The following is a 72089-nucleotide window of genomic DNA, read 5'->3' as shown; positions in this document are numbered from 1 at the left end:
CACTATATCACATAAATGCACTAACCGGGATTATCTTTTCAGATTTAAGTAACATTCACCTGAAAGAAGGAAATAAAGCACTATGCAGTAGAGAACTGTTGTTTTCCTAACCAAAGATGTAGCAAGCAATTATCATCTTAACAGCCAAGGAGCGGTGCTAAAGTGCACAAAACACAACTATTATTTCAGTAGCCTTAAACAATAAGCATTTTATTTTTATTTATGATTTATATCCTACCACCTGATCCTTTCATTTTCTTCAAACACAGAACAAAAGGACTATCTCTACCCTAAAGGGTATACAGTCAAGCATCAGAAACAAGGAAGAAGAGATAATGCACATAGAGTAGAGAGAAACAATGAGATCATATTGTTCTGAGGACATGCTGAAGCCTTTGTCTGTCAGCATCTCCATTAATTTCTTTTAACATCAACATTCCATGATTGAAGAAAGCAGTGTTCCAGTTTAAAGGCTCAAGAAATTTAGCTGAAAAGTCTCCTCTTTCAGCAGAGAGAGTAAAAGAAAAGTCAGAACCAATCACACACTCAAAATAGGGAAGCTTAAGCCTTACTTTGGACTAGAACCAAACTTGGAAATGTGCTTCAGCAAAGACAACAGTGAATTGCAAGCTGCACAGCCAGAACTAGAGCTTACGCATATGCAAGAACAGCTAAATGAGTGTTTCTTCTAGGAGTAATGACAGACTTCATGTTCCAAGTGAATATGACTGTATGCCACACACTGTAACTTAGAAACATCTGACAGTCTAATCAGCCATGTTTCCTTACAAAATAGACAGCAAAAAATTGTTTCCTTTATGCCAATGACATCGGCAATACAGGAGTTATTTCCCACAACTTTTGTCATTACAAGATTATTAGCTGATCTTTCCTCTGTAATTCTAGAACTGGAACTGTTTCTTTTATAATAGCTTTAAAAGATTATTCTTTTAATTACTACCATTAAGTTCACTTCTTAAAAAAGCTTCCCAAGAAGCATAATTATAAAGCCACCACGAATATCTCACCCAAAACATGATCTTTGTTTAGAGTTCGCTCTGAAACACTCTGCCCTCAAACACTGGAATTACCAAGCTATGCTTGCAAATACAGGAAACAAGATTTTTATTAGCTACCAGGTTTTCAAACAAAAAAGGAAGTTGTTTGTAACAAGGCAAATAGCCACTGCCACCTACTGTAGTTCAAGTGGTTTATGCTCTGGCCAGTATCATGTTATTTTGTAGAAATCCTAACAATCTTCACAGGCACTCTGCCCACAAGAAGAGCTGAAAGCCCATCACATATTTATAGCCCTGAAGATCCTTAAAAAGAACAAGAATCACTTAATTTTTACAGTTCTGTGTAAACAATTACAAAATTTTCTGTACTTTCTGCAATTATCTCCATACAGTAAAAATGCTATCTCTCTAACAGTCTGAATTTACTGTCTTTTTAGCATTTATTTGCCTATACTCTTTTCTGTCCTAAGGTATGTTTATATAACACAAAGAAGTGTCAAAGGCAACAAAGACAACTTTTGTCCTGTACAGGCCACACTCCCTCCTAGCTCTCTGGATAGCTGACGTGCCTTGCTGTCTTTGAGAAGTTCCATGCGCATTTGAAGTGCTCACAGTAATACCCAGTATAAAAGGCATTAAAGTGCATGTCCTCTTTGAGAGACATACCAAGGGAGTACCTTCAACAAACCTACAAGATTGCTCTAATGAAAATTGCACCTGGTAGTTTAAGCTTGAACACATTCTTTTCTGCAATTTCCAACTGTTGCATTTGTTTCACAAGTAGTTTATTTATTGAAGCAAATCCAGGCTCACACAGTTTCCACTTCTCCACCTTCCTTTCTAACCAGACATATATTGCATATTCTCCCACCTCTTTCCAGTCAACTGCTTTTCCTTTAACAGCCTTTGTTTCATAACTTATACTTCAAGAAAGGACAGAACTTCAGGATATACATATTTCATGCAACTCCACTGCTTCATGACATGCACATATACATTGATGTGGTAACAAAACAGCTCTTTCAGGGCAGTTTCTTGAATATCATGTGATTATGAAGCCTCATTACAAGGCAGTGATCTTAATTTCCCATCTGATGAAGAAGAACCAATGTCAAGTTTTGAGACTGACTTAACTCTACTTGCTTTGCCTAATTTGGATTTAAAAAACCCCAAAAGGACCAAGGACAAGGCTAAGAATCAGTGATGCCTCTACTACTTCTTCCTCTCTTCCCAACAGCAGGAACAGAAAAAGAACATAGACTATGAAGTATGCACAAATAACTTCATACAGCTAAATGATCATCTTTGTCAGACTACTGTTTGACCCAAAAGATATAGTCCTCCTTAGCTGAAGAGCTTTCCAGAAGAGATCCCTCTGTACCTGTTAATGCATTCTACAGCAATGCAACAGCATAGATTGGCAGCACAGCAACTTCAAGACTGAAGACAACCAGAATAACTTCATACATCTTTAACCACTATAAATCACTTTCTCAAAACAGGAAGTTGAAAACGACTGAGGAAGCTGACAACTTACAGTTACCACCCATACTACAAATGTTAACACACCAGAAACCTACACTCCATTCTCCACAGGAGAGTAAAGACTCTACAGTCCAGTGACATAAGGTCAAATAAAAGAAAACAGTATATAAAAAGAAGGAGCAATCCTCAGGAGCTTTGATCTATTTTGAAACAGCATTAAGAAGCCCAGACAGTATGATTCTGCTGCACACAGTAATACTTCCTTCCCTTGGCTGTCACTAGTGAACTACGCCACAGCAGCACCAACCTGAAGCTGAAAGCAGCCAGGGGCTCTACTGATTAATTCCAGAAAGATGCAGCACAGAGAAGGACAGAGCTTCTGCACAAAGACTACTGTCACTATAAGCACATACAGTAATGTCAGCCAAATAGGGCAAGCTGTAGCATGTTGTACTAGGGCAGCTGAGCTGGAAAGGGCTTTGAAGAAAGAGGACATGACACTGTGGTAGAAGTGGAATATCTGTGTAGGGATTACCTCACTTGAGGAACACCTCCCCATGCATTAAAATACAAGAGGCTAGTTGCCACAGGCATAAAACCAGAAGCCAATAATCTAATCAGGAAGAAAGGAAGAGTCTTGGTAGCAAAATTCTTCTACTGCTCAGTAAAAGAGTGAGGGAGAAACATGCAAATGAACATGAAGTCACAGATTTGAATTAGAAAGATGGCAAGTGGAAAGAACTTGAGTTAGAGCTCATTTATTTTAGCTACATTAGCTTTAAGCAAATGACAGCTACAACAGCTGTAATGAAATGAGAGCAGACAAAACATGATTCAGGCAAAAGCAGGATGAAAAACCTGAAGACACGAGGAAGAGAAAAAGTTGAAATCTAGGGACAGAACAGTAATAACTTCCTTTAAAATACAAAAATGAAATTACACAATGAAACATAAATAACTGAACATAAATAAATCAGGAGACAATAATACTGGGCAGTCTTGGAAACAGATCATTTTGAACACAACAGTGTCAATCTAAAGTCTTTTAGATCAAGCTAAAACTTTCAGGAAACCCTACCTGAAGCAATTTAAATAAGTAAAATTTAAAATGGATTTTGAATGAACAGGTAAAAATCTGAAGAGAATCTCTGGTCAAAAATAAAAAAAAACAATCCAAAAATTAAGTGACATTACTGCACATATCTGGCCCACAGATTTTCCTTCTCTCTCACCCCAGGAAGTTCCTATGCTACAGTTATAACTGGCTGATATACACATTACTTAGCCTGTAATTACTAGTTTTCAGATGTACTTCAAAGAATGCTTCTAGTTCCCAGAGATGCACCAGCTACAATAAACTTCAGGTCTATTCATATCAAGTCCAGGATATGAATACTACAAAAATGCTTCGACAATCTCATCAAATCTTCATATTAAAGCAGCACATCTCAGCTACTTGATGGGATTTTTAAGTAGAATTAAGAATATTTGAGAGATTGCAAAGTGCAATTTGGAACACATCTACCTTTCTGTGCCCAAAAATTTAAGATAGTTAGCAGTGCCCTGGTTAGTTATAGGAAATTACAGGTACGATTCATTTCCTCATCCAAAGGAACATGTGGTTGTCTGAAAGACATGACACAGAATGGGAAATGGGGCCTTCAAAAACACCATCATGCAGCTTCCCTAGAATTGTCACACAAACTGTCCAACTGTCCACTGAGAAGCTTTTCATAAGGAATTTGTTAAAACGTGCTCTAATGTGGCATTGTTGATATTTACATGGAATAGAGAAAAGCTGAGAAGTTCTGTGTCCTATTAAATGTGTTTCAAGATAAAATTCTGTTTAATGACTAGGCTTGAGAATTCTAACAACACCTACAAGTAGTAGAAATAAGAATCATATCTAAACAAGATATGATTATGAAGTAAATTTCAGGAATATCATTAAGACAGTAAAAGAAACTTGTATCAAAGCTTTTATTATATCTAAATATCAAGAATGTTTAAAAGTTATAAATATCACACAAGAAGTTAGAAATGGAAAAACGTTCTTCCTCAGGATTCTTCCTCCAGTCCTCAAGTATCGGTTACACGATAAACACGGATATCTCAAAGACATTACTGAATATTATTTGATGTTACCAGTTGTTTCACTTGATTAAACTGGCAACTTCTGTAATCCTTGGTTCTTCTACATGCTTCTTTTCATATTACCTTCCTAGTTTGTGAAGACATTATCTGAAATGAAAAGCATCAGTTTCTCTTTTACCTAGACCATGGCACAGATATTGATTAGAACCTGTCCAACTTCCAAGAGCCCTAAACCACATTAATACAATGAAATTTAGCAGTTGAACAGGAAATGCTGCAACGTAATTTCAGCAATGGCATTTCATTCAGGTGGAGCTCTATCCTAAAATATTCATGCTATACTTTACTAGCTCACTATGGTAAACTAGGATTCCAAAACAATGGTAGTCCCCAAGGGACATCAAGCAATACTAGATGGAAGACAATCATTACAGATGACAATCATATATCCCTAAACAGCCACTTAGCCAACTAAAGACAATGGATGGCTAGAACAGAAACATAAACTATTATAAAGAGGTGCAAATTAGAAATAGCTGCAGAATGAGAGTGAGTATAATAGTAAAAGTATGTGCCTTTCATTTTAACTAGTCAGGATACACAACCAATCTGACTGAGGTCTTAAAAAACACTGAAACCATTACTTTGAATTACTAGGTTAATATAAACAGCTCACCAATAATTTAATTTTAAACACAAAATAGCTGCCTTTTGTTTGTAAACAAGCTCAGTCAACTGGCAGCTATTTCAGCCCTACCAAGGAGACTCTGGACATGAAACCAACACGAAAACTGTTAAGTGCCAGGCTAGGTTTTACAGCACTGTCATTGAAAGAGGACACAACTGCCCTCAAGTTTGCTGAGCAATTACACATACAAAATAGATACCTAGCAAGCTCTGTACTCTTTTATGTACATGCTGCATGTAAATTTTGAAGAAAAGCACTGCATGTTTTGCTCACATTTAAAAGAACTCATCTCAGAAAGTCTAGGTGACCACAAAGCAACCTACAGTGGATTCACAGCTCATTAACTAATCTACAGTAATTGCCCACGTGCATATTTATCCTGCAATAAACTTGAGACAGCTCTCTTTTTAGAAGCAGCATAGGAAGCCACCCTGCATGCTGTTACCCAGGTGTCTCAAACATGCTACACATCCACACCCAACCTCACCCAGCAAGTCAGGCAAGGAAGGAGCTACATACCACTTCTCTGAAGTCCCCTCTCCTGGTCTTTTTTCTTTTTAATTAATTAATAAGAAAAGACCCCTTCAGATTGAAATTTGAATAAAATTAAGTTTGATCCAATCTGGTTCAAGAACAGCTAAACAGGAACACCCATAAAATAGATTACGAAAGTCACGGATAACTTAAGGAAATAATTAGCAGTCCTAAAGCAAAGCCTCCATGGGACTGGGTACAGCTCAGTACTGCATGCAGGTGCAGATGTGCCCATTTGCAACTTTTGGAACTCTATCAAGAAGAAAGTTTCAGCACATCAAACAGGATTCAGAAGCATATGGACAAGAAACTCAACCTAAATTCACTGAAATATTGTTAATAATTTACCACATAATTTGAAGATTGTCTCATGTGCTAAAATGTTTAAAACTATCTGGATTTAACTAACCACAGTGAGGAAGAACAAACGAGCAAAAAAATAAACAGTCCCAAATTTCACCAATACTGCAATGCTGTTTTAATAGCTAATGCTGCTACTAAAGCAGCAGTATCAAAGTTCCTTTGCTTGTTAGCTAGTTCTATCTTTTCCTCTACTTTTTCACTTTACATTTCTGTCCTGTGTAGATTTATCTAAATGTATTTAAAGAACTAAAAGCTAAAAACGAGCTGATAAACTCCAAAATGTAGATTTAAAAAACCATGTCACATTCCAGTATCAATTTCAGTCACAGTATCAAGTGTTCCAGCCACTAATCTCATGTGAGCATTAACGTAAAGCAATGTAATTTTTGCGGTGAAGAAAACTATTTCTTCTGCCATTACAGGGCTGCAGACCATTTTGTAATGGAGCATGAAAATGTCTGTATTACACAAAACAGAGAAAAGAATGGAGAAAGCCAGCACCCTTTATCATCTATTATCACCCACAGCAAGGTCCTTCTGAAATCAGAAGTAAAGACAAATCTAAGCTTCTCTATGCAGATATGCAAAATAGGCAAGATTAATCAATTTTTTTACGCACAAATGATGATTTAAATTTAGTTTGTTTCCACAAAAGATTTCCTCAGCTGCTAAGTGATCTTTGACCTTTACAGTGTATAATCCTATATTTTAAACAGGATTTTGGGTTAAGCAGTAGTGACTCAAATCCATTTGAACCTGAAGGAGTTCATACTAGGTTTAAATTTCATCAAGTACATTCACCCTTTCAGTTGATTCAATTACTTTTTGAGAGAACTTGCATAACCAAGACCTTAAGAGCAGGATCTTTATGAAACAGTTTAAGTGAAATCCACTTACTCACGTCATCCCTCCTATCTTCACAGGCTTGTTTCTTTTTGATTGCTCCACTAGCCCTCTGAAAACTTCATTTAGAGCAATTACCTCCATTCATCAAATGCACAAAACCAAAATCATCCTACCTTCATAAGAAACAAAAATGGTTTTGAAGTACTTAGTGTCTCAATAGTTGAATTAAAAGGTGTTCGGAAATTCCAGGAGCTTGACTTCCATTTTTATTGAGCAGTTTAGAACAAAAAAACCATCAGTCAGTCTAGCCAAACCACATTTATCATTAACTGCATATTAAACTAGAGTAGGAAAAGACAATTTTTTTTAATTACACATTCATATTTTGTGATGTGTGCAACAATAAGTAAATTTTAACAACTACTCTTTTCTAGGTGTGTTTGTGTCTCAGTCAGTGTCCCACATCTGAGACTGAATTAGTTGCTAAAACATATTTTAGCATTATACTTGCCAAAACACTAGTAAAGAAATGAAGACATGCAAAAGACTGCATTTAAGTTTTATTATCTTTTGAGGACTAGAACCTGCACAGAAACATGATGGTGCCACAAGAACTGGCAGCATGAGTAACATGCCAAACACCTGACACCAGCAAGAGCAGTGCCCAGCAAAACAGTGCTCAGCACTGCGGCTGCCCCACCAGTGTCCAGAACCGTGTCAACAAAAACACAGCACTTACGGCACCACTGTCACCACACACTCTGTTATGACATTAACTCTCACTGAAGAGATGCAAGATACTGCCCATGATTTAGGATTAACATATAAAGCTATAACGTCTATTGTCACTAGAGTTCATGACACTGACAAACTCGGCCATCCCATTCTAAACTTACTGTGCAAATTTACTATATTCTATTTCCATCAAGGGCTATAAGCCAGCAGATTACAAGGCATACACTGAGAAATAAGAGTAGCTGCCTTGCACAGACTTGTCATTTGGGAGATGATGCCTTGTGTTAATTTAGCGTTGGATGAGAATAAACTTATGCTCTCATACTTCTCCAGTGGATCAGGCTAGAAGTCAGGCAAATGACTTCTCCAAGGAAGTGCACACACTATCTCCTCCCTAAGCAACTAAAACATTGCTCATGCATGGAATCATTCCAGCATTTTTAAAGGCGTTTCTAAATCTGAAAGACATCTTTGTTTGTTTTTTAAATTTGTCTGCACGTTTGCTTCCAAAGACCTTTTAGATCAACCTACAACCAGTTCTGCCCCAAGTTAGATTGCTTGTGTTACACTTTTCCTCCCTGTACATGCTTCCCTTGCATTTCTCTGTTGACACTGTGCTCCTCCCCACTATTTCTCCTGCAGCTCTAAAGCTGCTCAACAACTGTCATAGGAAACTTCAAAACGACAGCTGGACAACAGCGTGATGTTTCGAGAGAGCAAACCCTGATTCTCAGTGAAAGCTCATCCAAGTGTAATAATGACAAGGAGAACAGCCACCTGCAGGTGTTTCTGCTGGAGCAGCAGGGTTAAGCAGTCCATTTAAAAAGACGAATCATCTAAGGGAAGCCGTGGTCCTACATCATTAGCAACAAACGAGAACACCTAAGGGCAACACGTTTATGAGATGAAAAAGTGTATTACGTTTGCTGCCTTCACAACTGAAAGAAATCAAGGCATAAAACACGCCTGATACACACCTGAAGCGTAACAGTACCTGTGGGCAAATTCTGAACTACCCAAGAAATTTCCCACAAGTTTCCCAACGCCTCCACATCTCCTGAACTCGCGGAAACACTGAGGGCTGATCCTGCGGCAGCACTGGAGCCGCTCTGGTCTCCGAGGGACTCGCTATAACGCTGCCACCGCGGGCCTGCGGGGAGATGCGATGTGCTGTGCAGGGCACGACACCCTTCCCCGGCAGGCTTCGGTACGTCTCTGAGAGCTAATTAATCCCTTCACCCAGCTCAAAAGGCGAGGCTGCCTCCGCACACAAAGCCCCGAGACCCCCTCCGACACCAGGGACGCGCCTGGAAACGGCCCCTTCCTCCCAGGCGCGGCGGGGGAAAGGGACTCGGAGCCCTGACCGCCTCTCACACAGCCCGCCCCCGCCCCATCCCCACCCGGCCCGCCTCCTCACCAGCCGGTCTCGTCCTCATCGCACAGCCGGCCAGCCGCTCCAGCTCTCTTGGCCTGAGCACCGCCGCCTCGTCCAGGAGGCCATTGCCGCCGCCGGCCTCGCCGCCGCCGGGCTCCTCGGGGGGCGAGCGCCGGGCGGCGGCCCGGGGACTGAGGCAGCGGCCGTCGGGCGACGGGGAAGGCGCCGGGGGGCGGCGGGAGGGCCCGGCGCTCGGCAGGCGCTTGGGGCTGGCGGGAGCAGCGGGCAGGGCGCCGTGGCGGACTGCGGGCTGCTCGTTCTGCTTCTCCAGCTTCTTCACCAGCTCCTGCAGCTTCCGCACCTCCGCGTCCGCGTTCACGCGCCGAGCCGACGTTCCTCCATGGCGCCCGCCAGCAGGCGGCGGCTGCGCGGGCAAGAGGCGCCCGCCGCCCCGTCTACGCGGCCGGGCGGCCGCGGCGGGGCAGGGCCGGGCCGGGGCGGGGCGGGGCCGGGGCGGGGAGCAGGACGCACATCCGGCCGCCGCCGCATGGGCGCCGCCCCGCACGGCCCCCGGAACCGCCGCCGCTCGCACCGCCCCCGCGCCGCCCCTTCCCTGGGTGGGGCGAGACGGGAGGAGGCGAGATGTGGCGGTGGCGGTTTTGGGGCCCATCAGGGCAGGGTCTGCCGCACCCCCGCCGGGCGCTCTCTGAGAGGTTCCTTCGGCAGTCTCGCTGCTGAGGGAACAGCCTGGCCTGGCCTGGCCGGGCCTCCCGTCCGTGTCGTGGGGGCCGCAGATCCCAGACAGGGAGTTGTACGGGAAGCCCCGGCTTACCTTCCCAAAATGTTCAAAACCTCTAAATGATACGAGGCGTGCCCTTGTCCAAGGCCCTGGTGGTGGTGTTGGGCCCGCCCTATGTGACAGACATGTGAACTGAATATCGCTTGAGCCTTTCATGTTACATAAATAAATGCATATTCGTTTAAAAATTGACATGACCTTGCTATCTATAGCAAGACTCTTACACTTTTGTGTTTAAGGAATTAGTGGAGCCAGGGGGTTTGTCACAGAATTACAGAATGGGTAAGGTTGGAAGTGACCACAGGGGGTTATCAGGTCCAACTTTCCTGCTGAAGCAGGGTCATCCTGGAGCACATTGCACAGGATTGTGTCCAGACAGTTCCTGAATAGGAGACTCCACAACCTCTCTGGGCAAGCTGTTCCAGTGCACAGTCCCTCACAGAGTAAAGAATTCTTCCTTGTATTCACATGGAACATCCTGTGCATCAGTTTCTGCCCTTCGCCTCTTGTCTAATTGCCTGGGACATTTTGCGTCTTGGAACATTCTGTGTTTCCAAACTTCATCTGCAGGCATTGTGGGGATGCTCTGTGTCCCACTTCCCCATCCCACTGAGAGACAGTGCCCTTTGTGACATCCCTTCACAAGTTTTTTCCTCTTCCTAAGCTCTACCTACTCAACAGCTTCCTTTTGGAGCCTGCACTTGCTGGCAAGAGGAAGCAACCAGCACGTGGGCCAGAGGAGGGCTGGGCTCTGCAGGGACTGGCACTGCAGTGAGTAGCATTTACCAGGCTCAGGGAGGGAAGAAAGGAAACAAGACTGAGGTGCTTAGACCTGTGAGGTGTGCTGAGAAGGTGCAAAGCTTAGGGGCAGTAAATTCTGAATGATTTGGGTTGTGTTAGGTATGGTGCACGGACTGCTGGGGTGTTAGAGCTGCTGCCATACAGCATCCTTATGGATGGGGACAAGACTGGGGTCGATTCCTCGCCTTATGCAGTACTCTCCCCTTATACATTCAAAGATTATATTCTCTGTATGTACAGCATCACTCAAGAGTTTATGCTGGGGTAGTTATGTAGTTATCCACTGTTAGGTCCTCACCAGAATCCAAGCCTTTGATCCATAAATACAATTTCTGTCTTTGTTTCCCCCAAACCAATATCAGCTTAAGTATTTAAGTATTAAAATACTGCTAGGCTGGTATCTTTTAATAAAGCAATTTAAATTACTCTTATGGTAATCTGTCTTCATTATCTGCTAGCAAAAAAGAAACTTTTTTTATCAGCAGCAGACTTTGCCACAGATTTTGTATAATTCTCATAGCTATAAAACTAAAAACCAGTTTTGGCCCATGAGCTGAGACCTTTGGTACTCTGCTCACTGACACCACATTAATAACCATCAATAGCAACTCTTGGAGACTGATCTGTAAACCAGTTTGTAAATCCAGCTCATTCTTTCTTAGGTCTGTACAATTTGGTACAAAGTCAAGTGTCTTAAAGAAATCCAGATATATTCTGTGAGCACAGTTACTTTATTAACAGAACTTACAGTCCTTCGAAAGGCAAACAAAACTTTATAAAGGTTTTTGACAGTAAGTATCTTCTGTGACACTGACATTTCAGTGACACTGCTGACAATTCAGTGGTTGGTGGGTCTTAACCTATGCAGGAAAGTTTATTTTAAATTAGAACATTTATAGCAGGACCATGCAATATAGCATTCTTATTCTTCTTTAAGAATATTCTTCCTCAGACCAAATGTCAGTGGCACAATAAACCTTCAGTCACTTGCATTAATCTTGCTTTTATTGTAGCAATACAAGTTTAATCCTTTCTATCCTGCAGCTACTGGGATCAGGATGGGACTGGTGGCTGGAGCTGGAGTGTGACAGAGTGTGAAGTGGGGCTGTGACAAAGGGCTCTGCCAGGAGACACAGGCAGTGTGGAGAAGGACCAGGACCAGAAACAGACACAGGCTTCTGGGAGCTGCTGCCCAACTGCAGCTGTGGTGATTATGTCATGTTTAAGGGTCTCCTCTGGAATGTCATGGGGCAGCTCCGAGAGCTCTTCAGTGGTCAGTGCACTGCCTGCATCCTCCCTCCTCTTTTTCTTCCTTCTCCCTTCTTCTTTCCCCAACCCATTTTATGGTCTGTCTGTCCCCCAGATTCCCTTCTCCAACTTTCTGCCCCCTGCTGGCACCATTACTCTGCTCCCAGCAGCTTTTTTCTCCCTACAAGATACACTCCCCATAGGTGTGTGGACGAGGTGGGGGGGAATGTGAGAAAAAGGTTTCAGAACGGCCAAATCATCTGCTATTTTTACAAAGAGAAAAGGCAGTTGGGATGAACAAAGGGAGTAACTGCTTAATAGTCACCACAGTCTATGGTTGAATAACAAAGACCATGATCTTGCTTTCTCATTGAGTGTCCTCATGTTCTGGGAACTGAGGAGCAGCAAGTCTTGGACCAGAAGCGTCCTATTAAATAACAAGTCAATAACAGGTTCCCCTGAGCTTCTCAGTCATCAGATTCCAAGCCTGCACTGGCCAGATGTGAGAGACCACACCCGAGCAGAGGCCCCATGGTGATTATACACAAATAACAGTGATTGATTGTAATGCCACAAAAATGAAACCTTTCTGTTGTGTCACAAGAGCAAGAGAAGTTCCTCTGCATGTGAAATTAGATCTTTGGCAGATTTTTTTTCTGAACAGCTGCAATTTGCACCCATGCTGTCTTTTCCACACACACACAGAGGGAAGGCAAAAACAGCCTTTCTGCAGCAGTATTTTCCACATCTCAGGACCTGCATGGGTGCTTCTCTTCTCTGACTTGAGGCAGGCTCTTAACGCATGCGATGAGAGGAAATGAGGAGCACTCCCTCCAAAGGAAAAGAAGCCTAAGCAAGGCTCCCATATCACTCAAGTAATTCAGCACACAACCCCCTGACAAGTGGTTCCTAGAAAAAGGCCAACAGGAGCCTTGTTTTGATGGCCTTTGAGCTTCCTAGCATGGACATCCCTGTGGTTAGTTTCTCACAGCTGTGATTTGCTGAATTGTTGTCTTTACATCTAGTAACACTGTCTGATTTTGAAACTTTTATTTCACTTTTCACCTGAGAGAACAATCCCTTAGGGGGAATAGTACATGAAGATGGGCAGATGCATGGTGGGAAGTTAACATTTGTAGCAAATATTTAACTTCATGCCTGGAAAACTAGACTGGTTTTTAGGCAGCTTTGTTTATTCTCCTGCAGAAGGGTTGTTGCCTGCCAGACTTCTCAAAGAAGGTGTTCAGCAGGCCCACACATGTTTGTGTTAGGCAGTGTTTATCTAAACCTTTGACAGAATAGAAAATATCATTTGTCATTTTACTGTATAGTATGTGCAGACATTGAACATAGAGTGGAAGAAATATTCCCCTGTCATAATATGTCCCTGTCAGAATTAGTGTCAAAACTGTTTGTCTGGTTCTACTAAAAGAATCAACATTGTAACTTCAGTTATTTTTAAAAGATATCTCTGAGTACATCTGGCCTCAGCAGTCATGAAACAACACATTTATGCCTTTAGAGTTGACTTAGGTTATTTGGAAACTCAAAAATACAGTCAGGGGCTCTGCACACGTCGTCAGTACCTTTCCTCTAGAAACTAAACAGCAGTGAGCTTTATAAAAGCATCTGTGTGTAAATATGCTTAAAAGTATTTATAAACAATTTTTAAAGTATTTACTGCTGAAAATATCATTGGTGAGAGACCCACAATCAGTAGATCCATCTTCTTACCAAGTTACAAGCCTGCCTGAAAGGCAAGCAAAATTCCAAGTAAGTTCTGCCATTGAAAGCACATCTATCTTTGGTATCATCAAGTATAAAATGTAGCTCTTTGGCATGAATTTATATGCCTGTTCTTTTTCTGCACAGAAAAAAAAGACGTTAACATCTTGACCACAACCTTCTTAAAACATGTGTTTTATGCTCTGGAGCCAGAGCAATTCTAGGATACTGCACAGATTCCTAATGAGGCTGGTATTCATGCCATATCATGTGGCTAGAAAATGTATGAACAAATATGTATTTCAACTTTTATAATTTTAATAATTAATTTACTGATTACTCTTTTCAAATGTTATTGTTGTAATAAATATTTTGTATCACAGAATAACAGACTAGCTGAGGTTGGAAGGGACCTCTGGAGGTCATCTGGTTCAAGCCCCCTGCTCAAGCAAAGCCACCTAGTCGACTGTGTCCAGGCACCTTTTGAGTATCTCCAAAGATGGAGACTCCACAACCTTGCTGGACATCCTGTGCCAGTACTCAGTCACCCTCACAGTAAAACCAAAATTGTTTCCTGATGTTCAGATGGAGCCTCCTGCATTTCAGTTTGTGCCCACTGCCTCTGGTCCTGTCCCTGGGCTCTGCTGGAAATAACCTGTCTCTGTCCTCTTTGCACCCTCCCTTCAGGCATTTATATGAACTGGTAAGATCCACCCTCCGTACCTTCCCTTCTCCAGGCTAAATAGTCCCATCTCTTAGCCTTTCCTCACAGGAGAAAGGCTCCAGTTCCTTGATCTTTGTGGCTCTTTGTTGGACTCTGGTATGTCCAGGTGTCCCTTGTAAGGAGCCCAGAACTGCACCCAGGACTCCAGATGTGGCCTCACACCTGGCCTTCTGAGTAGGAGGGAATAATCACCACTCTTAGCCTGCTGGCAATACTTTATCTAACACAGACCAGGATACCACTTGCCTTCTTCACAGCAAGGACTTGTTGCTGGCTCAGCTTCAACATGGTGTCCACCCCAGGACCCTCAGTCCCTTTTCTGCCAAGCTACTTTCCAGCTGGGTGGCCCCCAGCATAGACTGGTGCAGGGGGTTGTTCCTTCCCAGCTGCAGGACTTTGCATTTCTCCTAGTTGAAGTTCTTGAGGTTCTCCAGCCAGTCAAGGCCCCTCTGGATGACCCTCTGGTCTATCAGCCACTCCTCCCAGTTTGGTGTCATCAGCAGACTTGCTGAGGGTACACTCTGCCCCATGATCCAGGTCATTAATGAAGACACTGAACAAGAGAAGACCAATATTGACCTCTGGGGCACAGCACTAGTCACCGACCTCCAGCTAGACTTCATGCTACTGACCACCACCTTCTGGGCCTGGACAACCCATATAATGTTTGAATATTCACACTAAGCTCATCATCATGGTATCTGAGTACTTTCCACAGGCCTAGTATCCTTTGCTTCTTCCATTTTTTGCATATCTGCGTGTATAGTTCATTAAAAAATGCAAGGTCAGTTTTGTCATGGAGTTAGCTACCAGTATTTCACCTTTATCCATCACTTGGAAATAGCTTTGTTGCTCTTTAGAAAAAACTGCTGAGCTCAACATACTTAAAATACTGTGGTGAAACTGAAGTGTCTCAGAACATTGGGAAAGGATTTTCTGTTGTCAAGAAGATACATGACTAATGTTCATTTGCAGAGTGCAGTGATTTCATTCACTTGGGTAACATTGAGTGAAACCTTATATGTCTCCACCCATATGAAGCAATCTTCTCTTCTGTCATTCAAAAAAAAGTTTCTAAATTTGCTGAGAGCTCTCTCAACATACCTTTATTAACAAGCCAATGCTGGAAGGAAAAAGACTTCATTGCATTCAAGAAGTTCTTAAGACAGTTTTCTCTCTGCACCTTTTTTAGCAGGAAAAAGCACCAAATCTTCTTCAGAATGCAAAGTAAATGAAATGTCAGCAACTTTCAAATGTGTTGGAAGTTTGAAGTGCTGTATTTACATGCATACTGGAAAAGCTAGTATGTTTTAACTGGTTTTTTTGCTTAGATTTTTATGAAAATTTGTTACTGAAGAGGAGAGAGGGTATACACATAGCATAGACCAAACTTTGCAATTAAATTAGGTTTATGCTGAATTATTAATGGCTTGTATTTAACAAGGCTCTGCTTCTGTCTGAAGATAATATGCTAATACTAACAAAAGTAATTAAGATTTGCAGTCAAGAAAGGAAGATGTGTGACCAGTTTTAAAGGTGATTGGAGTAATAGAAATATTGTATGCAAACAAAAGAATTACCAAAGAAACCTGTGACATTACCTTGGTACTTGAGTCTGGAGAGAAAACGAGAATATATCATTTGCAAAGTGGCGTATCACTGTATTATTAAAAACCTACATTGTAGGTTTTTTTTTCCCCCCTTGATATTCTCTGTTTGGAGAAAGCATTTGGCTGTTTTGCACAGTACTAAAGGTATCCATCGCCATCTAGTGGCATCACGATATGTCTGAGTCGGAATCGAGCACGTAAGAGCCTTCCCAAGGTGCTGTACCAGGACTTAAGTCCTTCCAAAGGACTTGAGGTCGATAGACCTCGGTCACCGCTTTGGTAGCTCAGGGCTCATCCCTGAGGAGGTGTCCCAGAGAGGGTACAAATGTGTGCAGAGAGTTTCTAGTGGGACAGCTTTTGCTGTATCTGTGAGTGGGAAGGTAGCAGAGGTATGTTCGTGCTCTGACCTCTGCACTGACATTTTCCTGCTGAGATTTTGGGAGCACTTGAAGAGGAACCCCTGCTCATTCCACGGTGGAAGAAGTTTCTTGTATTTGGAGAATGCCATAAAGTAAATCTTAGGGCGAACCAATCCCAGAACTTACTGATCTGCTTTCTTCAAGACCAGTATTATTTTTTGTCTCAGTGTCATGATTTTTTTTCTTCTGAATTCTTGTATGGTAAATTTTTTTATATCAAACGAGGGCTGATTTTACCCAAAAGTGGTAAAATAATAAATAATGCATAGGACTGAGTAAAACATTCTCTCTGTGGTCTCCTGCTCAAAGAAACCAACAAACCCCAGGGAGGAGCTGAGTTAGCCACTGTGGCCTCTGTCAGCAAGGATGAGCAAAAGGAAAGGCCCTGCAGGGAAACCAAAAGAAAATTAAAATTTATTTTTCTCCTGGAGCATGTTTCTCAGTGCCTAATTAAGGTGCATACCTTTTTGCTGAAGTCTACAAGGAGAACCATCATTAGATTTCCCACTGCAAGATTATTATAGGGTTTGTCAATCAGAGGCAAATTGGGAAAATATTGTTTAGAAACCTCAATGGATTATAAGACCAAGCTATGCAGGAAGAGTGGGCAGGAGACTCCCTGGAAGGGGTTGCAGACAAATAGCCCTCTTATGGTGGCTGTCAGCAAAGTCAAAGGAAAATACTCTGATCTTGAAATGACAGGTCACTAACCACAAGTCAGTAGGCTTGATACTGAGATTCACCCCTCTAATTGTAGGTGGATCTTGATGAACTATTTGGTGTAAAAAAATTCAGTACAAATTTATTCCATTATTTCCCTATTAAATTATTTGCTTACCTCCTAATATTATCACAACATTCACCAAGCTGACTGGGATCTTTGCTTTTCAATAATGACTAAAACAGCAAAGAAATTCAAGCAAATAGTTAGAGGTACCTTGGCCATATAAACAACAAAAAAGGAGTGTATACCTTATAAATCACAGATGTGGTTGTAATTAAAGGTAATCTTGGTCCCACCCCAAACTATTTGGCTAATTATTTGGCTCAGCATGAGTAATGATAATATTGCAGCACACACAGGTAAAACCGAAGATGTTCATGAGAATGGGCGTGGAAAGAAAAATTGTTGTGTGCAAGATGAAACTAAAGGGCAAAGAGCTCAGCTCTCAAGGAGGCCCAGTAAAAGAAATAATAAATCCAGTGGTAAGAGTTTTAATGCATTTACAAACCAGACAGCAATACCATATGATTAAAAGAATAAAAAATTAAGTAGCAGTATTTAAGGAAAAAAGTGATGCACGGAAATGTATTTGGATGATTTCAACTGTCTACAAGAACTCAACATTTTGTGAAAGAAATAGAGATATGAAAGTAGATAAAAATTGGAGGCATACTTACCAAAGCTGGATTGTGCCAAATTAACTTGGTATTTTCCTTTGCTAAAATACACCATGTTTTTAGAGAATGGAATTGCAATAAAGGAAATCCATATAGATTTCAGTAAAGTGACTGACATGATATTATATGGAAATCAGTGTGATGATGCAGGAAAATCAGAGGGGAAAAAACAGCTGGAGAGCAACAGCAATGGCTGTACTTACAGGAGACTGCTCAGGCAATAGGGGATGATTTGTGTAACTGTGGATTAGAGACTGACACCATTTATCATTTCTGTTAATTATTATGTCCAAATAAAATAAATAATTAATCAAATACACTGGTGATAGAAAGAAGATATCTGGCATGCACAGTAGTACTGAACTGCCATAAAAAAAAGGTCTCAATTAGCAGAAGTCTAAGGCAATAAAGACAAGGGGCTTAAGAGACTAGGAAGAATTTCTTCAGTAACTCCAGGTTCATCAGCTGCTGAATAAAGATGAAGAGAAAAGCCTGCCTGGAGATATTTATGCAACTGTCTAAGCTGAGACCTTGTGGAGATTACTCAGAATAAGCTGTCACAGCGAAGAAAGATAACACATCCTCAGAGAAGTTCAGGAAAGAGAACCTTAAAATGACCAAAGAAATAGCAATAGTTTCAGTATAGGCCAGAAAGTGTCTTGTTTAGCTCAACCAGATGAAACCAGATGTGGTTTCACAGAGCAAAAAGGGTCAACACTGGGGAGGAAGAACTATGCAAGTCAAAGAACATTGCCCCAGGAATATATTTTCTAGCTTCCTCCTCATTCAAGTTGCAATTCTACACAGTCTGAACATTTCCAATGCAAGCAATACATTACAAGCAATACATTGGTGCTATGCTATAACCAAAAACTGATCTCATACTCCCTATTTACTCCTATTATCAGTGGGAATTAAAAGCTTGCAGCATCAGGATCCCTCAGGTCCCTTTGTAATTCAGGTAAGTTGCAAACTTACAAGATTCAGTGTTGGGTTTCGTTAATGCATGTAATAACTATGAGTGTGCCAGTACATATACCACATTGCAAGTGTCCACTGACATATATTTCTCTGTATTTTTTATATACATATATATGTATGTATGTATTTGACTTCAATCAAAATGCTAAGATGAGGTATTAGAATACGGTAAGTAACAGCAATGGAACTATTGTACCATGTTGCCAGGTAAAATATCAAATTTATAATACTTTTAAACAACTGTATTTCTCTACCAAAATTAAAATGAAGAAATAATATCTGAACATGTAGCTACCATCATGGAGAATTTCTTTATTGAGGGCTTGACAATAACAAGCACAGCACAACAGGTTACCTTCTGTACAAATCCTTCTCTGTAAATATCCCTGATCCTTTGCAGTACTGTATTTTGGACACATGCAATTTAACTGATTTTGTCATTATCATCTTGAAACAATCTTTGGAGTGTACCAGTGAGCTGTGACCTTCTAAATGCCTTTGTTGCTTAGTGGAAAGGCTGAGTCATTCATTGCGAGGGATTTGTGGAGGATGCAAAATCAAAATATCTGGGATATATTCCACGCAGGTGTGGCTGCAGTCAGTGGTGCTCTAGAGCTAAATATGAACCATGATTACGCTTCCTCCAGGAGAAAGGAGCTGTCTTGGTCTGAGGCATCTGGCCCCCATCACAACCAAACCTGCACGTTAGGGCATGGTAGGATGCTGGAGTCTGGTTCACTGAGACACATTTTACATTTCCTCTATTAACAGGTCTGAACCTGTTCCACTGCTGCAAAATTCTTTAAGTACAGAAAGCCCAACATGAAAGCTAAGCTATATTCAGACCTCAAAAGATGTACCAAAATGACAAAAGTCAACCCTTGGTGGAAAGTTCAGACAGAAAGAAAATTCAAAGGCCTCTTATTTTTAACCACGAATGTAGCAGTTTGTCTCAATTTCCCAGCTCAAACAATGTGTCAGGCTGGCAAGAGTGAAATATTTTCTATGGGCTCAGTTCCTAGTATTGTTCGCAAGCCAAATGTGAGGCTAGATAGTAATGCGTCAGCCCACTCGTGGTCATGGCACAGGCATCTCTTACTAGTGACATGCTTGTGTATTAGAACAAAGAAACACGTGAAGGCAAAGGACTTACAGACTTCTTCCTTTCTCATAAACACTTTGGCAAGAAAATTTTGAGAAAAACGTTAAGGTTTCTCCAAAGAATATCATTATTATTATTTTTAAAAAATACTTTCAGTGCTCTTCACAGTTGATTTTTTTTTTAAGAATTAAGCATCTAAGCAGTGGCAGCTAAATAGTTCTCTGAAAATACTGGATTTATGACCGAATCAAATGTAGCACAGAGGGGTACAGACAGGGCAAGCCTTTATGACACCTGCATACAAGTATTCCTTAAGGTTCTGTCTCAGAAGGCTTCCTGGGTCTGTTGTGTTGTATCTGTCTAGTGGTTCTCAATAGATCCTTCTTCCAAGTGTCTGTCTTGAAACTTATCTGATCTGCTTCATCTGTAACATCACTTGAAAATGAGGAAGTTCCACACATCTTTCAGCTGCTGCCTGGTGAACCATGTCCTTTTGTTTGATTACAATCTAGCTCTTGCCAGCTTCACTGGAGAACCTCTAGGTCTTGAATCAGAAGAGACAGTGAACAAAAGATTCACTCTTTCCATTCCATTCAAGATTTCACAGACCTATATTGCATCCCCTTTACACCATCTCTCTTATAAGCTGGAGATGATCTATTCCAGTCATTTGGAGTGATAGAAGCCACAGAAAGTCCCATTAACATATCAAATGTTTCCTTGGAGTAAGCTCCAAAAAAATACACAGAAAAAGAAAGTATAGGGGTGCCTTTGGAATATCTAAAGGCAAAGACTGAAGAATTGATCATTTCATAAAGTTCATCCTTTCTGAATGAGGAAGCAGATGAGTGGAGAAGGAAGCAGATGAAACACTGTGATTGTGTAATGAAATGGTACAGCAGGACGCACTCTCCTAATGCTCCCAGTTAAAATTTCCCCAAAACATGCTCAAAGTGTCTGCCAGCAATCCATAGCTCACTTTGCAAGCCGGTCTGCCAGAGAGCCCATGGCTTCCCTGACACTTGGTTTCTCTTCTCCTAACCAAGTTATGTTCAAATACAGTTCTTGTGGTTTTCAGTTATATTGCTGGACTCGCCACCCACCTTCAAGACAACAATATTGACTACAAGAAAGAATATTTTATGGTATGGTATGGTATGGTATGGTATGGTATGGTATGGTATGGTATGGTATTACTGTCCACTGTTTAGAGTTACTTTCAGTGGTACAATGGAATTATCACTCACAGAATCTCTTAAAATTGGTACAAAGTTCTGGAGAAAGGAAAAACAGCACATTTGCTGATAGGGAAACCAGACAATGAAGAATTACTGTAATTTTTTTCTCATTCACAGGGTTCCCTCTTAAAAGTGAGAAAAACTCTTGTCTGTTATCTCTGCCCATGACAAGTGAGGGAAGAGAAATAAACAAAGGAAATGCCCAGTGACTGAATTCACATAAGCCTCTAGGAAATGAAGAAGGACTGAAGAGGGTTTGACAGGCATGAAAAGAAAAAAGAGGAAGACCCTCTCTGTAACTGGCAGAGATGCTTCCCTCTGACTAAAAAGATTGCAGAGAGTGGCTTTTTGAACTCAAGAGCTCACCCAAAAGAACAACACTGGCTCAAAAGAGAGAATGGGTGTGAACCATGAGATGATAAAGCATCAGTAGGTGAATAATTGCTGGAAAATATGGTCTATTAAAGTTGTCATTCAATTTGTGTATTTGTCTTTCTCTCTTTGGTACTTTACACAAGCCTCAGTCTTTCCCAAAGTGGAAACTTCCTCTTGGAGAGGGGTAGTTTGGCACAAGAACTCTTCACTGCTATCCTTTCCTTTGCAGTAGAGCAAAATCAACTACTCTGGGAGCTGAGTGCCTTTAATCCAAATGAGAGACATCACTAGGGCATTTCAGTTCACTGAGTCCCCAGGGACTTACCAAAGAAAAGGCTTAATCAATAAATGCTCTGATTCCTGTAGTCCAGAGATGGATGCTATGATGCCCTGATCAAAAGGGGCCCTTAACTTCTAAGAAGGAGAGAAGTAACCCTAAGCTCTTCTGCAAATAGAACCAAAGTCCTAAAATATCTCCTCTTTTTTTGCATTCCCCAAGCTTGCATAATAGTTCTGCATGTGAAATTTTAGAGAAATGAAATAATTTATGGTTCCAGCTTGCTGCTCTTTCTGCAAAGTGGATTTTTTTAAAAATCCTGAACCCAAAACATGTCCCTGAATGGAAAGTTCAGTCCTCTCATGGCTGTAAATCAGATGTATAAAGGAAGCATAATATTTGAACAGTACTTTTGCTTTTTAAATACATTAGCTCAAGACGTACTAGTAGCCCTGGTGATGAATACTTTTAGATATTTATGAAGTACAGAAGGAAAATAAGACACTCCTTGCAAAATGAAAACTTCCCCAAGTAACTCTGCAAACTCTGACACAGTGCAGGGGTTGTCAGGTCTCTCAAATTGAAATCACAAATAAGAAACCAAAACTGTGCAGTAGAAATCCAAAAGCACGGTGCTGCCCCACTCACCAGGCCATGAGAAGCCACACAGAACAATGGGCACTGCTTTCTTCACAGTTTTTTGAAAAGATTTCCCAAAGTTTTTCCAAAAACTCTTGAGACTATTTGAGCCTTTCCTCAATGCATGTGCTCAGCATACCTTTAAGAATTTCCTGAAGGCTGCTAAGTACATCCTCATCTTTTACCACCTGACCTTTGTAGAGTTCTTTTCATTGCTCTCACAGCTGCTGTCCAGTCCAGAGCAGTTATAAACCAAGGCAAGCACAGCTAGTCAGAGCCCAACTTTCAGGCAGTGACCAACCCTCTTCAGTCCCTCAGAGGCATACCCCTGTCCTCAGAAGCAGCGCCATCCTGTAGTTGCTTTGGTCTCACTGTCCTGCTGATGTCTTTGTCTGCCATTGTGGTAGAAGACAGTGGGAGGGGAAAAAGAACATTGTTAGAACTGAGAACGCAAGCTCCTTAAAGCTTGGAAACAAATTTGGAATCCACACATCCACCACAAATGCTCTGTTAGTTGACCAATCAACACCTAAGTGTTTATCCCCAGATCAGTATTTGTAAGAACGATACCTTCAGCATGGCAATAGCACATGCTTTGGACCACTGAGATGTGCTCTGCTTTCCCTTTGCTGCTACTGCAGCTCTGGAGTGAAGTCTCAGGAGTAATGTAGCTGCTGCTGGTTGTCACATTGTAGTATAACACATAATGACATCTAGCTCTCTGCTAGACAACAGTTCTTCCTAGAGCTCAGAAATGCCAACTTACGGGGTAAAGCTATTTAAGGTCCCTCCTTAAGCAACTGTTCAGTTTTATTGCCCTTTCCCTGTGCCACAGGAGCAGCAGACAGGGTGAGGAAAGCTGTATCTGCCATTGCTTGAAAAATGAAACAATTGTTGCGTGTTTTGGGGTCTGCATGGACTCCTGTGTGTGTGCTACCACAAGTGTGTGGATATAGAGGGGAGGGAGGGTGGTGAGACAGGGCTGGTGCTACTGGTCATCATGAAGTGGCTGCAGGGAGACTGCCCGTGTGTTTACACCAGAGAGGCCCCACATACTAGGGATTCAGCCCTGTGACTCCCAGGGCTCGCAAGTAGTGTGACAGGCATAGGAGATGTGGTCACACTGCCAAAAGCTAAGTTGGAGGAAATCTCCCAAGTGAAAACAAAGACTCTGTAAGTCATTTCCTCCAAGCTGAACAGAAAGACATCTGTGTTGATCCAGCTATTACACACTAGTCACAACAAAACAATTTGCTTGCAAGCAGTATAGACTCTGCTTGCTTTCCTCTAGACTGACAGTTAGAAATGTGAGAGATGTATTTCCAATGAACTTTACGTTATTCTCAATGAGGTTTTGCAGAGTGACAATTTCTATAGGTCAGGCTGGGCGAAAAGAAGGAGGTAAAAAAGACAGCCTGAGCAACATCTCACTACAGACCCTGAAGTCTGAAGTTCAACCTAGGCACCTGATGGGTCCAAAAAGCCACTTCAGTTATTCTGGCTGTAGATGAGTGTCTGAGGTTTGGGGTGGCTGAATGCTACTCTTACGTATGGATAATTATGAAGGAAGGCATTGTCACTCCAGGGGGCACCAGGGCAAGAGCAGATCTGTGAAGGGCATTAAAGAAGAGCAGCCTTGGGGTGAACAGCCCACTCGGGATGGGGGAGCGCTGTGCCCACCGCCTCCCTACAGCCCAGCCCGCAGCCCCGCGAGCGCTCACACTCACTGCGGTTTGGAACGAGAAATGTCTGACCGAAGCACCGCTTATGCACAGTTTAAAGCCAGCTGGTGCCAAGCACCTAGATTTTGGGGGAGAGTTTGCAACTGAGCTGTGTAATTTGCCTTTTTCTTGTACTTCACCGACACGATTCCGGGCAGCTTCCGCCGGCTGCGCTGGATGTGAGACACCTTCTCACTTGCGCTTCTGGCCGTGCTGCACCTGCCCCGCCCGCGGAGGGCGCCCTGGAGGCGGCTGCCGCCGCGGCGGGGAGCGGGGCCCGCGCAGAGCGCCCCCGCCGCTTCCTCCGCCGCTGCCCGCGGAGCGCGCTCGGCGGCCGGCGAGGAGGATAAAGAGGAGGTGCCTTCCCGAGCCGGAGCGGGGCACTGCGGTGCCTCTCTCTCCCTCTCTCCTTCCGCCTCCCTCCACCTCCCTCCACGCCGCCGGCGCCAGGGCTCCTTCGGCGGCGGCGGCCGGGACAGCCAGGTAAGGCAGAGCCGGGGCTGCGGGGCAGCGGGCGCTCCTCGCAAGGCAGAGGGGCCGTTCCTTCCTCCGCGCTCACAGGGACCTGTCTCGGGGGGTGCCGGATCACGGAGCCCACCCTGCAGCGGCCGCTGTTTGCGACTTCAAAAGTGTGGGCGCCACAAGAGCAGAGGGACCGCTTCCTCGACGTCGAGGTGTCACTGGGACCTGTAAGCGGGAGCAATGACAAAAGCTGCCTTTTAAACCTTTGCTTAAAATTGCTGTAATTTGTGTAATATAAGGGTTGTTATCTAGGCTATCAAACGCATTTGAAAGCCAACATTGCTGAGTATTTCCTTCTTGATGTGACTTTCTTCTCTCTTTCCTTACATCCATGTAACCACTGTGCTCTACTAAGACTGTTCCGCCTCATCTCAAGGCAAAAGTTGCCTTGTGTGTGAGTTCAGTCATCCTAATAATGCCCCCTGCTTTCTATCCAACAGCGGGGTTATCCTTTCTTGGCGGTGAATGCTCTTACAGTCCTTCGTGCTGGGATACAGCATACCTGCTGCTTGTGCAGTAAGTGACTGGACTTGCATGGTGCTTTTCTGCAGCCTTCCTTTCTGCACCCCTGTAACTTGGAACCGGTAATTATTTGTAATTTGTAAAGTGAGCTTTTAGAGTAGGCATGGCCACAAGCTCCCTGCTTGGTAGGATAGATGGGTGCCTTACTGTGACAAATGTTCATCTGAAATACTTAGGATTGTTTTATGAGTCAAATAAGCGAGACTGTGGCTTGTGCAGATGGAAAAACTGACTGTAGCAGAAATACAGATAAAAAGGTGTGTTGTGCGTACTTGCTTCTGGAGCATTTGTTTTTATTTTAGAGTAAATGTTGCTGGTACCTTATCTGACTGTCCCACCTTTGATAGAGGGTGAAGTTTCATTTAATTTTTCAGAACCCTCCAGTGACTGGAAAATGGGTTATTACTTACTGCTGTTATATAAATGTTTAGAGTATTTTGGGCAATCAAAAGCAGCACACATACAAACAAGCTCCCAGTTAACTTGACAGGGTGCCTGGAGTGACTTTGCACATGCTCCTCTTACCTTTTGGCACACCAGCTGTGCTGCTCGGATCATGCCACCTGTGCAGAAGAGGCCCTTCAGGTGTCCTGGTCTTGTTTCCTGGGTACTGCTCTTGTAGGTGGGGAGGTAGCACAGGGTGTTACTCATAGCCATTTGGTGGTTATGGTTTTTAAGGAGACTGCAGCAGGAAAGAGCCCAGTTGCTGTCAGAGTCTCCTCTAATAGTCTTCATGTTTCTCTAGGTTTTATTTTATGTGTTTTATTTATTGAGAAATTACGTCTTATCGTTAAATAATCACATTTATCTCTGCATTTAGTCCTTGATGAAAGGGTGCCTTACACATTCCTCTAAATTTCTGAATGAATACTAGGATTGTTTTGAACCAAATTATTTCTATGTGAGCTTGTCTGCTGAAACCACTGAAAACAGAGCAGTATGGTTATATTTGGCACCTTTTTTGTTTTAATAAGGTAATGTCAAAGGTGTGAAAATCAAAAACATACTGCCAGTTAGCTCTCTGTCTTGAAGGAACTCTAGTTCTCAGCTGCAAGACCTGATTTTATTAGCCCTTCAAAATTTATAGGAGTGCCACTTTTTTTTTAATGTTAATGTAGAATTTTAAAGTCTTTGAAATCTTTTTTAATTTATTGATTGTGAGGCAGCTAGAACTATGTCCTAAATTAAGTCACATTTTAATTCTTAGCTGTAGGCATTCTGGATTTTGCATTGCAATGTATCCAGTAACCTGGCTGACTGCCTACAATGGATAAAAAGAGAGAAAAATAATAGAGCTGATAAAACAATATCAGCTCCATATTTTTTCATTTTGCCCTGAAACAACATTGTATTCAGATATGCCGTGATAGTATGATATCCTGTAATTAAAATTAAAATAACTGGGAAGTGGTTACTTCTACAAAATTGCTTGGAAGCATCAAGAATGTTCCCCTCCACCAAATGGAAGTGCAACCTCTTGTAGATTTAATTCCCTCTGTGTTGTGTTAGCTTATAAACTGCATACAGAAGATAAGGTGCGATGGTGTAAGTTTCATACAAATATTTATACCTCAAATATGCAAAACATGTTCTGTTTTTTAAACAATAGAAGTCTGTGCTGCCTGCTGTCAATGCAAAGATCATGGAAAATAATAATTAGCTTTTGTTAACCATTGATGTCTGAGGTGTTTTTCTACTTTTGCATGGTTTGAATTTTTTTCATTAAACTATTACCTATTCACTGCTGAACTTGGAACTGTGCTTTAAAAGAGGGCAGGTTTGTGTATGCAAAAAAAATCAGTTGTAGCAGTCTACAATGGCTCTCCTGCAGAAGGAGGATGAGGAAATACCACAATAAAAAATGAAAGATATGGAAAGCAGTACTTGGACAGAGTGGAGTACAGGTTGGCATGGTGAAGAAGGCCTGAGGTGTTAGATTTTTTATATTTTAAAGAATGTATGTGTTCCTGAAGTAAATGTATCATATATTTTTGCATTTGTGCTACCTATATTTTTATTATTATATAGATGCTTCTATTTCCACACAATTATCAAGAACTTGGCTAAAAATTGTCAGCAATGATCAGTCTGTTTTTGCACCATGGAAATTAGAATGATGATGTTCATTAAATGACCTGTGGATACCCATAGTTTCCTCCATTATGCAAAGTGCAAGGGAAAGACTCTCACTACATCAGCTGCATCCTGACTGATCTCCTTCCCACTGCAGAGGTATCAGCTCAATTTACCCTCGTTATCCTGGCTAGGGCCTCATGCTAGCACTAGGCATTAGATATATACTGATACAATGGGGGCACAACTCTCTAGAAACCAATGAAATTGCACCTGTGTTTCAACAAATGGTCAATTGGGTCTCAAGAAAGTATTTTTGTTAAGAGGGTGTTACTTCTAAAGACAAATCATGAGTTTACTCTGCTACCTGTTAGGCAGAGGAGCATTCTGCTCTCCTGCTTCTGGTCTTTTTTTCTAAGTGTATTTTCTAAAGGAAAAAGCATTAGGAAAGCAAGCGTTGTGCAATTTGAGGGAAACTAATGTTTGGGTGGACACATGTTCCTTTTGTCTGGTGAGATAGAAGAGGAACTGGGGAGCAGAGGCTTGTGACTCACCACTGCCCCGTGGCCATTACAGTGCTGGCAGTTCTCAGTCATCCCCTGCCCCAGCTGAGGCACACAGGCTGTGATTCAGAGTGAGGGAAAATACCATGTGAGATAGAACCTTGAAAAACAGATAGATAATTTCTGACATGTGGGGAGATGAGTCGCATTGTAGGAGGTGCTTTGCAGGGAGGGGAGAAGGTTTTTGCAACTTCCTGGGCATAGAGGTGGGCTGGAGTAAGGAGAGATCTGTTCCTTGCAAGCACTGTGAAGTGGCCACTGTGTTCAGATGGGATCGTGAAATCTTGGGAAAAAGACTCCTGGAAGTAGATCTGTCCATCATGGGCAAGGTTTACCTTTCTTAGGAAGAACAACATCAGCTAGGAGCAGTCTTTGGTTTTGACAGTACTCAAACATTTAGGAGAAGAAAGATATTGCTGAAAAGATACATCTTGGTTGGATGACTGTTCTGTAGTCTGGGTGGTTCAGTGAAGATCATGCCTAGCTTAGTGTGGTCCAGCCTTGGTATGGTGGGCAGGAGACATGGTTTTCCAGGGCCTGCTGCAGAGAGAGGAGTTGCTCTAAGAGAATCTGAGCCTGGCCAACAGCTGATGTACAGGACCTGTTCCCCATCTGCTGAGGCCAGCCATGTAAATCAGCTCCTGGTGACTGGAAGAAGTTTGGCCATGTTTGCAGTCACAACTCCTCTTCTTAGGCAAAGCACCAGGCTGCTGACTGGGCTACCCTGTTTCAGCTCTTAAGGTAAAAATCCTGTGCAACATTAAACAAATGCAGGAAAAAGAAGAAAAAACCCTGTAGTGTGCTGAGGTATGTGGGACCTGGGCAAACTCTTTCTTGGCACTCTTGCTTTTCCTCATTCATGCAGATCTGTGAATGGGTGCCACTTTGCCACCCATAGGGCATAACTTCATGTGTGCTCAAGTAGGTCACAGCTGAGTTTCCTGTCAGGAGGGTTTTTGTTCAGCCCTGTGCCTATTACAAGCTGTGATCTGACTAACTTTTAAGATCTAGGCCTTGTTTCCACCTGAATGTGGGGCAGCAAAAAATGGCTTTGGGTAGTAAAGGAAGCAGCATCTGGGCAGGAGACTGGGACCCTACCCTTTGAGTGAGCATACTGTATGTTAGACTGAGACAAATTCCTGACCATTTTTGTTTATTAAACAAAAAAAGGATCTTGTTGTTTTTTTTTTCTTCTCCACAAGATAGCCACATAACTTGCCATCAGACCCAGGTGATATCTAATAACCTTTTGTTTTAGCTGAATGTTGTAAATCTGTCCTAGGCAGCCCTGTGCACAAATCTTATCAGGTTTGCTGTGCTAGCCTATGGGGTAGGTGAGATAATCATAATACATAAATTCTTAATGTATTCGAGGTTTCTTCTTGTCTTGTGAATTACAGGGTGTCCTATATCCCAGGCTCAAGCTCCATATCCTGGCAGAAAGAATAACTGTGTGTGTTTTCCCTGCCTCCTCTCCCCAGTTATGAGCATCTCTTTCCAGGTGAAGTCGCAAATCAGATCAATTCCCAGTGGCATGGTGGGAGGAGCAGAAGAGAGGGGGCCTCACCCACTTTGGATTGTGTGACCCTGTGGGAGTCTGTTTTATCACTGGGAACTTTGGGAGAATGACAGGTGAAAGGCTGTGGGGTGTGAGAGCAGTGAGAAGAGGGCCCTCGTTCTGTGTCAGGGGCTGCAAATGGCTCCTCTGTCACCACAGTGGCTTTCTCTTCCTACCAGGGCACTCTCACCAAGCATGAAGGGGCTTGCAGTTCTCTGATTAAAAAAAAAAGTAATGGGCAAGCAGCAAAATTCCCTCAATTTTGTTTAGTACTTTTCTGCATCTTTTAAGCTGAAATTAATCTGAAAGTCAGTGTGATGCCAATACTCCCCATGAAAACCTGAGACTTAGCCATAAAGGACTGTCTTATCTTACCTTTGCAGTGCCTTAACTTTACTCCTTGTGATTTTGACCTCAACAGGAGTAGATTGTGGCAGCCCAATTTCTGGTGATGCCTCTTCTGTAATATCCTTATGTCTCACTGTAAGTAACCAGAGTGGAGTTATATACCATTAAGCATTAATGACCACGTTGCATGTCTCAAAGACTTAAAGCTGAATGTTGTTCCTTGAGACGATAAATGTCTTGTGACACCTGACAAGTGCCCTCATTCCCTGTTTAACTCACAACAGTTGAAACAGCTCAACATCTGAGAACTGACATCAAGGAGAGCAGAGTAACAAGCTGCTTTGCTAGAGATGCTCACATTAGCAAGAGGAAAGGGAGAACATGAGACTACAGCACTGTCTCAGTTGTGTTTATTTACAGATTCAGTAAGAAACTTTTCCCCTGAATTAATACTTATATTTTGATGTGAGTGAAGTAAAGTCCTTTGGGTATTCCCTGTTGCTTAGGCTGCACTGTATGTGGAAAAAAAATTCCTTCAGGTCATAGCTTGGCTTTTCAGTCCTGTATATGGAGACTTTATTAGTAAGTGGCTGAAATGCAAGTAAAAGCAAGGAATTCTTTAATTACTTCCCATGCGCAGGCAGGCGTTCAGCCATTCCCAGGAAAGCTGGGCCCCATCATGCATAACAGTTTCTTGGGAAGACAAAAGTCATAACTCCAAACATCCCCCCCTTCCTCCTTCTATGTCTCCTCCCAGCTTCCCACACACCTCCAGCCTCCTCACCAGTGTGGCAGTACAAAAAGCAGAAAAGGCCTTGGCTCTGTCCTAAAACTGCTCAGCAATAATAAAGCCATCTCTATATTATCAACCCTGTGATCAGCACAATTTCAAAACATATCCCCATATTAGCCGTTGTGAAGAAACTTAACTCTACCCCAGCCAAAATCAATCCACATAACAGGGTAAGAGACTCTGGAATCATAAGATAAGAATGCTGACCTTGCGAACGCCACTGCTTTGCCAGCTGTGGGAACAGTAGTACGACATCTCAGCTGAAATGTGGATGGTCATTTATTTTGTGTTCAGTCTCTTGTCCTTGTTTTGTAGCGGAGGGAACATATCCCGGTGAAAACCATATAGGGGAAACTTGACAAATGGGAACTTGCAGTATTTCCTGTTCCCACTTACTGCCTTGGGAGCAGTTACTGAAGTTACTGACCTGTAGCTTCAGATATATCAGCACTGTCTGTTGGGGCTGGTCAGATGCTCAGTAGGTGTGAAAAAGCAACACTTATCAAGTGACCTTATAATACTACCTAAAAATGAAGACTTTGAGGGTAAATATATCCATTAGTCAACGTGAGATGTGGCCAGTACTTCATCATCTGAGTCATCTTCACAGCTTTTTCTTCAATAGAAATTCCCCAGTTTATTATTGGAGTATTTCTTACTGGGCAGCTTCCATGCAGTCTAGAGGGTGGAGAACAAGTAGTTCTTTAGTAACTGGAGAACAAGTAGTTGTTTAGGGGAAAAAAAGTTCTTGGAGTGTTTGGAAAAAGAAGTAACTGAGGAAGTATTAGTCATTCCCTGTGTATAAAACCAGTCATAATTTGTATGTATTACAGTCTTTTAGTTAGACCATGTCAAAAGAGTGTCTTGAATACTAAAATAAATTAAGCTTATCTTTTGTGTAATAGATCACAGGCTCACCTGGGATTGTATAACATTTGAAAAAACTAACTCAAATTGTGAAGAAAGTGAATTAAACGGACTCCTTTACTATAGTTAAAAAGAAGGATACCCTCAGGCACTGTTGATCTCTTTCCTTTTTATATTTTTCTTTCCCGTAGATGTGATTTGTTTTGCTCAGATTTACAGTTTTGTGTACAATAGCAATTGTCCTCCTACTTGATGGTGAGCTTTAGGGTTCCTAAAGAGAGTTAGTTCAACCTCTGATTTAATAGAGCTTTTATTTTTCCAGCCCTCTAAACCTCTGGCTTCCTGGAGAATTAGGAAAAGCTTTAGCACAAGCATCGCCCATTTCCTTTGCCAATTTCATCTTTGCCTGTTTCTTTAGTAAGTGGGTGTTACTGTTTCTCTTCCCTTCTTATCGGCAGGGGATTTTTGGAAAAAAGGCTGAAGCAGCAACTGTGCTTTATTAAAAGTCCACCCAGTCCCACAGGCCAGCGGGGTACTGCTGGAGGAGCCTTGGTCTGCGTAGAAGCGAAGTATCTAGACTGCTCTTCTGGAGCTTCTGCTCCTCCAAACCAATGCCATGCCAGTTTGGAGATAGTTCTTCCATTTCCCTCTCTAACACTACTTTGAAAAAAACTTGCCGGAATAAAGACTGTTTCCTTTTGAAGGTACATAAACATGTAAGGGGGACCATATATATATATGGTATACCATATGTCTCTTCCCAGTTCAGACCCTGACCTTCCCTTCCTGTTCTTACTTTATCTTTGACCTCTTCTCTGTCAGCTGAGTGTCAGTTGTATTTGTACGAGTAAACCAAACCAATATTCTTCACCAGACCTTTATGCTGCACAAGTGAAGAAGCAAATCTCTTTGTGCTCTGCCTCATCTGGCCAGCTCAAATTCCTTGCAGCATCCTGAAGTCTTGGTGATGGCATCACAGAGGGCAAGAGCTGCTGAATGTCATCAGAAAATTAAGTCTGCCGTTTCCACTGTGCTTTATACACCGTATTTAGAATAAAATAAACCTGAGCCCCAAAGTTTGTACCTGGTAAAGTCTGCCATCTCCTTTTTAAGGGTTAATGTCAAATATTGATGTTTTGAAGTCTTTTTTTTGTGCCTTGCTTTCATGTGTCCCAAACTAACTTTCAGCTTTATTGTCTTGCATTTATATCATCTTACAAATGATATAAAATGAAGGCAAAATAGTCAATGCAAGTTTATAGATATTACAGAGCTTTATGTGGAAGAAATAAGAAAAGCTATGAGTACTGGGCTCTAGAGGAATGAATAAAAATACAAGAAGTTGATGAAGATAGTGAAAATTGATCATTCCATCCTTTGTATGGTATCCCATTATTTGGTTGCTAACTCAAAGTTATTGCTAAATAATTTAAAGAAAAAAATACCCACGTCAACATATTTTCTATATCATGGATGGTAATAATGTAATTTTTGTTTCATAAAGCAGAGGTTCCTTTCCTAAATAATTTATTCAGGAAGAAGGTGCACTATAAAGCTGTGAAAGGATAATGTAGTAATTGGAGTGTATTGCTTACAGGAAAACCAAGTAAAGAGCAATAGCTGAGTTTATAAATGATTTGGAGACATGTACGTGTCATTCTAAATCATCACTGTAAGGGGAAAGAAATCCTTTTGGTGCTCTTACCACTTTTCCTGAGCTGTTCTGTACACTTCGGCTCTACTTGTCTTTTGCAATGGTTGATGAGTTGATCCTCCAGTTTGGTGTGATGAACCACCTTGGTGCCAACTGACCCTATCTAAGAGGGACCATCATTTTTCATCATTGTTTTCTCTGCTTACCCCAAGTACCTAAGTTACAATGCTAAAAGGAAACAAATGCTTGTATTTTGTAAAATGTAGTGAGCCTCTTTCCAAGGAATTTTGGAAAACTGGTTCTAGTTGCAGTAAAATACTCCTCCTGTGTGCTTACTTGAGTACGTTTCTGCTGAATAAAGGATATTTTGCAACATCACGTGGTTATCTCAGAATCTCCAGTCAGAGTTGTCACTGAGTTGCCCCTTAGCCTGTTTACTTTTTAATCTAAATTTAGTGCAGACAAATATGAATCTAATTTTTGTAGGGTTTACTTAGATATAAAATTAACCAGTTATTGTTTGGCTGATTTTCAAAAAGAGACTAAGGTTTTGCAAACCTTTGGGTATAATTTTGAAATTTATTAGAAAATAGTACCCCAAAATTGCATTTCTCTCAATTAAAAAAAAATCCAAACTTGCATATGATAGAAGTTTGTTCGGTTTCTGAGAGTCTGCTGTTAAAAAAAAAAAAAAAGGGAGAAAAAAGTAAATATAAGTTTTTTTTTTTTTTACTTCTGCTTTTTCTGGCATATGATATGTTCCAAATATGATAGTATTTTCCCCCTCAATTTGAATTTTAAAATTATGACAGATTTTGCTAAGTTATATTTCTTTTGTATTTGTATTTCTGTGAAATTTACCTTTCAAATAGGCATTAATAACAGTTGTATTTTATTTTTTTGGAGTTTGAATTTGCAACCTTAAATGTAGGGCAAAAACACAATACAAGAGTATATTTTGCAACCCTTGCTTACACTGAGTAGTAATTATTCAAATAAGCCTGTGCTGAATACTTATGTACATAAATATTCACATGTAACTCAGTTTGTAGTTTCGTGATAAAGCAACAGAAGCTCCATCAGAAAAACCAGGGTAAGGAGTTCTCCTTTTCTTCTTCCTTCTGTCTGCATGTTTCTGCTCTCTACCCAGAGCAGCTCATGTTGCCTGTTCACTTACCCCACTGCAGCCATTTGCAGGGACACAGTATGACCTTGATCAGCAAACTTATCTGAATTAATTTAAATGAAGGAGGAAAAAATATTCTGAAAGACTTACATATTTGAGTCAGAATTACAAGGCACCACCTGTGTATTTAAAATTGACATTTTGATACTTTTAAAAATTGAATTAGTGAATAATGAATAATTTTTATTAATGTACTGCCCTAGGATATAAGTTTTCAATGTTAAATATACAGATCTGGAATTGATAATGGTTTGAATTGATGTGTCCCAAATCTGAAAAAAGCTATTGTGCAGGATGCATGAAACCCAAGTCAGAAAGCTGAGGATGTTGATTTGTTAGAATGGGCATCTTGAATGCTCATCAGCTTAGTATAAGACTTTGCACTAAAGGACCCAAATTCGTGGGGAAACGTTAGTATTACTAACGAGCTGTTGAAACTCAGAAAACAGTTACACCTTGATTTTATTTTTGTTTTGAGCCACAAACAAATGTTTCCTGTTGGTGTTTGGTTTATGGCTGTTGTGGTGTGTGTTTTTCAGAGTGCCTTTTTTCTTGTGAACTCCTCCATGACTATGTGTGATACAAAGCTTTGTGCCATAAAAAGTGACAATACCTTATTATATTTGGGTCAGAGAAGCCCTGGTCAGATTGTGATGCACTTTCTCTTTTCTATTTACTAGAACTTCCACTGGGACTTTCATACATTTATTGAACTGTTTGAATGTTGCAGGTGCTTACCATCCAACCAGCTTACGGTGACTAATTGTTTCAATAAACAAACACAATCCAGGAGCTGGGAGTGGGAACCAGAAGATATATGGGTAATGTTGAAACACCTGAGCTTACCACATCACTTAGTGCCTCAATTTTCCCTAGTGAAAACTGGGAAAGCTGACAGGCATAAGAAGCTCTGTGTACAAATGAAAATGTACTTTGTGCACCTTGACCAATATTGACCTATCAGATTTATCTGAACAGTTGTTTTCATTTGTTTTAAGAGAGGTGTGTGGTGACTTCATGGCTCTATAGGTGAATATTTGTATAATGTGAAGATAGTGCAAGTTGATGCATGTATTTCGATACTTAAAGTTGAGAATGTTTTCCCACCCTAAAAAAAAGCTGAGAATCTGTAACTCTTTCTGATTTCAGTCCTAATTCTGAGTCTTCAACATCTCTGCAAATTAGATCATGTTTGTTATCATGTAGCTAAGGTTGGCAGGGAACAGGGCAAGTTCTTGGCAGAAGTCATACTGTTAAAAGTTTATATGGGTGTCAGCATGAAATTCCCACAGCTGTTTATAACAAGATAACAACGTGTCACGCAAACAGCTTCATGTTCTGAGGGATGTCTGGGAACAATGGAGTGTTTGGGGAGGAAGTGTGCAGAAAATGTCTAAAGCTGTATTGAAGAAAAGCAGTGACATATGGATTTGATAAGTGGCAAGGGTGACTGTTACAGGGGCTTCTTAATGGAGTATTGGAATTTTGGAAAAGAACTTCCAGAATAATGAGTGGGGGTGCAGTTGTCCTGAGCCTTATTTATTGAAACAGAAATGTGTCTGGAGCCACTGACTTGGAAATAACCTCAAACAAAACAGCTTTCTGTGACCAAATGCAGATTCAAAGGCTGATCTTGTGACCTAGGAAACTGGTTCTAATCTGCTGAGATCTCCATAGCAGGGCTAATTCAGTGTAGCAACCAGGTGCAGACATTGACCAATTACATTGTTGGTATTTTTATTTTTTAACCCCAATTTTGTCAAAAGGATTTTTTTTCTCTTGTGTAATGTTAATGTGACCAAAGAGGGCTGATGGGAAATAAAATATTTTAGCATTATCAGTATTGAGAAATCATAGTTAATTTTGCATCCCTCTTGTGCTCTCCAGTGCAGCAGTCTAGGGATCTCTGAGATCACAGTTTCTAAGATGAATAATAATTATTTTTTTCTTAAGTACCAATGGAGAATTTTTACTATGGAGAACAGAATAATTGTTTTTAGTAGGAGAGCCTGTGATGGGAACCCTTAAAGTTTTGTGTGCATTAAGCTAGTGTGAAAGTTAATACTGACTTTTAATTTTTTGAACAGTGTTTGTATTTTCAGTTTGTGGTAGTATTCTTCCTTCCACAATTACCTTTAAGATTGCCAATTTATTTTTAGAAGGGCAATAAATCAGAATTGGACCGCTTTAGTAGTTACAGAATATATTCAAGACGATTACTATTAAAAAAGATCTTGCCTTCTTCCCAGCAATATGATGTGACCAACAAAATGTATGTGTGTATACATATCAAAAGAAGAGAAATAACAAAAAGAGATTATTGATAGCAATCACAATTTCCAGTCCAATTATAGTCTTTTACTTATGCATCCTAACCTGGTCTTATTTTATGGTTCCATGTAAACTGCAGAGTAATTTTTTTAGCGTATGCAGAGATATTCATTGAAAAGAAAAGGATATTTTAAAGCAGGGAACAACTACATCCAGTTGTTGAAATGGCAGGAGTATGGGATATGAGAGCTTAGCCAGGTGGTGCCATGGGCAGGGCTGGCAGAAAGAGGAAAAAAAGGGAAAGGGAGAAAAGGATTTCTGGAACAGCTTCTCCACAGGCTCTCCCACACCTTTCATTCCTGCCTCTGTGCCACCTCATTTGATGAGTCCATGCAGGCAGCTGTCTGTGCTGCATGATGAAATGTCTGGTTGGATCCCTTCCCTAGCTTGCTTCCCAGCCCAGTGGGAGGAACGCTTGCACCAGCACAAGGCAGGGTGGCACAACAGGGTGGTGGTGAGCAGGTGAGGGAGAAGGTTGGCATCATTGCAAAGAACAGAGAGATTGCCTGACAATGTCTCTGGCAGGACCCTGTAGCCAGATTTGCAAACAAATTAACTGTGGGTGAGATTTTTTTTTTTGTACTCCTACGTCTGTGCTACAGGTATCAGTCATGCTGTAGAACTTCAAAGCATCTTGATGTTACTGAGCCCCCTGTCCTGGGGGGCATCAGGCAAAGCATCGCCAGCTGGTCGAGGGAGGGGATTGTCCGCTCTGCTCTGCACTGGTGCGGCCTTACCTTGAACATTGTGTGCAGTTTTGGGCTCCACAATATAAGAAAGATATTAAGCTGTTAGAGAGCATCCAAAGGAGGGCAATAAAGACAGTGAAGGGCCTTGAGGGGAAGCCGTATGAGGAGCGGCTGAGGGCACTTGGTCTGTTCAGCCTGGAGGAGACTGATGGGACACCTCATTGCAGTCACAGCTTCCTTATGAGCGGAAGATGAGGGACATGCACTGATCTCTTCTCTGTGGTGACCAGTGACTGAACCCAAGGGAATGGTCTGAAGTTGTGTTGGGGGAGGTTTAGGTTGGGTATTAAAAAGAGGTTCTTCACCCCAAGGGTGATTGGGTACTGGAACAGGCTCCCCAGGGAAGTGGTCACAGCAGCAAACCTGTCTGAGTTCCAGAAGTGTTTAGATAATACTCTCAGGCACATGGTATGATCTTGAGGCTGTCCTGTGCAGGACCAGAAGCTTGACTTTGATGATCCTTGTGGGTCTCTTCTAGCTCAGGATATTCTATGATCTTCAATTTTATATGTAGAACTCTTTTGCAAATGGCACGTATACATACACAGACCTTAGCAATTATAACTTGTATGCAGGTTAGGACTTTGTGGTAAAGAGCACAAAGGTACACTCCTGTTTACCTGAAGCACATTTCAGACTTCTCACCCATATTATCTGTGACATAGGCTGCAGTGTACCTTATTTCATCCCAGTCATGTACAGCTTTTGGCTTCCTGGGAATGCGCTAGTTCAGACCTCAGCTGAGCAAAGCCTGAACTTTTTTGTCTAATAATTAACTTTTGTAAACTTCCAGATGCTGACAATGAGCTCCAGCTTTCTGTATATTCAGGCAGTTTCATTTAGAAGCTCTTTTTACTACAGAAATCTCCAACTCTGTGATCCTCCAGAGATGTAATGATTTATTCCTCTCGTCTTCACAGGAATTGATGTTCAATGGCTAGAAAGAGAGCTGACAAGGGGCTGAAATGAATATGACTACTATCCTACAAGAGATTTTGATTAAAAGATCACAGCAGAAGAAGAGGACTTCCCCCTTAAACTACAAAGAGAGGCTTTTTGTACTTACGAAGTCTATGCTAACATATTATGAAGGTCGAGCAGAGGTAAGAGGCACAGATTTATACTACCAAGTACCTTTGTTCCTTTTTGCTTTTGTATAATATTTGCTTTTTTCCTACTATATATCATACTGTCGTGAGCAGATGGGGGAAATGGTCATTGGCAGGAAGGAACATGAGCTGCCATTCCTCTTATTTACAATGCAGGTTGACAGAGGTGTAGATAACTTATCTGGTAGTCAATTTAACCGGTTCTCAGAGCTGTAGTACATTGCCTGGATGGCAGAAATAACAGAAAACAGCATTTATAGCTGGTCATCAAGGCTGATTTCTTTCTCCAGAGAGATGAAAAATCACTGCTTTCACAAAGTGGCAAAGAGATGGAAAAACTTAAAAATCATAGTTGCTTGTGGCTGTGTTTACTGTGAAGGCAATTACTTTAACATCTGGGAATTAACTGGATTCGAACAGGAGGAGCATTTGATAGGAGCAGTGCGTTGCAGACCAAGTTCCTCAGAGATGAGATCCATTAGAGTGGATCATGCAACCTAATGATTGAAGTGAAGCTGGAAATAGTTTATCTTTAACCACACAAACAATTCATCCCTGTTACCACTTTCTGTGTAAATTCAGTTACACGAGAAGTAACTAGTGTAAACTATGCAAATCCTCAGACCAGCATTTTTTCAAATGAGCTCCAGACTCAGTTTCATCAAGGTCACCTACCCCCAGCATACCTTGTCATATCCTTAGTGCTGGGAGTGCGATTTTCCACTTAACTGAGGCTCCTTTCCATATTTGTCACAAATGGCTACAAAAGCTAGGGTAACATGCCGTTACCAACATGTTGGGAAGCCATTTAACAATAAAACTTAATGGAGACAACCCTACAACCTCTTGTGTTGGCTGTTTTACCTCTAGTGAAAGAAGAGGGTACAGGAGAGAGCTAATGGTTACTAAGCATGTGTCTCTGCCAGACCTTGTGGTTGCACCAGAACTGAATTCACCATGCTGTCAGGATGACAGCAGTCGGTGTAGCTGCCATTCTCTGACACAGTCAGGGATTAAGAACAAGATCATAGACTGACTGGGGTTGGAAGGGGCCCCTGGAGGCCCTCTGGTCCAAGCCCTGTGCTCAAGCAGAGCCACATAGAGCTGATTGCCTGGGACCAGCTGGCAGTTGAATATCTATGTCCAGATGGCTGTTGAATATCTCCATGGACGGAGTTTTCACAACCTTGCTGGGCAACCTGTGCCAGTGCTTGGTCACCCTCACAGTAAAAAACACATTGTTTTCCTGATGTTCAGGTGGAGCCTCTTGTCTTTCAGTTTGTGCTCACTGGTTCTGGTCCTGACACTGGGCGCTGCTGGAAATAGCCTGTCTCTGTCCTCTTTGCACCCTCCCTTCAGGCATTTTATGTCTCTCTGAATGGCACCATGACCCTCTGGTGTATCAGTCACTCCTATTTTGGTGTCATCAGCAAACTTGCTGAGGGTACACTCTGCTCCATCATCCAGGTCATTAAGGAAGATATTGAACAAGACTGGACCTCTGGGGTACAGTGCTAGTTACGGGCCTCTGACTAGACTTTCTGCCCTCTGGGTCCAGCTGTTCAACCCTGGAGTATGAATCAGTGTGTTTTTACTGACTGTGGAGTTGAGATATGTATGCTTTCCCTCTCAGAGAATAAAGAGGTGGGGGCTAAGAAGCCCTCTTAAACATGTCTTGCATACTTATCTTGTGTCAGCTCATGTTCAGAACAAATAGAAATCCAACAAACAGGTTTTACAGGTCTACTTGTCACTCTTTAAGAAGTTACCAGTTCCAGCTTTCCCCTTCCAGCTTTCCTGATCCTCTCCAGGTTAATGTCCTCTGGCTAAAATACCTTTCCAAGAGACTGACTTGTGGATCTGTCTGAGAGGGGGTTTGAACTATGAGTTTAGTTTGCAGTGAGATGGAGTAGGGCTGCCCATAGTGCCCTCAGCTGAGGAGGCAGTAACTTCTTAAAATGTTCCAGTTTAAGATACAGACAGTTGGGCTGAAATATTATGCCTACACTAGGCCATCAGTTTGCTGCTGAAACAGGCAGGTTCATCTCATCCATGTCCTAGCCTTGCTAGCCTCCCCCATTGACTTGAATTGGACCTGGCACTTCTTGGAACCCATACTGCTCTGAAAAATATTGCTAATCATAGAATGGCCTGGATTGGGAGGGACCTTGAAGATCATCTTGTTCCAACCTCTGCCATGGGCAGGGACACCTTCCACTAGACCAGGTTGCTCAGAACTCCATCCAACCTGACCTTGAACACTTCCAGGGATAGGGCATCCACAACCTCTCTTGGCAACCTGTTCCACCCTCACAGTAAAGCATTTTTTCCTAGTATCTAATCTAAAACCCACTCTCTTTCAGTTTGAATCCATTCCTCTCTGTCCTGTCACTTGTAAATATCTCTCTCTGTTTTTCCTGAAAGTCCCCTTTAGGTACTGGAAGGCCACAACTAGGTCAGCAGAAAGATATTTGATCTGGTTTTATTTTTTCTGGATTAGTGTTCCGCTGGGTTAGCAAGCTACATAAGCTGGGTGCAGGATCTAACAAGCGCCAGAGGCTGTGCCAGGCAGTGGAGGAGAACAGGATTGTTGACATCAGCAGGTTGCTAGACTGGCTCAGTCATGACACATAACTTTCCAGCCTAAAACCATTTTTATTTTCACTGTTCTTCTCATTTTAGATTCTTTTAAACATTAGTCAGCATTTTATTTTATTGACAATATTGTTTGAAAATAATGAGCTCTGATCCTAGGGAGGCATACTGAATATTTTTTTCTGTTTGAAAAAAAATTACTCTGTGACTAAGATCTCTGTGACACAGTGGTAGTTATTCCTTTATGTCACTGGGCAACTTAAATGGATAAAATGTTTGGGGGTTTTATCATTTGTTTGGTTATTGTTTGTGGGGTTTTTAAAGTCTGTTACAGTGGCATTAAATTTACATTTACAGTAAGACATGCATATTTTGGCTGAGGTAATTTATATAAAGGGGAAAAAAGTTACTAGAGATCAAAATAATTCTTCCCCCTCTGAATGGTTGGGGGTTTATTGCTGAAATAAATGTGAATACTGTTTGAATTTAAAGACATGACAAATGAAAGGATGGGTACAGACTGATCTCATTTCGGGCTTGGCGATATTCAAACTCCAGATTGGTAAAATAAGCGTGGAAATCCCAAGACAAGAGGATCCCACACCCTCATTTTAATCCCATCACTGCAGTAGTAGCAATCTGCCAAGAGTGGCTGAGTTCTGCTCCTCTAGGCAAGTGTATGATTCCCAGAGTGGTTGTTGGCCAAGCTGAAGTATTTTCTTTTCTTCCATTTTAACTTCTATGGGAGTTCAGTAAAAAGTTCAAGAAAACCCCAGGGTTTGTGGGCTTGTGAATAATCATACCCCTTCTTTTTAAAACCAAGATTAAACTAAATCTCGTTAACCAGATTAGTCAATACTCAAAGTGTGGGCTGGTCAGGATTGTAAATAAGGTGACAGAATTAGATATTTGGTATGTCTGATGACAGAAATGGAACATTTATGGCAACAGAAAGCAGTCAACCATAACAAATATTGTTCTTGTAAACACTGCAGAGAGATTTAATTGTACTTTGCAGCTGGTAGTCAAGCATCACTTGCTCTTTGACCAACACTGCACTTTATAGAAGCATTCTTTGTTTTCTTCTGTCCTATGTCCTGACAAAGTACCATATTACCTACTTGGAGCAATAAATTATTATCTCTCAAACATGACTACAAGCAGCAGGCTAAAATCTTGTTTTAACTTACTCATAACCAATTTAAATCTTTCTATATGTGCTTTCAAGCAGATCAGGCTCCCTGTCATGGTACAAAGTGCCCACAGTGAAGCTGGAACTGCACTGCTGCTATGAGAAGGAGAATTATAGTTTCTGCATTTAGAAATATTGCACTACTGTAGGTCATGGAGGAGGTGTGTGAACTATCGATGGAGTATAACTACACAATTGGTGAAGAGGCTGAATTTCGAGACTGATTTCAAAGTACAGAATCCTAAGGAAGGAGAGTCCTGGTTTAGGTCACCTGTGCAAAGCTCTACAATTATGATTGATGCAATGAGAAGCCTACTTTGTGTAGGAAGTCAGTAGGACCTTGGCTCTTATGGTTTAATTTCTTCTGGGCATTATGCTGTTGGATAAAAAAACTGAAGAAATATCACTTTTAGGTTTGTTAAAAGGATGGACGCTAAGAAGCTTGAAAATAAAGATACATCAGGAAGAAACTTACCTTAAGCATCATGGAGATGAGCTTTTACTGTCATTAAAGAGGAATATTCTGTTTAAGCTGGGATGTCTTCTGGTTTTGTTTTGATTTTTTTTTTTTCTTTTTGGTCATGAGTTCTGAGAATCAGTAAGTGTAACTGTTGGGGAAATGCCATCATTGCACTATTGAGCAATATTGGGCTAACAATAATTACAAGTATATAAAAAGCTGTGTTAATATTGTTTCATGAAGCCCTTAATGGTTTAGCTGCTGTCATTATTAGAAACAGTATTTTCTGTATTTTTTTCCTTAATGTTGCGAAAGTGGCTAATGAAATCTGAATGTGATGGGTTCCATTTGTAATGAAGATAAAAGTTCATTGTAGTAAGAAATAACTCAATCGGTCTCCAAGCACAGAGTACTGGTCCTGAATGTATAAAAATAGGGAAGAAGTAAAATATCTTCCTATTCTCAGTATGCAGATGTACTATAAAACTGAATACGCTGCAGTCAGAAAGACTTAAGATATGTACACTGTTCTCAAATATGCATTGTAGACTTACCAAACCAGCTTTAAACACATTTATGTAGACAGTAGTAACTATGGCGATTTGAAAGTGGGGGCTGGTAGGCATTTTTTCACAAACTGGCCCTTGCTCTTGAGAACTGCTGCACTATTCTTACTGGTGTCAGCTGGAGTAATTGATTGCAGTGCAACTTCTCTGGATAATCTGGTTGTATAGCAAGGGCATATAGTCTTCTAAAGAGGAAACACTAACTTGAAATATTTAATCAGAAAATCTCTTTGCAATTTGGTGTGGTTTGAAAGCTCAGTATAATACTTCAGGTGTGCTTCTTTTCATTTTCCTGAAGTATTTTCTTCCAAGAAATCAAAAAAAATCCTAATCAGTAGGAAATTAATAAGCAAAATTAAGCAATTTTGAAGTGAACCTACTTGTTTGAAAATCAAGTATTTCATGAAGTAATAATAATAATAATAAAAAATCTCATTTGGAATGGCTTTTTGTATTTTTGAGCAGCAAAAAGTTAGCTAAGTTTTAATATGACTTTTTCCAAATTGTTAATTTCATCTTGAATGGATTGCAGTTTTGAAATCCAAGGAGGCATTTGTGGAAATAACAGCACATGTGCATGGCCCTAGGTTCATTTGACCATTTTCTGTTGAAAGTGACCTCGTATCTTGCATATTCAGTTTAAAATCTCTGGACTTTATTTTCAAAGGATTGGTGCATTTACACTTTCTCTGTGTCTGTTTGGAAAACCAAACCTTAGTGTTTATCAAGGAGTCCACCTTATCACTGAAATTTGAAATACATCAGTAAATGTCAGCTGGACAGTGGCAATTGAAAGGAAGACTCACTTTACCAGTATGCCTGGTGGCTGGTGCCCCACGCTGCAAGTGCCCCACACACTCCTTTGCAGAGTGGCTTTGCTACTCATTTATTCCTCTTGAGTTAACCAATAGGACAGACCACACAAAAATAGCACCCAAGCTACTATGCCCATCAGAATGGTCCACCAAGTACTCGTGGTTTATCCTCTTTCTCCTTGTGTGGCAGGAAGTCTGACTGTTGTGAATTCTTTCTCAATGAATGTTGAGAAGGTATCTGAATTGGGAGAAAATGATGGGGCAGTCTGACAGCCCTGACTGGAGCAGGCTTACTGCTTCATTAAAGAGCCATGATAGTAAGTAATGTGTACTTCATACAAGTTTTAGTTAGCTTATGCTGACAGAGCATCTTGCTTGAACTTAAAAGTGCCACCAGACTACAGGTTTTTGCTCTTGTTGGCATTTTAGGCAAGGGAAATTCTTTGAGATGAAGGAAAGATAATAAATGTGGGTGTTGAAGTACTTCTCATCAGTGGAGCAGTTAAAAGGAGCTGGTTTGCGCAAGTGAGATGTCCTTCTAGTTTGTTGCTTTGAAAACTTTTCGTATGTTTCTCATGAGTGTGGTGCTTCCTCAAAACTGCCACAGATCTGGTTATAATTTCAAAGATTCTTATCAATGTGTGGACTGTTAGTATCCTTCGTATCTATTGAAGCTGTGGAATATTCCCTTTCACCATAGTATTTCTCTGTGTCTCTCATCTTGCTTAGCAGTGATACTCTTTAGTTTGAAAGTGTGCTGCTGTGTGTGGTTTGGTTACTGTCCTCCCACACATAGCACGTGCTTGCATTAACCTTTCCAGCCCACAGCAACTTGCACTGACCATGAGCCTGAAGCTGAGTGTTTATTAACACTAAATTTCTTTAAGCTTTAGTGTTTTTATTGTTTGCTCACGTTTACTGTATGTATTACAGTTCACAGCAATAAATGGTTTATCCTGGATTTTTCACTTTCAGACATTATAGGCTTAATCCTGGTCCCTGTGGTTACCCTGCATGTGTTTGGAGGGACAGAGGTCTGTGGTGTTAGAGGGAGGACAAGATGGGGGAGACTTAGTGCTGCAATACCTGCTAGCTCTGGAATGGACGCACAGAGGATATTGGATAGCCCCTGATGGAAAATGTTAAGAGTCTTATTTAGAAGGATTTTTCTGTGCAGTCAGGTAGAAGGCGGCTTTCTGATGAGCTGATCTTGGGAGGTGCAGAATGCTCTTGTCTTCACTGGAAGTAGTGGTATTTGCCATCAGGATCAGACTTGTGTGAAAACCTTTTTGTATAAACAGCAGAACTGTTACAACTACCAGAAAACAACCAGGTTTTAAATGAAAAAGGCAGAATAAAAACGTGAACATTCTTGGGAGTTGCCCATTTTGATAGTCTCTTCCTAAGGAAAAAAGGTTCTTCTCTAAGAGTTGTGTTTGGTTCTTGTAATTTGAATATAGCGGAGACAGAACCTATTGAAATTACTGTGGTGATATTTTAAGGAAGGAAAAATAAAAGCTCTGGGGCCCACTGTAAAGCTGCAGGTTTCAGGGTAAAATTGTGTAATTTCATTGCAACGCTGCTCTTGCGCAAATACTTCCTATGGAGCATAACAACATTAGAGAGTTCCAAAAAGCTGTGCTACTTACTTTTTTTTTTTAAACAGAATATTGATACGTTCTACTGTTGTTTATTCCTATAGTGCTTATCCTTTATTATTTTTAACTTACTTACCCTGATTTAGGTGATTTCATTAGTCATTGCGTTCGTGATTTAATTATTTTATATAAATGAAAGCACATTAAAATGCTTCTGATCACTTACTCTTGTTTTTTAATGTAAGATTTTTTCTGAAATGAGTACATTGACAGAGCTTTTTTTGTTCCAAGTCACAGGTCATAATGATAGAGCTTTCTTAAGGAGAGAAAGATAGAGCTTGCAAGTTTGCACAGTAATTTTTTTCTGTCTAGTCCTGGAAGAGGATTGTGAGTTGGCTGCTGTTTCCCACCTAGGAAACAGAAGTGGATATACACTTCCACATGAATCACATTGAAGTCCTTAGCTGTACTTACTGGAAATTTTAAGCAGGGGCAAGTGAAAACTGTTCAAGTCAGAGAAATAACTTAAAGCTATTCATGTGGGGGCAGCTTAACAGATGCATGGGAATACTCACTTGTAAAGAGCAATTCATAAAGAAACTTAAGTTGTAAAGAAGTTGGTTATGTTGTAGTAATGACTCCCTGTTCTCTATAACATCCAACAAAAGAAAGGTCAGAAAAATCAGACATAGGCGAAGTTGAAAAACATAGGTTGTAGTTGTTGAGACACAGACAAGACATGGGTATTTACCTTATGACTAGAGTGGATCAGTCTTTAAGGGGTTAAGAAGGAAGTGCTGGAAGATAAATGAGAGAAGGCTAGAGAAGACGTAGTTTTAAAAAAGTGCAAAGGAGAAGCTGAGAAACTGTAATCTATGAAGATAATTTAAAGAAAAGTGCGAGAAAAACCAGGCTTGTTGAAATTACCTGGAAGATACAAAAATTGCACATCAACCAACGAAGAAACAAAAAATAATCTCAGACATTTCTGCTCTCTCTGCCATGTGGTAACAAGTCTTGTGGGTTGCAGAGAAGCAGCAGATATCCTGTGTTTTCATTCCAATAAGGTTTTTTTGACAGTGATGTGTGACACATTTTCACATGTACTTCACATTAGAAATTACCTATAAAAGCCTAATGTAAATCTGATTGCAGAGCACATGGGAAACTGGTACAGTGTTGAATAAGCATTGGTGTCTTCTTTTCAGATTGAAAGCTTGTCTTGAATGGGGTGTCCTGTTCTGCATTGCAATATTTTCTCTAGTGATTTGTTGGAATAGAAGCTTACTGAGTTCTCAGGTGACATAAAACTTGAAGAAGCATTTTAAGAAACAAGTCTAGAAATCCAAGTGGTATGTTGGGATTAGGTGTGTGGTGGGTTTGGTTGTTTGCTTTTTTTGTTTTATAGAATGTGATTCAATGTGGACAAGTGCAAAAGGGACAAGTGTTATTTAATATCTTCATTAATGACACAGACAGAGGGATTGAGTGCACCTTCAGCAAATTTGCACATGACACCAAGCTGAGTGGTGCTGTTGACACTCATCATGCCATCCAGGGGGACCTGGACAAGTTTGAGAAGTGGGCACATGGGAATCTCGTGCGGTTTTACAAGAACAAGTGCAACCCCCAGTACCAATACAGGCTGGAACAGATTGAGAGCCCTGCCGAGAAGGACTTGGGGGTGCTGGTGGATGAGAGGCTGGACACGAGCTGGCAATGTGCACTTGCAGCCCAGAAAGCCAGCTGTTTTCTGGGCTGCATCAAAAGCAGATCAAGGAGGTGACTCTGCCCTGCTACTTTGGTGAGACCCCACCTGGAGTGCTGGTGCCTTGACTAGGTGACCTCTTGGGTCCTCTCTTGTGTTCTGGTCACTCACCTATTGATGCCTGTGAACTTGGGTATCCTCTCTTTTTGGCTTGGGTTGTCCAAGTCTAGTGTTAGACAGCATGAAGGCTGTGTTAGGGGGGTGGCTGAATGCAAGATGTCACCCAGCAGAAAGAGCAGTGGCCCTGAGAGGGGAAAAAGCAGGCCAGAAATGCTACAACTGGGCAGACTGGACTGGGCAGACTCAGAGCTCTGTGAGGACTTCAGAGAAAACCAAGACGAGAAGATTTGTTTGAAAGAATCTAAAGAGATGTGCTGGTTACTTTGACAGCTGGAAGGTTGTAGGTTATTTAAGGCCTGATATGGATGGAGACCTGGCTGATTTATTGTGTCCATTACTCTTGTGTGGTTGCAGCAATGTATCATAACTGCAGTTGTGTACATTTGACTGACTGCCTCTCAGTTGCAGGAGAAGAGTAAATTATAGAAAATGCATTATAGTCATGGTTAGGAAGTTGTATCAGTTCTATGATGGATAATTAATTTTTGTGCTTTTCAGTCTCTCCAGTTCTGGTGGCTTACATCTGCTGAGCAGCCAGATGATGGTAACGGATTCTCAGTTTCCTAATTTGCAAGACAGGTGTTTTTGTGGGTTTTTTTTGTTTGATTGTTTTTTTTCCCCTTTAAATTCTTCTCAGGAGTCAGATATTGGATCAGGTCGAGATCAGAATAGTAGTCACCTCTCGCTTTTTGTATCAATTCTGGCCATTTTGGAAAGGTAAATAAAAATATTTGATACTTGCTTCTCTTAAAATAATATTAAAAATTAATTGAAAGGAGACAGAGCGTTCTTTAACACCTCTGACACACTGGAAAATATGGGAATGGAAAATGTGGCCATCTAACACCTAGCTACAGTCATTATATTTGCATAAGGAGGAATTGCTTGCTTCAAGAGTGAACTGCAGCAGTATACAGTCAGTGCTTCTTATTGCTAAATGGCAATACTATTTAAAAACCTGACAAACCAAACAAAAAAACCCCCAAAGCCCAACCTCTCCCCCCCAAAACAACAAAACAAACCCGACCAAAAACCAAAAATGAAAATACCCTTACATTTGGCTCTGGAACCAAATATTCTGCCACAGAAGCTGTCTGCGGGCAGTGTTGACTTAGCCAGGCTTTTCGAGGTTTTGTAAAGTTGTAGAGCAGCTCCATAAAAGGAGATATCAGTAAAGCTGTGACCTGCTATAGCTCTGAGAGCACAAGTTCCATGGGTCACATGCTGGTGACCTCAGGAGTTCCTACATGGGGGTAAGCACAGGAGAAAGAAATAATATGAACAGCAACGAAAGAGAGAAAGAGACAGCATGGGGGAGACAAATCTTGATATCTCTTGACAGCTGGGCTAACTTCTGCATGTTTTCATTGAGATTTTTTTTTCGAAATGTAATGTTCTTTGTGTATTGTTTAACACCCCCAACACACACACACTTTTGTGAGGGTAAACAGCACAATATCTTCATCAGCAAAGAGGAAGAAATATTTTTATCTGATAGTGAGGGTATGGGCTTCTTAAGGTGTAAAGCTGCTGTAATCAGCAGAGGAGTAATCCTAAGTGTACAGAGGATCAGCTGTGTGACTCTACACTTATTTAACACTTAGATTTTTCTTGTCTTCCTGTATTCTTAGATTATTTCTTTTAAGGAATTGTGTAATGATATGTTTGTTCCATATCTGAAAACAAAGGTCTAGTGTTATGATTTCTTAATATTGCTGTTTTATATGTTTAAAAAAAAACAGAAATAGCTTATTCTGTTTGGATTGCATGGAACCAAGACTTAATGCCTGGACTGGCCATTCTCATCGTGAGCAAGGAGCAGGGCTTCTAAAACTGTAAATCAATTTTTTGAAGTATAGGCAAATATGTATGGCATTTTGCATTTTGACCAGCTTTATATCGTAGTTTCTATATAGTCACTTCCCTTTTGTTATTTTCAGCAAGCAGGTACATTAAAAAAACCCCACAACAAAACCCCAACCTTTAGTGCGACTTTGGAGCACATATTTTACCTATTTGTTATCCTTATTGGGATATAGTATTTTTATACCTTTATTACTGTTCTAACCATATTTGCTTCTATAGGCCTCCCTCTAGAGGTGTATATCTATCTTTGGAAAAGAGGTGGAGACAGCATACACGAATCTTCTGGTGAAATACTACTGTTTCTACAGTGCATCTAACCTTTTTCTACTGTTAGCAATCTTCCACCTTCCAAAGAACACCACTTTAAAAATGTCCTTCTGCCTCCTAGAATTTGGCATTGGCAAATGATTAGCCATTGTACTAATTGTACTAATTCTGCCTCTGTAGCAGAGGTCACTTGTTGGAAAGAGTGGTTTGGGTGGATTACTCAGGGCTGGTTCATGCCTGCACCTCTGCTTCCCAACTGGTTCAGGGCTTGAGCTCTCCCTTAATTCTGCATTTCATGTCTGCTGCTTGCCTGGGTCTAGAGCAAGGCATTTGGGTGGTAGAATAAATGCAACATAGTGATGGTATGCTAGGTGTCCTATTACAAAGGGAAATCATTTAAGTAGGGAGGAGAGAGGAATTGCAGTGGTCTCTCTAGCACTTTTCTTGAGTCATCCTTTCCTGCTTCGGTGCCTCAGTTTTTAGTGAGTAATGCTGAGCTAAAACAGAGCTTCACTCTTGGCAATTTGAAGGCTGGTGGCCATTAATAACTGTTGCTTCTGATGTAATCTGAAGCATGTCTGGAGCAGTAGATTTGTATTTAATTTCACATATGTAAGCTTTTTTTGAAAATCTATAAAATATGCAAAAAAAGAATAGTCTTCTCTGATGTTAGGCTTAATTTGCTGCATTGAGTTGTGAGTCAACTTTGAGGTGGCTTAATTCAACATCTTGTGGTGAAGCAGACTGAACCATCTTAAATCATAAAAATGTAGAAAGGGATGATTTAGGAAATACAATTACAAGAATGATGTGCTTTAAATCATTGGGTTTCCTTTATTTTATCCCCCCAAATGTTAGATGATTATCTAGTTGGATTCTTGTCCTTCATCCTCCTGGCAGTTGTATCCTCTGTTTGAGTGAGCACTTACTGAATGTCTCCCATTCAGTCTTGGCTAATCTGGCAGCCCTGAAACTGCCAAACCTGCTGCACAGTGACCCTTGTCACTGAGGGAGAAGCAGTACTGCCTGCTGTACCAAGTGTTGTAGACTTCAGCAACTCAGTTTTTGGCTTTTGCAGGGATGTGTGTTTTACTTTAGGGAGCCAGTGTTCAAGTAAGGGGATACCATAGAATCATATAATATCCTGAGTTGGAAGAGACCCACATAAAATAAACAGAAGACTTAAAATGTAAAAATCCAGTGTTGCATACTTGATGAAAACTATTTTTCAGCATTACATGATATATCTATGTAGTACAGCTCGTGGTAATGTTTATGATTTGACTTTTTTTTTTTTTTATGGTTAATTAAACCCTCACCATAAAAAGAAAACCCAATCCCTCTGTGTGTGTTGGTTTTCTTGGCATTAAGTAACAGCTACAGCTTTATCTGAACTTAGCTCCTGTCATTCTTCCTGATGCTGACCATGACAGGCATGAATTATTCATGCATGCTTTCTCTGCAGCAACCTACATAAGAGACAGAGTGCTATATGCATTTTAAGTGCTGATCAAGCTTCCATGGGTAGTAACTATCATGTTTCTAGGATGATGGAATTATGACAGCTACATTTGTAGTTGCTCTTTGTCTCTGTTTACAAGACTGTGTTTTCAGTTGCTTATGATTGTACCAGACTTCTGCTATTGGGCTGAAATTTCCAACCTTGGGAGAGAAGAGGGCAGCTGAGTACGGATTGGCATGTCTCAAATAATTCAGTAATTACTGATTATGTCCACATTGTGTCAACAGTGTCAATCTTTCATAAGCCATACTCTGGACTGGATGTTTTTTGGATGTGCTTTGCAAATCAAAACTTTTGATATGTGTTAATTCAGGACCAGTCATGAGCTGCTAGTGATTTTGTTTTGTTCAGATTCCAGAAGAAACTTCCTCTCCTATTAGAGATTTGGCTCTCCCAGAAGTGAGAGGTGGCACTATACAGTCTCCTTAGAGACTTCAGTGTAGGCTAAAGCCCAGTACACTTCCCCTCCCATTATGAGCTGTTCTTCCAAGGGGCTGCCTCTCCAGAGCATTGAATTACAGTGTATTTCTATGCTGTAGGCAGCACCTACCGAACACCCTTGCCTTCTTTAAAAGGTTCATAAATATCAGTTTAGGTGACCTAAATCTTCTCAGATATCTTTGCTTTCACCCTTGCTTCTCTGGGCTTCTGCTAGCCTTGGTCGAAGAAGTTCCTTCAATACAGACCCCAGCTTGGCCCAGACATGTCTGTCTTCTGCTTCCTGCCTCATCAGGGACTTGTATTGCCTGTTTAGCATCCCAGTTTCTCTGGAAACTTGGTGAAACATAGCAGTAGCCACCAAATGGTGGTAGCACTTCAGCAACAGAGTGAGTGACCAGATGAGATGATGCATTGGCACCTATTTCCTTCACCAGTTTTAATCATAATTTAAAATCAGCCAAAGGGAAGCTCTTCCTTCTTCTGTACTCAAGTTATTTTTTGTAAAGAAGAGTAGATTAAGCCTATGATTACAACTGATTGGAAACTTTCTGTATGAAGAAGTGGTATTTTTCACTAAGCAATTTTACTGTACTCTGCACTTTCACAAGCGTAGATATTTATATCCTCTATAGAGATATTTTTCAAATGACTTCTGCAGCTAAAACAATATCAATTTTTAAATGGAAAAGAAAGCAAGAAGTCTCTGCTGAAAAGGAAATTAAATAAATTGGTTATTTTTTACTAATATTTTTTTGGTTTTCTCTTCTAGAAAAAGTACAGAAAAGGATCTGTGGATATTTCAAGGATTAAATGTGTAGAAGTTGTAAAAAGTGATGGTATTATTCCCTGTCAAAATAAATATCCATTTCAGGTATGTTTCTTTTATATAAAATATATAAATTACAGTGCTCTTTTCAACAGTGCCAAGTCATTTGGATGTAACTTCCCTTAAAATTGCTGTCACTCCTAAATACTGAGCCTATTTTCTGTCTCTTTTGGACTGGTGGGAGGTAGTTCAGGATCAGTGGTTAAAACCCATCCCCAGCAAGCTCTGCTCCCCCTGCAGTCCCCTCCCTTGGGAGTTGTACCTCATACACTTGGTCTTTTTCTTTTCCCCATCCTTTCTGCTTGAGTTTTGACTGGAAAGTCCTGGTCATCCTCCAAAACAAGTAAGCTGGCAACCCATTTTCTGTCTTCAGTCTTCCACATTAAATTAACTTTACCATTAAATTATTTAGAAATAAGAAAATCAAGATAAAACTTGTTGCTTTATTTTCATTGTGAATTGAATGGAAATAAACACAGAAAACAAATTGCTTAGAGGGGAAAAAGAAAACTAAGGTGGGTTGGATGCTGTGCCTCTTTACTGTAGAGGGAATAGTTGGAGTGAGGATGAATTCCACTGCTGGAGAGGGGACTCTGATCCCTTTCTTCCAGAGCAATACAAGCAGTGAAATAAAAAAAAGGAAGAGTCACCCCAGGCAGTACAGAATTGCAGGGAGTTGTGAAATGGCTGGAACAAAGGATGTCTGATTATTAAATAGCTGTAATGATTGAATTGAGCTGTTTTTAGAAAACACCTGGTGAAGAATGAACAAAGCAAAGCGTGAAGCATTTTATGGAATGCTGTCAAGATAGATACCATTACAAAATCCTTCCTTATTCTCCTGGAAGCATCATATATGAATAATAAACCTTAATAACCTTTCCCAGTTTCTGCGTTTTCTGCCTCAATACACTAATCTTGCTAAATACAACAGTCATTAGTCTTATTCTGTTTCCTCTGTTTCCTGAGGCAAAAATAAGTTAATACTACAAGGTAAATGTATTTTGATTATTTCTTTCCTCCCTTCAGGTTGTATATGACGCTAATACACTTTATATTTTTGCACCGAGTGCACAAAGCCGGGATCAGTGGGTGAAGAACCTGAAAGAAGGTAATGGGAATTGCTTATATGTAACATCTGACATAGGCAGATGCCTTTGCTTTAGCTGTCTGGATGTGTTGGAGTTAACTTGGTGCCGTGTTTTGAATTTGTGGCCAAAACACTGTTGAAAACATACCATGTTGTAGTTGCTGCTGAGCAGTGCTTGCACAGCCTTTTTCCCTCTCTGTCCCCACAGTGAGTAGGCTGGGGGTGGGCAAGAGGCTGGGAGGTGACACAGTCAGGACAGCAGAACTGGGCTGACGGAAGGGATATTCCAGACCATATAAAATTGTCCTCAGCAACAAAAGCTGGGGTAGAGGAAGACAGGGATTGGGTGTTTTTGCTTCCATATTGGCCATTGCTCAGAGACTGGCTGGGCATTGGTCTGCTTGTGGGAGATGGTGAGTGATTGCCTTTGGGGTTTTTTCTTTCTTCCAGTTATTAAACTGTCTTTATCTCAAACCACAAGTTTTTATCTCTTGCTCTTTTTATTCTTTCCCCACCCTGCTGGGTTGGGGGAGTGGGCAAGTGACTGCATGGATGCTTAGCTGCTGGCCAGCATCAACCCCCAGCAAATTATAAAAATAAAATGTTAGAGCTTCTGTTGCTTATATCCACCAATTATAATTTCTTACTAGGCCAGCTCATCGCTTGCATACACAGAGTGTGATAACAGGCACTGGGAGTATCAAACATCCAGACTGATTTGATTTTGTGAAGTCCAGCTGCAATCAGAATTTGACTCTCTGGTTTTGCACAATGAGTAAATCATCAAAAAGTTTGTCCAAGCTAGTAAATGGCATCACTCAAAAGTTTTGTTTGGATGCAGCTAGACAAGATTGTGGGCCATGTAAAATTATGTGATCTGATAAGTTCTATCACAGTGAGTAAAGCTTTATTTTCATGAGCCTCTTAATGCTCTCTTTCACCATCAGATGCTCACATTAATTACAGATGGTCTGTAAAATAATAAGAAATGATTTCTGGGCTGGGGATCACAGGTCAAGGAGTGACTTCTGAAACTCAGCAAGCCATTAGCATGGGGGTAAGGAGCCTTTCAAACCAAACTCAGGAATTGTGCCATGGACTAGAGATAAATGTCAGCTATCTTTCCCTCCAGAACACTGTTTGTAGAGGAATTTGAGACTCTTGCAGCAGTAATAAAGGACCAGGCAGAGCTCCCAGAGCCTTCACTGCTGCCTGAATGATTCGTACGGTGCAGATGGGCACCTGGGTCTCCTTTCATGGGTGCACCAAAACCCTGCTGGGATGGCTGTTGTAGGTGGGGAGGACAGCACTCCATTCTGGAGTAAAGTTATGTTATTACCCTAAAAATATCCTCTATGATTGTTGTATCACCTCCATATAAACTTGCAAGAAAGCGCTTAAGAGAAGCAATGCTAAAGTAAGGGCAAAGATATTGTAATACGTATTAAAAATTACCCTCTTGTAAACTTTTTTTTTGGTGTCTTTCATTGTATGTTCTTTTTCTTCTTGTAGAAATAAAGAACAACAGCAATATAATGGTAAAATATCATCCTAAATTCTGGACAGAGGGAATTTATCAGTGCTGCAGACAGACAGAAAAATTAGCTCCTGGCTGTGAAAAATACAATCTTTTTGAAAACAGTAAGTACATGTGTCTTCATATGAAGTTGCTCTGGCATATTTTTCTGCTTTTTTATATGATACTGTCATCACCCCTGAATGACCTGGATATTAGTCAAATTTATAGAGCAGATTCAGTCATTGATACTGTGCATAAAGTAAGTCAAAATGTTTGTTTCCTTTCCAAGTATTTTGTAAAAAATAGAAAGACCAGCAAAATGTCCTTGCCAAAAAAAAAATGTTTACAGAAAGTTGAAAGGAATCATTGAGGTTGCATTTCACTTGATTTGTTTCTCCCATTTCAAACTTATTTGACCAAGTGTTTATCTCAGACTGAGGATAAAACCTGATGGTAGAAAAGATTCAGCCAGAAATCTTGTCAGCTCTTCAGTTATTTATTAAAACCTCTATTAACCCATGTGAAAGAATAATACCTGTATTACATTCAGCGTTACTACACCAGGCTAAAAACAGTAAAAGAAGGTTTAATATTTTTACAGACACAGGACTGAATTTTCTCAGAGGTTTGTAAATGTCCCAGTATTAACTGGGATGAGCTGTGACTTCTGTAGGCATGTGCATCTTCCAGCATCCAAATTGCAGATTCTGCTTATTCAACAGTGGATGCTCATGCATGCACTGCTGTAGCACTGCAATATTGTCCTACAAAGGATATAGTTATTATTTTGTCCTTGGTTTAAGGAAAATTCCATAGTAGGAAAAGAAATGGAGCCATTGCTTATCTCCCATTTAAATCAGTGGCACTCAATGATTTCTTATGTCAGTGCCTTAAATGGTAGTGGGTGGGGACCTGTGGATTTAGTTGCAGTAAAAGACTAAAGAATAAACACTGGCTCATGGCTGTTCTTATTCAGTAAAATGTAAAGCATGACATACAGCTCAACCTTGTATTTGCTGAAAAAAGGCAGTGCAGGAGAAAAATACTTCTGGATCAGAGAGATGTAATAAAAATATACATACAATTGTTATGCCTTGTTTAGCAAAGCAGGGGTCAGGGGCATAGAAGAGCAGTTCAGGGCTCTCTGTGGCATGCTGTGGTGTGGCACAGACTTTGCTGAATCTGTGGTGAATGCAACCTGCTGGCTCATTTAGGATGTTTTTACAAGAATATTTAATCATTTTTCCTCTTGCTTAACTGGTGTTGTCTTTGCTTTTCTAAGCCATCCTGGAGGCTTGTTGAGGTATTAAAACCTTATCTGAAATTTAAACCTTTTACTTAATTTTTAAATTTATAGCTAAATGGATAGACATAAATCCTCTTCTGTGCTTTGTTTCTAGATGTAATGAGATTGTCCTCTCCAATGCCAGAAAAAAGTGTGGTAGGTAGAGTCTTTAAAACATTGAATAGATAATTGCTGCTTTTTGAAACAGTGCTTAAATTTCTTGAGATTCTTTCCATATCCTGGAGCAAAGGTCTCTTCCTGTACACATCAGTGGACATCATGCTCTGTCACAGGGTAAAAAAAATCCCATTGAAATTTAGCTGTATCTATTAGCTGTGTCTGTACTTCTGGTGGAAGATGTGGCCAAAAAACATGCCAGCCAGCTTTGCCCTTTACTGGCATCTGCAGAGCTGCAGCACAAACCAGCCCCATGGGTACCACCCACCTATGTGATTTACTGCCACGCATCCAGCTGCCTCCTCGGGCCCCACCACAGCTTCCCCCTGGGACAACTCAGGAATATCCCAGCTTTTGCCTCCAGGATGCACTGGTGTGATGGTAAAGGTGGGTGGGGTGGAAAAATGGAGCAGATTGGGATGATAATAGTGTTGTGTTGTTTTCAGCGAAGGCCTCCACCACCTGTTCCTCCAGTTGAAGAAAATGGCAATGAAGAGGAGGAGATAGTGGTAGCAATGTATGACTTTGAGCCTACAGAACATCATGATTTAAGATTAGAGAAAGGTGAAGAATATACAGTGATTGAGAAGAACGACATTCATTGGTGGAGGGCGAGAGACAAATATGGGTAAAGATGAGTTCCTTATTTTTTTTTATGAAGTTCATAAGGCTATTTCCATGTTGTAGTAGTTCATATTGACTATATGTCATCAAATAACTGCACTTTGGACCCCAGCCCTGAAATCTCATTCATATATTCCCACACAGAAACCAATTTTAAAAAGTGCGGTACTCGATAGGTTTTGGGGCCTGTGTGCAAAGACGGTTGCAGAACTGGATGCTTTTCCAGTTATGTTTTCTATCTGACTTTATGGTTTCCCAATTAAGGCACCAGCCATCCTGTAAAACCTTGCTAGACTGGTACAGTACTCCCACTTCCCTGAGGACCATCTCATTAGGGAGCAATACGGTTAACACTCTGCTCAGCAGGCTCCGACTTCCAGACTTGAATAATCATCATAGTTTTATTTAATAGCTGTATCTTTAGAGACAATCTTTGAATGAGTTGAGAGTTACAATTGTAATGACTACAACTTTACATTCCCTGAATTAAAATTTTTCCCTGTGGTTTTAAAGATGAAAGTTTTCATGCTTCAATATGTATCAGGTTCCTGTTGCCTTATGGTACAGGTAATTATGAGTTATCAGCCTGTGGCAGGCTCCAAAATGTATTTCCCGTGACTGACTGGGACTTCTGAGTGCAGAAGTGACAGAGCAGCAGAGGGTTACTCTCCTTCACCCTTTCTGCTGGTTTTGTTGGACACTTCTGCTTCCCATGTCACTTCTCCCAGGGTGCTGAAAGTGAATGTGGAAATGTTGCTGTGGAAAATTAGGTCCTGCATAATCAGTAGTAGAGTGGGTGGGTCAGTAGTATATAAATTGTATTGAGAGACCTCTGGTAATTAGCAGAATGAAACACTGTCTTCTAGGCATGCAATTTTACATTTTTTCACTCAGATTATGTGTCATATATCTTTTTAGAAAACAAGGATATATTCCAAGCAACTATGTAACAGAAAAGAAGTCCAACAACCTTGATCAATATGAGTAAGTGAATATTTGCATTAAAATTTGGAATGTCATAAAATCAAACCCATACTTCAAGAATGACAATGTATTTTTAACATTTTGGAAGCAATTGTTTACATATGATAGAACTTAGAGGTTAAACAATTGAAATAGGCATATATTTTTTTGAGATTCTCCTCATTGATTATGTTGTGATTTTTAATGTAAGATCAAGTCAATGAGATGGCCATCAGGCACGTAGTACTTAGGCTATCACTGTTAAAGCAAAGAAAGCCCTCCTAATTCTCTGGTAGACAAAGGAAAACTTTAAAGGAAATTCACCCATCATAAGTGTGCTGAATGTTGTTTTAATATTAAAGTGACATCTCTATCCAAAGTCTGTGGCAGTAAGATAGTCGAGCAGAAAACAGTGGAAATCATTCAAAGTAAACTTAACAGATTTTGGAAGGCAGCTCAAATTTTCAAGAAAATACGTAATTCAGTGCATTTTAAGTCTCAGCGTATTTACTTAACAGCTATAGATGTCTAGCTTTTTAAAAAAAATACTTTTCCCCATTAATATTTAATCATGGAACACTTACTTAAGAACATCTGGATAAAATTTAACACCAAAGTATCCGAACCTGTTATTCTTGATATTCAAATATCAGTACAGCATAAACTGTTGTGCCTGAGAACTTACAACATATTTAATAACTTGTAGATAAAATGGAGCTCTAAGAAAATAATAATTAAAACCAGTTTAGAAAACTACATTAGTATCTCCAGAACTCTGCTCTCAGCTACTTCTGGCTCCTACTCCTGTGTTTTGACAGAAGGTGAAATTTTGTCTGGGATTTTGCCCTCAGCTTCACTAGAGGGAATTCTTTGTTGCTTTCTCATCTTAGAGGCTCTTGATAAGACCTCTGCTCTGCTCTAGGCTGGGCTTCAGGGCTAGCAGAAAGGGAAGGAAGGAACTGAGCTGCCTTATCTGGTCCAGCCACTTTGTGCTTTTACCAACTTGGGGCCGTAATTCTGAGTCACTGCGCAATCCAGGGAGCATTACTCCAGGTCATCTACCAACTGCAAGAAACCACTGTCTCCGGAACAGGCAGAATCTGATTAAAGGCTGCTGTGCCACTTCCCTGCTTGGTTACCACCATGACAGCATAGCTCAAAACAGTTGCACCACACCATTTGCGAGCTGCCTGTTTTTCCTTTTTTTAATATTCTCTGTGACTGACTGACATGTTGGTGCTTCTGTGGCTGCTTTCACCTGCCCATTCAGCACAGAGCTCAGGGATGTGTAACTGTGACACCTAATTTCAGCCTCCTCTTTGCTAGGTGGGTTCTCCCTGGAAGCCCACAACCACAGAGTTATTGAATGACATAGCAGTCTAGCAGCCAACTCCACAGGTGGCTTGACCAGTGTGCAGGCAGCTGCTTCCTCAGGGCTGCCAGCTTGCCCTCAGATTGCTGTTCGCAGCAACTGCCATCAGCCTGTGAATGTTTAAAAAATGTTTTTTCTGAAAATGTGTATCAGTTACCTGAGTTTTGTTGGCTTCTGTGGGATCTCTCTGGATTTGTTTCAGGGCATTCTTATGGGATAACTGCACAGTGTAATAGACACTGATTTTTACACATTGTCAAAGGTTGAATTCTTGATCTTCATTAATCATAAAATTATTGAATCTGTAGCTTCATAATACTTTGCTAGAAGCTTTTTACGTAAATCATGCACCTTGGAGAAGTTTTATTTACTGATGTTGCGTTGCAGGTGGTACAGCCGAAACCTGAACAGAAGCAAGGCAGAACAGCTCCTCAGAAATGAGGTGAGCACAGCAGCCTTGCAGTATCAGCTGTGTGTTTTGCTTCAAGTAGCTTCTTTTGTTAAAGCGGAGGCTTATTTTGGCAAGTGCATATCCTAGAACAAGTAAAAGAGTCATGTAGCTTAAAAGCAGTTTTACAAAACCGTCAATGTGCATGTGTTTCAGGATAAAGAAGGTGGTTTTGTGGTGAGAGACTCCAGTCAGCCTGGCCTGTATACAGTTTCCCTTTATACAAAATTTGGAGGGTGAGTTTCTGTTCTGCTCTGCATACCTTGTCTTGCCCGAATCTATTTGTATCTGTATCTAAATCCATTGGATGGGGGAAAGCCCAGGAAAGAACTCAATAAAGAAACAAGGGCTGATGTGATAGAAAAGATGGGTGATTAAAATGAAATTCTCAGCTCCATGGTTAGGCCACATTTGGTTTAAACCAGAGGAGACCTAAACCCCTACCCAGAGAAGGAAGTTTTTCTCTCTCAGCCCATTTGGTCTTTTCCCTCCTTCCAGCCTGTGTTTATGTCAGGTGTGTGAGCTGGACTGGGGAGCTTGCTGGGCTGAAAATTAACCTATTCTGGGTTAATCTTCAACTTGGTTTGAGCACTGAGATAAAGGCAAGTCACCAGTGCTTGGGATGTTTGACATTCAAGCTGTTCTCAAAGTGTGTGACACTGGGCATCTCTGTGGGCCCTTTCAGCTTCGTTTTCCTAGTCAATGCGCTCCTCTTAAAAAGGTCACAACAAATGGCAATGTATTATTATTAATTTATATTATTGTTATTATTTTTCCAGGGAAGGCTCATCAGGAGTAAGACACTATCATATAAAAGAAACAGTAACATCACCAAAGCAGTACTACCTGGCAGAAAAACATCTCTTTAACTCCATTCCAGACATAATTGAGTATCATCAACATAATGCAGCAGGTAGATGGACTGGATTTTTCTGTCACTTAGGGTTGATTTGAAAAGGAGAGTGAGGCATTTTAGGGTTTTAATGAAAATTTTTAGTTTTTTATAGATCCTTCTTTTCAAGGGAAGTCATGGAACACTGCATTTTCACATTATTTCAATGCAGACAATCATTTGAAAGGTTTTATGTAAAGGTGTGTGTGTGTGTATATATATATATATATAAAATGTATAGATATGTTACTGTCCCCAAAGTAACAGAAGAAATACTGTATCAAGTCAGGAATTATTCACTTGGCCCCATATAGTGCCTTTATCATCTCCCTGTAACCCACAGCAGATGGACAGGGATGGTACTTCCCCAAAATACTCTCCAGGCACTAGATTTTTACCTGCTGGCTGCTGCCACTTAGAATTGATCTAACCTTCCTATATAGCAAATAGATGGGGAGAACAGTAACGTGTTGTTCAAGAAATCCCTATTTCACTTCAAATCTATAGCTGATGGCTGGTGCTGGTGTTTGCCCACTGTATAATAGAAGAGTTTAGGAATTGAGTTCAAGGCACATATACTGATACAGTATTTTTTTTTTTCAAGTCCAGTCTGTGCATAAATTTTCCTTATGACCTATGGTTTCCAGATCTTTACATCAAACTCTGATGACCCAGCATTTCCTGATGATATTCTGGAAAATGCGTTTCTGAAAAATACACCACAAAAACACAAGCCCACTTTTCATTTATTATAAATGATTTTTCTACATATTTTAATTGCTTCATTCCTTTTGTCGTATCGAGTTTTGAAAATATATTTATGAGAATATATTCAGCTAATTCAACATGCGACATATAAAATCCCTATGTGAAACATGTGGGATTTATATGTCTGAAAGAGAAATGATCAAGTAACATTGTGCATTTTAGATAATCTTTCTGATTTGCTTTATGAAAGGTGTTCTCAGCCTCTTTTGGTGCCAGCATAACTGTAAAGCACAAATATGTATGCATATATCCATATCCATCTCTCACCAGTAAAGAAGATGCAACAAGTTAGATGTAGTGAGGGCTTGTGTAATTCTCACAGCCATTTAGAATCAAGACAGTGCAATAACAGAAAATATGGTCAAAGCTGTATATAACAATAAGCTGACTGTTAATCAGGGTTGGAGTCTGCAGTGAACAAGTGGCCGAGTTGCTGCCTGGCACTATTTCAGAAGTAAACTGTGTCTTATCATTGAACCTCAGGTCTTGTTACCAGGCTGCGTTACCCAGTGACCCCAAAGAAGACGACAGCACCAACAACGGCAGGATTCAGCTATGGTGATTGCGTGTTGTATTCATCTACACATATTTTTTCTAATGATTTTATGTTAAGATTTTCTATGATTTTATGTTAAGATGCTAAAATATCTTCTAAACATTTTGAAAAGGTCCAATTCTGTACTGTGATTGGCTATACTAACTTACACTGGTCCAGGTGTATCTTTGAGCCCTTGCATGGAGTATCAGTATGCAAAGGCACCACAGCTGGTTGTAGGTGTGTGGTGCCAAGGGGAGCAGTGCGGAGAGGCAGAGCGTGTCACTGGTACTCCAGGGGAATTCAGTATTTTCCTCCATGCTTTTGTGGATACCCTGAGCTCTGTCTGATTAAAGAGCTGTGCCTTTACTTCCTTCATTAGCCTCCAGGCTTCTGACTCCGTCTTGGACCTTTGATCTTTGTGGAGGGATTAATTTTTTAAAATGTAAGTTTGCAATAAGCTTTTTTTAAATGTGCCACATCAGATGTGAGCAGCTTCTACACTTTGGCACAATTTTCTATGGTGGCAGTTTGTTGAAATCGACTGAAAATATCAGAATGTAATTGCTGGCCTCAGGAAAGTTTGAATTTTGACTTCTGTGTTGGTCAGAAGTTGCTTAAATGTCATGTCTACCTAAAAGTTTGTTTGTTTTGTGAGATATAGGAGTGTTTGGTTTTCAAGTTAATTCTAACATGTTCTCCCTAAAATCCTTAATTTGCTGTTAATCCAGTTTCCCTTTCCTCTTCCTTATCACCTACCAGTTCCTTAGCTGTTCCTTGGTTTTTTTAATAGAAAAATGGGAAATTAATCCCTCGGAACTGACTTTCATGAGAGAACTGGGGAGTGGTCTGTTCGGAGTAGTGCGCCTTGGGAAATGGAGAGCACAGTATAAAGTGGCCATCAAGGCAATACGGGAAGGGGCAATGTACGAAGAGGATTTCATTGAAGAAGCTAAAGTAATGATGTGAGTTGTGTGCTTGGCACTTTTATTTCCAGTTCTAGGTCTCTGATGTCAGATACTGATTATAAATAAAACAGTTGGGGTAGGTGGTACTTTTGCAGTTTTGTGGGGTGGAGAGCTAGCACTGTGTGGAGGAAGTAATAATGACATGATCTCAATCTTTTCAGGAAGTTAACACATCCTAAATTAGTTCAGCTGTATGGTGTGTGCACACAACAGAGACCCATTTACATCGTGACTGAGTTCATGGAGCATGGCTGCCTTCTCAATTACCTGAGACAAAAACGGGGAGTTTTGAGTAAAGACATCCTGCTCACTATGTGCCAAGATGTATGTGAGGGAATGGAGTACTTGGAGAGAAACAGCTTTATCCACAGAGACCTGGTAACATCCCATTAAGCAATATACTCCTCTTTGAAATTTTTATTTTTGAACTTTACTATTCCTTTTTGAAACAGCCTGTTTGTAAACAACTACTTTTGTTCTTGCAGAAAGTTCTAAGTGACTGAAGTTGGCTCTCTAGGGTCTAAGCAAGTCTCTAAAACTGCTCTGTGCAGAAAATGATGAGACATTTTTCTCTCCCAAGAAAATGGAATAAAATCTGTCTGAAATTTTTATAAAGACTTAGTAGCTATTTGTGCTAATGTAATAGCCTCTGTTCTGTATTGGTGCCATTTTCACCACTCATGAATCCCTTGAGGTAATAATTTTTTTTCTGGTGATTTTTTACAAAATGGTCTAGTTGTCAAAATAGTACTATCAAGTGGAGATGCACATGTAGTTTTTATAATGAAAATACACCACTGAACTCGGTAAATGTGTGAACTTGCAGTGAGGACAAATATTGTTGTAATTTGTCTGCAAAAGACTGTAAGTTTTCATCCAACTCTAACCATTCCCTTTGCAGGCTGCCAGGAACTGCTTAGTGAGTGACTCAGGAGTGGTCAAAGTGTCAGATTTTGGAATGACAAGGTATGTCTGAGTGTACCAACATATTTATGGGAATTTGGAAAAATTCACCTAACCCTTCTATTTAGCCCAATGGCAACATAGGCTGAGCAAAATTACTTGCAAAAATGATTTTTTTGACCTCTCTAGGGAACAGCCTTTGGTGTTTTTTTTTCTTTTTCCCAGTGTCTTTAAAGCTTATTTTTTAGGTGATCATGTGCTGATTTCCCTACTCATTTTAAAAAAGGCATATTAGAGCTTTTATTAGACAGCAGAAATAATGGTTAATCTGCATTTTGGTAAATAAATGTTAGTAAGAGGCTATTCAGTGAGTTTCAGATCCTCTTGGGGAGTAGATGGTTCAGAGTTGCATTGTGCTAGCTGAAGGGCTGGGAGGTGCTGAGATCTGGAGGGGAGGCTAATTTCCTGCCCTTGTTGGCACTGGCGTGGGTGATGTGTGGGTGAGGCAGTGGTGGGGAGCAGCTCTTCCAAGAAAGGTGTTAAAGCACCGTGGTTTGACCATGCTCTTGGCTTTTGCCACCTCTCTGTGCTGCTGAGCTTGCAAGTCCCCTGACATCTGAACTCACACTGGCTGGCAAAAAAAAGAACAAGAAATTTCTGCTTTTGCCTCATTTTCTCTCATAATACAGATGTTTAAATTGCAGGCAGCTTAGACCTGTGTAGCTAATAAATCACAAGAAAGGATTCTGAGGTAATATGAAAAATGAACTGTGTCTTGACTTAAGCCTTAATACTGCCCCAGGGAAGCTATTTTTATCGTGTGATGCTAACGTCATGGCCATTAGGTGGCAATGTGAGCTTCTAATATTCCAATCCAAAACTAAACTATAATTTCACAGAGCCACAGAATATTCTGAATTGAAAGGGATTTAGACAGGGATCATCGACTCCAGCTCTGAAGTGAATGGCCTATAGGGGGATTGAACCCCTCGCCTTGGTATTATTAGCACCATGCTCTAAGCAGTTGAGCTCATCTCAGGGTTTTTTGCAGATTTGGAGGCTGACTGAAGGATATGTCTGCCTTTTTTTTTTTTTTTAGGTATGTCCTTGATGACCAATACACAAGCTCTTCAGGGGCTAAATTTCCTGTGAAATGGTGCCCCCCAGAAGTTTTTAATTACAGCCGATTCAGCAGCAAATCAGATGTCTGGTCATTTGGTAAGAAATGTTTCATCATGGAGAGAAAGCACCAGTTTTATATTTTATCTATAACCGTTAAGCTCCAGTTATTGGGAAGGAATCAGACAACTGAGAAGAAGCTGAGAGAAACCATTTGCTATGGTTTTACAATCAGATAAAGTTCCACAGACACCTTTAGTACTGTTATTTATTAAAAACCATGCTACTAGAATAAGGCATTTTCAGTGATGACAAATGTGAACAGTTTCTAGAATATGGATCTCAAACTTTTTATCTATCAGAAATCCTAAGTCCAGGGCTAAAAATAAACACGTATGTTTAAGACTTTTCTTATTTTCTTTAATTTTTTTCCAGGTGTTTTAATGTGGGAAGTATTTACAGAAGGAAAAATGCCCTTTGAAAAAAGCTCCAACTATGAAGTGGTAACAATGGTTAGCCAAGGACATCGTTTGTATCGGCCCAAACTAGCCTGCAAGCCGGTGTATGAAATGATGATGATGTGCTGGCAGGAGGTATATACTTTTTAATTTTTTTGTCTTTGAATTGAAATAAAGGTAAATCTAGCAACAGTAGTTAATCTTCTCTAAAGCAGCATTCTGAGTGTATCCAACTCTCTGAGCTATTCATGTGTTTATTCATAAGACAAAGATCTCCTCCTGGTTTGCAGATGAACTAGAACTGTGATAAGAAAAAGCACTGAAGACATTTTTATGAAATAAATGAACTGTCAGATTAAGTATGCAAAGGCATTTAGTAACAAAATTAAATAATTGCTTAATCTACGCTGATTGCAATTATATCTGCATTCAAATAGTGGTACCAAAAAAAGTAAGGTCAGAAAGGCCCAGAGGTGGAGAATCTGATTTTGTATTGCCTCAGTTTATTAGTCATTACAGAACCAAGTTAGAATGACTGAAAATATTTTTAAAGGAATACTTCATTACCTGATTATGAATTCTGTAGAAAGTAAAGATTAACTTGCAGTTGAATGTAAATACAAATTCCAACGTTTATAAGGAAAGATGAAAATATACTCTACTATTAATTTTCCTAACCCAGAAAGATACTGAATGTACAATTTTCACAGAAGTCAAAGGGGCAGCTAACTCAAATTTAATACTTTAGAAACTAAATTAGAATGGAACAACTTTTGTAGTATTGAAACAGAAAATTTCTAAGAAGATAGGTGCATTTAATGGGCTGTCTCTATTTTTGAGAGAGTAATCAAGGAAACCAAGAGTGTAGAGAGCTACATAATTCAACAAAGGCAAGTGCAGGATTGTGCACCTGAGGAAAAATAACTCCATGCATGAGTACAGCTTGGGGGCTGAATTGCTGGAAAGCAGCTCTGCAGGGAAGGACCTAGGTGTCCTGGTGGACAACAAGCTGTCCATGAGCCAGCAGTGGCCCTTGCAGCCAAGAAGGCCATTGGGATCGTGGGGTACCTTCAGAAGGGTATTGCCAGCAGGTTAAGGGAGGTGACCCTACTCTCTACTCAGCCCTGGTGAGGCCACATCTGGAGTGCTGTGTCCAGTTCTGGGCTCCTCAGGGCAAGAGAGACGTGGAGCTCCTGGAACAGGTCCAGTGGAGTGTGACAAAGATGATTAAGAGACTGGTGCATCTCTTTTAAAAGGAAAGGCTGAGGGAGCTGGGACTGTTCAGTCTTGAGAAGAGACATCAGAGGGGACCTCATCAATGTCTATAAGTATCTGAAAGGAGGATACCAAGAGGATGGAGCCAGACTCTGGTCAGTGGTGCCAAGCAGAAGGGCAAGAGGCAGTGAACAGAAACTGGTGCACAGGAACTTCCACCTGAATATGAGGAAGAACAACTTTACTGTGTGGGTGACCGTGCACTGGAACAGATTCCCCAGAGAGGTTGCAGAGTCTCCCTCACTGGAGATATTCAAGAGCCATCTGGACACAATCCTGTGCAATGTGATCTAGGATGACCCTGCTTGAGCAGGGAGGTTGGATCATAAGACCCTACTGTGGTCCCTTCCAACCTTATCCATTCTGTGATTTATTTCCAGTTAGTCCTTGCCACAGGGTCAGCTGTGGAAAAAATGCTCTTTTCAAATAATCAAGATGACATACTCTCTGACACTTGTCTTGGAGAAGAAGGTACTGGAATAGAGAGCAATTACTTACCATACCAACTGGTGGAGATCTAAAACTTACAAACCAGTTGGTTTACACAGCAAAAAATACATTAAAAGCAACAGTGCCCTAGAGAGTTGTGGAATGACAGACATGTCTGTGATTCAAAAAAGCATTACATTTTGTTTGTACTTGGTAACCAGCTTGAAATGGAATAATAAATTACCAGCAAAACAATGATAATTTATTGCTAATGCTTTTATTATTATTATCATTAATGCTCTTTGAATGTATTTATAGGACTTATATGAACATCCACAAATTGGTTGAAAATTTGTTCATTTCAGAAAGGGTTATTAACATTAAAATCTAAGCAGTGATTATGTGGGACAGAAAGGATCTTTGCAAATCACCAACAGAGCACAAGTAATGGCAAGATTCTGTCAATCTTTCTTATGAAATATGACTAACTGTAGGTACCTCAGTCCTCATTTAATAAATTTATTAATGGTTTGTAGACTGAAATGAATACTCAGGCTTTAAAATTCATCAGGTGATACAAATCTAAATGTAACTAAATGGAGGAAAAGTGCAAGCTATCCAGGCCCTCAGGAGATGTGAAATTAAGTGTGTCAGGGAGGTCAGCTTCTAGGATTGTGGCAATACACTGAGGTCATCTCTTTGCTGACTGCAGGAGCAGCCAGACAGACAACACCGGCCAACTGGATGATGAAGGAAGAAGAATAAAATACTAAAGCAAACATATTGTGGTCCGAGCTATCAAGCCAGGCCAGATGTTTCTTTATCAGCACATGCGCACGTGACTGCTTTCGGTCACAAAGAACAATCATGCCTCAAGCGGCTTTCCAGCTTGACCTTGTCTTTCTTTTCACACACACTAATCTTAGCTCTGGCTGGCTCAGGACCATAATATTTTTGCTTTAATATTTTATTCTTCTTCTTTCATCATCCAGCTGGCCACTGTTGTCTGTCTAGCTGCTCCTGCAGTCAGCGAAGAGATTACCTCAGTGTATTGCCACAATCCTAGAATCATAGAACCATTTAGCTTGAAAAAGACATTTAAGAGCACCAAGTCCAACCATTAACTCAGAACTGCCAAGTCCACCATTAAACCATGTCCGTAAGTGCTACATCTACATGTCTTTTAAATACTTCCAGGGATGGTGATTCAATATTTAAATAAACAAAACAAACAGGATAATAAAACACATTGAAGAACTGTATGGAAAATAGAGTAAATGAAAGATACTTTTGTGTAAGTCTGTGACATGGTCTAATTTTGGAGGTCTAAAAATAAAATTGATGTAAATGAGGCATCAGAGAATGACACTCAAAGCTCTTAGGAGCATAAAAAACTTGCATAAAGAAAGATTAGAGCTGTTCATTGGGGAAAAGTGGGGATGGGGAAGAAAAATAAAAAGGTGTAGAACTATGCAAAATAATAAACTATATGAAGAGTAGTCCAGCAAGAGCTATTTATGCTCTTTCAAAGCATAAAGAAAAGGTGTTGCTTACTGAGATTAGGTGACAGATCCAAAATCCAGACAAGGAAATATTTTTGCATTTCATATCTAATGAAATGGTAAATTCATTGCCACAGAATGATATCATGACCAATATTTTATCAAAATAAACAAAACTTTATTGATTTCTGATCACAGCTGTGCATGCTTTTTATTTTTAGAAACCAGAGGGACGCCCGACTTTTGAAGAGTTGCTTCGTGCGATCATTGAGATTGCAGAGGGGGAAGATGCTTTCTGAAGAAAGACAACAGCAGCATAAGCACAGAAAAAAAGCCACTTTCCAGAGATGGGGCTACATAATTTCTTTTAAAGAGCTTGATCCTGTAAGCTGCTGGGTGTCGCTAAACAATGTGGGGAACCTGTAACATCTAATCCACTCAAGCACAAAGGAGAGTTTTACATGATGTTGGGAAATGAGCACAGTGTCTTCAGCAATATTAACAATCTCTATATTTTCTCTGAAAAGTCAGCATTGCTTAGCTGGCAAGTTGAACTCCTTATGGAGGGAGACAATGTGACCAAAGGTCAGGAGCCTCACTTGCATTTAGTGGGTTGGTTTCATGTACATACAGTCCACGTTTCTGAGTTTCTCTTTACACAGACAGTAGTATTAGTAGTGATTTGCATGCTTAAAAATGGAAGGTATCCATAAATTACTATTTACTGACATTGAAAAATTTCCAGAGATTCTCCAGAAACATTATTTTTCTCAGTTGATGGGTGTTTTATAGCACGTCAAGAAGATAAAACATGTCTCTTTCATTTGCACATAGTAGGTTGTTGCCAGCACAGTCTTCAGTTTAGTGTAACACTCTAAAAACCTTGCTTCAGAACTGAGCCGTGATATTCCAAAGTCATTCTAAGCTGTTTGGTGAACCAGAGACCTCCCATGGTTAGTCTTGATGTTACTAATGAAAACTAAGTCCAAGACTCAGCACAACTGTCTGTCAGTGTATCATAGTACCAAGTTTTGAATTAATTATAAAATAATTTATATGCTGTATGTAATGTAAATATATAAATTCAATGCATTTATTTATATAAAGTGGGGGGGTTTGTCTTGAAATTTGACCTACCCTCACTTGAATACACAACTCTATATGTGGGATTGTAAATGAAACAAAGTAAATTTTCAAGTGTGTTTAAGGAGAACTCTTCTGTCATCTGTACATAGAGTGACCTAACCCTTCTGTTCATAACAAAAAAATGTCATACTACACATGTGTAAATAAACTGAATGTTAACTAGTGTTTGGGACCAATTAATTTAGCAAATAATTTACTGTCAGTACATCATAAATCAAACTAATTGTTCACATGATTATAGTGTTATGATAATCCATGTATGTGTATATTTCTGTGTGTATACACACTCTATACTAAATACATAAATGGTTGAATGGATATATATTTAAATTAATTTGGCCATAGTGAAATGTTAAGTGCAGAAATGCCTGAACTTTCTTTAGAAGTTACCTGCCATGTCCCCTCTGCTAGAAGCCAGTGTCTCCACAGCCTTGCTGAAGCCTGTTTCAGTTAATCTGACTTTGTGCAAGTGGATATGAGGAGTATTTACACTCCAGTTTTGCTGTAGCTACCTCCTGAGTAGCTCTATTACACTTTCTTTTTCTTTTGCTACTTGTACTCTTGTGCCATGTATAATAGGAAATATATTGCACAAAACCTTTGTAATTTCTTTTGCAAGTAGTCAGAGAGGAGTACGGTGGACTTTATTTCCAATTGAATTATTAAAGGTAACTATAGTTAGCTTAATGCATTCTATCATTTTTGCATTTGAGTATTTCTGTAATCAGTTTTGGAGATGCTTAAATCCCTCCACTGCTTTGCCTAAACCTTTATGTTCAGAAGGAGGAAGCCTTCTCTCTCTTGGAAGAAGTGCTTTCTTTTTCTGACAGTATTCCATTGAAAAGTTACAGACTGTCAGAAAAGGTTTAAATGCCTATCTCTTTTTTCTTAATGACCAAGTCTCAGAAGATTATTCCAACTATGCAATCCAATCTGTCAAATTTTTGAGTCCAAGCCATTCCCCAATCAGTATCAACAGCATGTATTGTTAAGAGGGAAAATCTAGGGGTTTCTACATGTAGTAGAAAAAATGATGTGGAACATTTAATGTAAGCCAAGCTCATCTTTCCTTCCCTAACTACTCCTTTGAACCCCACTTTCACCATGGAGATCCTGCAAAGTATGGTGTTGCCAACACTTTCAACAATACATCATGACGAATTTTACAGTAGTAAGTAATGTTCTCTTAAAACACAAACAAAGCATAGGAAAATCAGAAGATAAATAGTTTCCAATGAACCTTAAGCCTGTTTCTTTAAAGTAATTAAATATTTATCATTACTTTGTATGATAAAACACACCCTAACTATGTGGACTTCTGGCAGGAGTTTTCTCAGTGAGGTGGGTGCTCTGAATCCAACACTTTCACCTGCCTTTTCACAGTACCTGAGTATAATTTCTGCCTACCTGCTTTTGGATTTGATACTTAGGATGTCAGGAACTCTGAGGGACCCAGTGTATCAATGAATGCACTTTTTTAGTTGAATGTAGCCTTAGGTGGCTAATTTTAGAAAGGATCAGAATGCCTTTGGAGGCAGCTGTCTTGCTGACTCCTGATGTATTCAAAGGCAGATTGAAATGTTGTACCATCCTTTCTTCTGGATGAGCTCACTCACCCTTAAGCAACTTCAGTCCTTCCTCCCCTTCTTATTGTTACTGATTTTTTTCAAATGTTGGTGTCAAAAATCCATCTGAACAGAACCAAATGCTGTTATTTACATCTATTATGGCTTTTATCCTTTTTTAAAAAGAAATACTTGAACCTATGATAACAGTTTAATAACTTTTTTTTTTGCAGTAAAATGTTTGCTACTAGAAAGCAGACACTTTTTTCTCCTTCTAGGACCCCCTTCTGGGGCTTTTTTTTTTTTAATAAAAGGTAAGTAGGCATGGTCAAGCAATACTTGTGGTTTACCATGTTTTATATCAGAGCAAAGAGCTCAACTTGGTCTGTTTCACTGGCACAGCTCATGAAGAGAGGTTTCCATTTTCATTTGAATGTAAACAGATAACCAGACATGATTCTTTCTACCTGTAAGTAAACTTGGCTGCATATTTTGATCTTGCAGTTTTGTTTTGTACAACAGCAATGTACTTAGCAATTGA

At 40.5% G+C, this 72089-nt stretch overlaps 2 protein-coding genes across 6 annotated transcripts in view; one reads left to right on the top strand and one right to left on the bottom strand.

Moving 5' to 3' along the window:
* The window catches only part of SLAIN2 (SLAIN motif family member 2), a 36341-nt gene extending 26784 nt beyond the window's left edge, over positions 1-9557 (bottom strand). Inside the window, exon 1 of the mRNA XM_018067709.3 lies at positions 9182-9557. The gene's annotated coding sequence lies outside the window, so the exon portion shown is untranslated. The remainder of the gene's footprint in view (positions 1-9181) is intronic.
* A 15067-nt stretch (positions 9558-24624) lies between these two features.
* Positions 24625-71866, top strand: TEC (tec protein tyrosine kinase). 5 transcript variants are annotated; one of them, XM_018068881.3, is made up of 18 exons: positions 24625-24682; positions 38286-38468; positions 52454-52555; positions 53540-53621; positions 55113-55241; positions 56520-56560; positions 57028-57209; positions 58124-58189; positions 59928-59982; positions 60145-60224; positions 60768-60901; positions 62132-62206; positions 62977-63148; positions 63313-63529; positions 64053-64117; positions 65154-65272; positions 65609-65766; positions 69059-71866. In XM_018068881.3, exons 2-18 carry the CDS (start codon positions 38331-38333, stop codon positions 69134-69136), a joined length of 1893 nt encoding a protein of 630 aa, XP_017924370.1. In that variant the 5' UTR covers positions 24625-24682; positions 38286-38330; the 3' UTR covers positions 69137-71866. The 5 variants fall into 5 exon arrangements, with proteins under 5 accessions (XP_017924370.1, XP_017924384.1, XP_017924378.1 ...); XM_018068895.3 differs by lacking the exon at positions 24625-24682 and adding an exon at positions 24829-24888; XM_018068889.3 differs by lacking the exon at positions 24625-24682 and adding an exon at positions 35016-35106.
* The last annotated feature ends 223 nt before the right edge of the window (positions 71867-72089 follow it).

This window comes from Manacus vitellinus, unplaced genomic scaffold (genome assembly GCF_001715985.3).
Source record: "Manacus vitellinus isolate BGI_N305 unplaced genomic scaffold, ASM171598v3 scaffold_0_pilon, whole genome shotgun sequence".
Taxonomy (NCBI): domain Eukaryota; kingdom Metazoa; phylum Chordata; class Aves; order Passeriformes; family Pipridae; genus Manacus; species Manacus vitellinus.
The sequence above is the reverse complement of the archived record's forward strand: the minus strand, read 5'-3'. Positions and strand labels throughout refer to the sequence as shown.

Coding starts and splice junctions, on each gene's coding strand:
- TEC (XM_018068881.3), top strand. CDS start 38,331: ATGAATATGACTACTATCCTACAAGAGATTTTGATTAAAAGATCACAG. Junction 55,242..56,519: donor ATACAATCTTTTTGAAAACA/GTAAGTACATGT, acceptor CTTTGTTTCTAG/ATGTAATGAGATTGTCCTCT. Junction 58,190..59,927: donor AACAACCTTGATCAATATGA/GTAAGTGAATAT, acceptor GTTGCGTTGCAG/GTGGTACAGCCGAAACCTGA.